The sequence below is a fragment of the Microchirus variegatus genome, assembly GCF_963457635.1.
Source record: "Microchirus variegatus genome assembly, chromosome: 15".
Classification (NCBI taxonomy): Eukaryota; Metazoa; Chordata; class Actinopteri; order Pleuronectiformes; family Soleidae; genus Microchirus; species Microchirus variegatus.
The window spans coordinates 2,215,930-2,276,877 of record NC_139816.1 but is presented as its reverse complement, the minus strand read 5'-3'; the positions used below and the strand labels follow the sequence as shown (position 1 = coordinate 2,276,877).

The 60,948-nt window shown below is 43.3% G+C and overlaps 7 protein-coding genes across 7 annotated transcripts in view; 4 read left to right on the top strand and 3 right to left on the bottom strand.

Annotated features, from left to right (window-relative positions):
* Positions 1-233: 233 nt before the first annotated feature.
* On the top strand, positions 234-6,939 carry mtpap (mitochondrial poly(A) polymerase; the record flags this gene model as incomplete). Its single annotated transcript, XM_083901459.1, has 9 exons — positions 234-384; positions 1,176-1,348; positions 1,471-1,695; positions 1,876-2,100; positions 2,250-2,461; positions 4,734-4,960; positions 5,104-5,196; positions 5,309-5,382; positions 6,435-6,939. 9 exons carry the CDS (start codon positions 234-236, stop codon positions 6,747-6,749), a joined length of 1,695 nt encoding a protein of 564 aa, XP_083757585.1. The 3' UTR covers positions 6,750-6,939.
* Positions 6,940-8,603: 1,664 nt separating this feature from the next.
* LOC310937228 (beta-1,3-galactosyl-O-glycosyl-glycoprotein beta-1,6-N-acetylglucosaminyltransferase 3-like) lies at positions 8,604-9,521 on the bottom strand (the record flags this gene model as incomplete). The annotated part of the gene is made up of 1 exon (XM_083901458.1): positions 8,604-9,521. One exon carries the CDS (start codon positions 9,519-9,521, stop codon positions 8,604-8,606), a length of 918 nt encoding a protein of 305 aa, XP_083757584.1.
* Positions 9,522-12,050: 2,529 nt separating this feature from the next.
* LOC310937227 (beta-1,3-galactosyl-O-glycosyl-glycoprotein beta-1,6-N-acetylglucosaminyltransferase 3-like) lies at positions 12,051-12,968 on the bottom strand (the record flags this gene model as incomplete). The annotated part of the gene is made up of 1 exon (XM_083901457.1): positions 12,051-12,968. One exon carries the CDS (start codon positions 12,966-12,968, stop codon positions 12,051-12,053), a length of 918 nt encoding a protein of 305 aa, XP_083757583.1.
* Positions 12,969-15,545: 2,577 nt separating this feature from the next.
* On the bottom strand, positions 15,546-16,463 carry LOC310937226 (beta-1,3-galactosyl-O-glycosyl-glycoprotein beta-1,6-N-acetylglucosaminyltransferase 3-like; the record flags this gene model as incomplete). The annotated part of the gene is made up of 1 exon (XM_083901456.1): positions 15,546-16,463. The coding sequence occupies one exon, from the start codon at positions 16,461-16,463 to the stop codon at positions 15,546-15,548; it is 918 nt and encodes a 305-aa protein (XP_083757582.1).
* Positions 16,464-18,909: 2,446 nt separating this feature from the next.
* Positions 18,910-20,112, top strand: LOC310937225 (post-GPI attachment to proteins factor 4-like; the record flags this gene model as incomplete). Its single annotated transcript, XM_083901455.1, has 1 exon — positions 18,910-20,112. The coding sequence occupies one exon, from the start codon at positions 18,910-18,912 to the stop codon at positions 20,110-20,112; it is 1,203 nt and encodes a 400-aa protein (XP_083757581.1).
* A 1,493-nt stretch (positions 20,113-21,605) lies between these two features.
* On the top strand, positions 21,606-32,083 carry map3k8 (mitogen-activated protein kinase kinase kinase 8; the record flags this gene model as incomplete). The annotated part of the gene is made up of 8 exons (XM_083901632.1): positions 21,606-21,700; positions 22,624-23,004; positions 23,102-23,272; positions 25,235-25,496; positions 26,956-27,062; positions 29,438-29,590; positions 31,617-31,863; positions 31,959-32,083. Exons 2-8 carry the CDS (start codon positions 22,657-22,659, stop codon positions 32,081-32,083), a joined length of 1,413 nt encoding a protein of 470 aa, XP_083757758.1. The 5' UTR covers positions 21,606-21,700; positions 22,624-22,656.
* Positions 32,084-41,505: 9,422 nt separating this feature from the next.
* sspo (SCO-spondin) overlaps positions 41,506-60,948 on the top strand; it is a gene marked incomplete at both ends in the record, with an annotated part of 97,787 nt that continues 78,344 nt past the window's right edge. Inside the window, 25 exons of the mRNA XM_083901454.1 lie at positions 41,506-41,558; positions 43,460-43,669; positions 46,100-46,182; positions 47,071-47,241; positions 48,514-48,737; positions 48,835-48,937; positions 49,101-49,259; positions 50,125-50,210; positions 50,313-50,438; positions 51,927-52,083; positions 52,173-52,413; positions 52,509-52,650; positions 53,293-53,431; positions 53,556-53,728; positions 54,183-54,401; positions 54,478-54,643; positions 54,776-55,022; positions 55,540-55,750; positions 55,979-56,073; positions 56,162-56,418; positions 57,639-57,773; positions 57,855-58,057; positions 59,021-59,148; positions 59,884-59,993; positions 60,114-60,266. Coding sequence (XP_083757580.1) covers positions 41,506-41,558; positions 43,460-43,669; positions 46,100-46,182; positions 47,071-47,241; positions 48,514-48,737; positions 48,835-48,937; positions 49,101-49,259; positions 50,125-50,210; positions 50,313-50,438; positions 51,927-52,083; positions 52,173-52,413; positions 52,509-52,650; positions 53,293-53,431; positions 53,556-53,728; positions 54,183-54,401; positions 54,478-54,643; positions 54,776-55,022; positions 55,540-55,750; positions 55,979-56,073; positions 56,162-56,418; positions 57,639-57,773; positions 57,855-58,057; positions 59,021-59,148; positions 59,884-59,993; positions 60,114-60,266 — 3,991 coding nt within the window. The remainder of the gene's footprint in view (positions 41,559-43,459; positions 43,670-46,099; positions 46,183-47,070; positions 47,242-48,513; positions 48,738-48,834; positions 48,938-49,100; positions 49,260-50,124; positions 50,211-50,312; positions 50,439-51,926; positions 52,084-52,172; positions 52,414-52,508; positions 52,651-53,292; positions 53,432-53,555; positions 53,729-54,182; positions 54,402-54,477; positions 54,644-54,775; positions 55,023-55,539; positions 55,751-55,978; positions 56,074-56,161; positions 56,419-57,638; positions 57,774-57,854; positions 58,058-59,020; positions 59,149-59,883; positions 59,994-60,113; positions 60,267-60,948) is intronic.

Genomic DNA, 60,948 nt, shown 5'->3' with positions numbered 1-60,948 from the left:
GGTGACCAAGCAATTTAGGAATCAGGAAGTTGGAGAAGCGAACCATACGTAACCAATGTAACTATTTAGTATTCACACCGGTGTCAATGATACAAATGCACACAGACCATATTTATCGACTTTTCGCACCAATCAACCTAATTTGTGTCAGACACCCTGGTCCCCCACTGGTCCCTCTCGATTGCCGTAGACAGAGAGCCGCGCATGCGCTGTTCACCTTGTTCCGAACAGCAATGGCGGCGCCCTGGTTCGCCGTGTTCAGGTTACGTGTGAGGGGAAATAAGAGTTTGGTGAACCGACACCAGGTCCACACGCTGCTGCACACAAGTGTGGGAACACACGCCAGCGCCTCGCAGGTCCAGGCGGCTCCTCACCAACACAGTGGTCAGTATGGAAGTATCACGGGAAGCTAACGAGTTAGCCTAGCTCCTGTGCGCAGACGACCGCTGTCTGTCAAAACTTCGTTCAGAAACATTTTTATATTACGTCTTAATAAGCTGTTGGTATTTCGAAATAAAATAAATGTAGAAAGCAAACACAGGAAATGTCGTGTTCCACATCAAAGAGTTGTTGATATAATAATATAATAATGCCTTTGGGAGTGAATGTGTGTTTGTTGTGACCGTGTCCCATACCACGAAAGTGACGTTTGGTGTTGTTTCTAGAGATTATTTTCGTAATCGATTGATCTGTCGAGTATTTTCTCGATTAATCGGTGAATCGTTTGGTTCATATAATATCAGAACATATTAAAAACGTTGATCAGTGTTTGTCAAAGCTGGTAATTATGATGTTCTCGAAAGTCTTGTTTTGTTCACAAACCAAAATGATTCAGTTTTGATGATTTCTTTGTTATGTGGAGCAAAGAAATCAAGAAAATATTCACATTTAAGAAGCTAAAACAATCAGAAATCTTGTTTTAATAATGAAAAAAGCTTCAAACCGATTATCGATTATCAAAATAGTTGGCGATTAATTTAGTAATCGATTAATAATCGTTTCAGCTCTAGTTGTTTCCCGTAATTAATCATAGGATAGTCATAGGAAACTGGAAAATATATTATTTCAATATTGTGAAGTGAGAGGTGATATTACTGATGGGACATACCAGTTTTGTGTGTCCGATATCAATGCGTCTTCTTCCATTTCTCTTGTATTTCCCTTTTTTTTGTCAGATGAGAAGGAAAATGAGGGACAGAAGTCGCTGTATGTGGTTCAGGCAGAGAGACGAGCACAAGCGGAGAGATCCGTCCTCATCAGCTGCCACGCCAGAACCAGTGAGAAGAAGTTCCTCAAGCACTTGTCGAAATACGGAGACGTCAAGAAACACTTTTTCTACGAAAGTTTTGTAAGTGGAACAACTGAGCACATCGGCTTTTGTGCTGCACACACACACACACATAAATCCTAACTGTGTCAGGGATTCACTTTTAAATAAACCGTGTGCTGTCGCTGTATGTCATTCTCCAGGGTTTGTACGCTGTAGTTGAGTATTCGAGCCAGGAGAGTGTTGCCTCCTTACTTGAACAGGCTGCCATACCCACGGTCAACCATGAGTCCTTGGTGCCTTTTAAATCCAGACTGCTCTCACTGAGGAACCTGGCCTCAGTGGCCTCGTCGAACCAGCAGCCAGGTCTACCACAAACCACCCCTCCCCCTAGCGAGCTCATACAGAGACTGTCCAGAGAGGAGAGTGTAAGTACGTTGTTTCCGGTTTGCCTCGACTTCATGGGATATTTACGCCCATCGTTTTTCTGTCGTGGAATAGGGTCCTTACTGTACCATTTATCCTGGCACTCTGGTGTTCCAAAGAATGGAACCAAACCAAACCAGACTATGTGTGAACCATGGCCTGTCTTCTTATTTCCCCCTCAGATAGACCAACAGATGACTTCCTTGACAGAAGCCTACCAACTAACGGAGGAGAACATCAGGCTGCGTTTTCTCGTCTGCTCTCTGCTCAAGGACATTGCGGCTGCTTATTTCCCAGAATGCACCATCAGGCCATTTGGCTCATCAGTCAACGGCTTCGGGAAGCTCGGCTGTGACCTGGACATGTTTTTGGACCTGGACGGCATTAGTGGAAGAAATGTTAAGCTGGTAATAATAATAATAATAATAATAAGAATAATAGTGATAATATAAATTGCACAATATAACGCATGAATAGTTACAGTGTAATTTGGTGCTCTGTGTAAGAAGAGGTCAGAGTTCAGGGGCCATTAAACACCTGAACTCTTTGTTTTTAGCCGAGGTCAGGTCTCTCCCTGGAGTACCAGATGAAGAGTGCCAGCTCGGAGCGCGCCGTCACTCAGAGCATCCTGTCTGTCATCGGGGAGTGTGTGGACAAGTTTGGGCCTGGGTGCGCGGGGGTGCAGAAGATTCTCAACGCCCGATGTCCACTTGTCCGTTTCGCCCATCAACCCTCTGGTTTTCAGTGTGACCTCACGGCCAATAACAGGTCAGTGAGACGTCGTCTTTTACGTAAAACAGTCTTTGTGTTGTCTGAAATGTCATAGTCGGGTCTCTTGCCTCACAGAAACATGTGAATCTTGACTCTGGCCATGCTGGTTTAGCAAAAGCCCCAAACAGAAACCAAAGTGTGGTGGGAAGTGCTGCGATGTCTGCGCTCTGGCTACAGTGAAACTGAACAGGAGCACAGATCAGGGGGCCTGTTTGTGTGGGTGTGTGTGTGTGTGTGTGTTCTTGTACTTGCGGCATACTGAGGACCAGTGAGGGTTTTTAACGAACAAAGTGAGGTCATTTTTACGGAGTGAGGACATTTTGGCTGGTCCTCACTTTGAAATCACTTCCTTAGGTTGCTATAACATGCTATACTCAATTTGTCAAAAAAAAATCTAATTTTGGACGACATAGTATAGTATGACGTTTCTGTCAAATTTTGGACCAAACATTTTGGCAACATTTTTTTTCTTCAAATTTTGGCAGAAAAATGTTTTCTAATTTTTGGTCAATTTTTCCTTTCAAATTCTGGGTCAAATTTTTTTCTTCACATTTTGGGTCAATTTTTTTTTTCACATTTTGGAAAAAATTGTTTTTGTCAAATTTTGGACCAACATTTATTTGTCAAATTTTGGACCAAAATTTATTTGTCAAATTTTGGACCAAAATTTATTTGTCAAATTTTGGACCAAAATTTATTTGTCAAAGATTTTTTAAAATTTTGGACGACATAGTATAGTATGGCGTTTTTTTGCCAAATTTTGGACCAAAAATTACCAAAAAAAAAATTGAAAAAGTTTTCCAGCCCTTTTTGCTCTGGGGCTCCACCTGCAGACATTTTGTGGTACTGCACCCAGTAGTTCTTTATAGATGTCATTCATGAGGTAGATATTTGTAATTGTGTTGATTTATAAAGTGGAAATGCTGGTCCTCACTTTGTCAGCAACCCAGTCCTCAGTATGCAGCAAGTACAAGAGTGTGTGTGTGTGTGTGTGTGTGTGTGTGTGTGTGTGTGTGTGTGTGTGTGTGTGTTCTTGTACTTGTGGCATACTGAGGACCAGTGAGGGTTTTTAACCAACAAAGTGAGGTCATTTTTACGGAGTGAGGACATTTGGCCGGTCCTCAATTTGTTTTCATTGAAATCACTTCCTTAGGTTGACATAACATGCTATACTTCATTTGTCAAAAATTTGGACCAAAAACTTTGGGTCAAATTTTTTTTTTCAAATTTTGGATGTCAGTATAGTTTGACGTTTTTGTAAAATTTTGGGTCAAATTTTTTGGGTAATTTTTTTTTTTCAAATTTTGGGTCAATTTTTTTTTCACATTTTGAATGACGTAGTATAGTACGATGTTTTTGTAAAATTTTGGACCAAAAATAAAGTTAAAAATTAAAAAGTTTTCCAGCCCTTTTTGCTATGGGGGTCCACCTGCAGACATTTTATGGTACTGCAACCAGTAGTTCTATATAGATGTCATTCATGAAGTAGATATTTGTAATTGTGTTGATTTATAAAGTGGAAATGCTGGTCCTCACTTTGTCAGCAACCCGGTCCTCAGTATGCAGCAAGTACAAGAATGTGTGTGTGTGTGTGTGTGTGTGTGTGTGTGTGTGTGTGTGTGTGTGAGTGTGAGTGTGAGTGTGAGTGTGAGTGTGAGTGTGAGTGTGTGTGTGTGTGTGTGTGTGTGTGTGTGTGCGTGCGTGCCACTTCTTAAAAACATGGTCTGTGCTGAAGGAAACACAATTGTATACACACCTGCTAACGCACAGGAAACCACTGCAGTTTATGAGGAAATGGTTGTGGGTAGGTATAAAGGGTGAGATGTTGCTTTGAGCTCTTTGAATCGCAGCACTTTTCCTGTGTGAGACAGAAATTAGAGCAGCGCTGACTGAGTTACTGCTGAAGGCTGCTCTCTAGCGGTGGTTTCTGTGTGAGGTCAGTGAAACCCTAACCCTGACGGCCCTGTTCAACATTATAAATGAGTCCTTTATCGGAGCCATGGGGGGGGGGGGGAAACTCATATTCTACGAGAACTCTTCCTTGAATTTAACCTGGTGGGGACTTCGAAACGTGCTTAGGTTTAAATCAAACGGTGAATAGTGAACACGATGGACACAACACGCATGGAAAAGATGGGAGCTTATCATCGGAGGGGATTAAGATGAGATGAGATGATGGGTCTTCATATTCCAGAAAGGACCCAACTCCTCACAAAACACACGACCGTAAAATGCATGCTCTAGCTGTAATCCTATGTGTTCTCCACAGGGTGGCGATGAAAAGCACAGAGCTGCTCCATCTGTACGGGGAGCTGGACCCGCGAGTGCGTAGCCTGGTGTTCAGCGTGCGTTGCTGGGCCCAAGCTCATGGCATCACCAGCAGCATTCCTGGGGCCTGGATCACTAACTTCTCCCTCACTGTGATGGTGCTGTTCTTCCTGCAGAGGAGGAGCCCAGCCATCCTCCCCACACTGGACCACCTCAGAGACCTCGCAGGTACTGCTCACTGGACACGGCTTCACTTCATTTCTCTGAGAACACGCACCTGTTCTGTCTCCGTCTCGCTGTGTGTGTGTCCGAGTTTGTCTCGTTCGTGGCCATCGAATGCACGTACAGACACTGCGCTCTTGTCCCACAAGGTCCCGCGGACAAGTGTGTGATCGATGATCACGACTGCACGTTTGTCAGCGACTTCAGCAAGATCCAGGTCCACGGTAACACTGCAGCACTGGGTGAGCACAGCAGCGTGAAGTCACGCGCGGCTACAATTCACTCAAAACATGGAGAAGGACATTTCTGTCACGAGCCCTTCATGCTAACAGAACTTTTCTTCCCCGCTTTCAGAGCAGCTGCTGCGTGAATTCTTTGAGTTCTTCGCCTCGTTTGCTTTCAACAAGATGTCCATAAACATAAGAAAGGTATATAGTGATCATTTCTGTGCATGTAGTTGCAAAGAACTGCAGACAGTGTATGTGAAGTGTAAGATGGGTCAGAGGAAACTGGATTTCAGCATCAAGACGGCTTGATTTGATTCATTTTCCCCTTCTTTCCCACCTCACCTACAAGCAGGCTCCTATTGGACAATATCAGATCATTCAATCATTTTTGCTGTGCTTTATCATCTATTTTCCTTTAGATGGGAAAAATAATGTACAAAGTTAACATTGTGTTCTATTGAAGAAAGTCTGAAACTAGTGATTAGGACCTTTATCTCCTCAGGGAAACGTCGACTGACTGTTCCATTCAAGCTGAGTTCTGTTTGCAATCAGTCTGACTTCCTGGTTCTAACAGCACCATACACCACATAGTTTAGTTTAATTTATTGGTTTTTGTTAACAGGGACCATGTATAGAGCAGGTTCTATACCAGGGTTAGCTAAACGGCTAATTTGCACCTGCGGTCCCTGGGCAGGATGTTCAGAGCACAATAAAAAAAACATACTAGACATTACAGACAATTATCAAAAAACAGATACCAACAGCTCAGCAACATACAAAATACATTTGGTGTTATAAATAAATACAAGGACCAATGATCGCAAGATTGGTTCTTTTTCAGCCGCGTCGTCGGATACTTTTTAAAGCTATTAAGACTTGTACAATCTCGAATATGGAGTGGGATTGAGTTCCATTTTCCAGTTGCTTGGTATGAGAATGCTGATTGCCCAAAAGTGGTCTTCTTAAATTTGGTTGAACAATCACCTCTCATTGCAGCCCTAGATACCCTTATATTGACTTACAGTATTTACAACAGGTTAGTTACAGTGAAGATCACATTATCACACCCGTAAACTAACAATCACAGAGCCACTCTGAGGCAGGGAACAGCAAAAACATTCACATCATGGCTTAGTGGTCTCATGTCTAAGTGAAGGTGATCTTGAGCAGATCCCCAAATGTCCAATCAGTCAAATGCCGTCAGATTTAAGACAAAATGGCTGCTGCAACATTGTCTCCCTCTCACTCTCCAGGGCAAAGAGCAGAACAAGCCAGAGGTCGTTCCCCTGCACATCCAGAACCCGTTCGAAACCGCTCTGAACATCAGCAAGAACGTCAACAGCACCCAACTGGACCGCTTTGTGGCGCTGTGTCAGGAGAGCGTCTGGCTACTACAGCAGAGCACGACCAACAAAGGTCCAAGTGGTCCCACACCTTGGGGACTTGCTGCTATCCTCCAGGCCCCACAGGTGGCTGGGAACAAAATGCGCAAAAGGAGGAGTCGAGAGCCGGCCAGTGAAAGAATCAAGAGTTTGTTAGAGTCTTTAAAGATTAAAAAACAGCAGTAGATGAGCAAAGACTCCACCAGAATCTCAGAGACAACATTTTGTCATTTCGCAGTCCAATGCAATTGATCCACCTTTTGCAGTGGTTGCATCTGCTGGACTGTAATACCCAACACGACCACCGGAGGCTGTTAGAGAGTCTTGTATATTCATGGGAGCCGACTGTAGACGACTACTCTGATGTAATTAAACAAAATACTGTGGAAAATGATGCAAGTCCTGTGCCTGAGGCTTATGTGGAAGACTCCTTTGTCACTTAGACTCATTATTATATATATCATCTATTATATAGTGTTATATATGATATAAGGGATTGTATTTATATAGCGCTTTTCCAGTCTTGATGACCACTCAAAGCTGCTTTACACTACAGTTCCCATTCACCCATTCACACTTTCATACATTTTTCTATCTTTCGTACCCACTCACACGCTGCCGGCACGACGACCGTCGGGAGAAATTTGGGGTTAAGTGTCTAGCCCAAGGACACATCGGCTTGTAGACTAGCGGAGCCAGGAATCAAACCCACAACCTTCGAGTTGAAAGACGACTTGGTCTCCCACTGAGCCGAGCCACCGTCGCCCCTATGTAATATCATATATATATATCTATATATATATATTATTAATGCCACATGGTGTAAAGTGCAGCCATTTAAAGCTGCACTGTATTACTTTTGTTGAGTCTACTCCAGGGCTGTCAAACTCATTTTCACTGAGGGCCACATCAGCATAACGGTTACCCTCAAAGGGCCAGATGTAACTGTCATAGAGAATAAATGTAACTAGATGTAAACAAATATAATGTCAAATAAAGGTAACTACTCCGTAACATGTTGCTAAATAACTTTCTGTATTTATTACTTATTCAATTTCACTCGTCGCATGATGCATGTACAACGATACACTGCGATCTAGTGTTGGTGCCGTCACTCTGCGGGTAACACAATCGCCATGCATTGTGGGAAATGTAGTTTATGGCCAACACGTGCCTTAAAGGAGCATAGACCTACTTACATACAAGGCCCTGAATAACCAGGCACCTTCTTACATTTGTGACTTAATCACTTTATATCAACCGAATAGACCGCTGTGCTCCTTGAACTCAGGTCTACTGGTTATTCCGGAAAATAAATAGAAGTAGAATCGGTGGTAGAACATTAAGCTACCAGGCTCCTCTCCTGTGGAACCACCTCCCACTTCCTCCCACTTTTTCCAAGGTCTAAGGACAGAGGATGTTACCAACCCTGTGAAGTCCCGTGACACAAACTATGTTTTGTAAACTGTGGGCTATACAAATAAAGATTGATTGATTGATTGATTGCAAGATAAAAACACATCTGCAGGAACCTCTACAGCCAGATGTTCCTGCAACAAGTCAGACCTCAAACATCAAGCAATCATACACTACTGTTCAAAAGTTTGGACTCACCTATACAATTTGTTTGTGTTTTCCATTAAAAGGGGAATAAGTTCATCATAGGTTCTACTTTTCAATTGATTATTAATTAACTATTATATTGGAATTTGAAGCCGTGTCAGTCTTGACTGTGGGTGATGGCGACCTCTGCTGGTGACATTAGATGCTCTTTATTGAGGCAGGGTACAAGTGTTCTACAATAATGCATTCACACACTCAGCTAAAATAATAATAATTATAGACTACATACATCCTTCTCCCAAACAACCAGCTCTTATAGTTTCACTTAACGAAAATAAACGTAGCACATACCGGTGTATAAAGACAACGCTATATTATAGTGACAGCACTCCAACTGTATATTGACAGGATTCAAATATAGTACAAAGGGGTACAAAGTACAAATGATTATGATTAATACAGAATGTTAGAAGTGATCTATTTGCAACGGGTCATGAGCTTTAAAAAACGGGCTTTAAAATATAAAATTGTCTCCAAACATCTAATGGCAACATCATCAACTGTGGGATCAAACTTGTTTGCAAGAAGTTGCTGTTGATTCAGGAGCCACCAGAGGTCCCCAGCTCCATATACACAAACCCCTCGTCTGTAAGTCCCAGTGCAATGAGGGTATGCGGCTCCATTTCTTACATCACCTGCTAAACTCCTCCACTTCACCACACGAGCAATAGCTTGCATGTCTGACACATCGTACTTAATGTTGGCAGGACGTGACTCGGGAACCGAGGTCATCCTCTGCAGAGTGGCCCACATGTGCTCATCAGGGCTGGACGTGTCCTTCACCCACTCGATAAATGTCTGGATTTCTCTGTCCTGCATCACATGTTCCACAAAGTGTCTGGTGACCACATTGTAGGCATTTCCTGTGAACATTGGGCTGCTTATAGGTGGAGGACTTTTCTTTAAATACGTCCTGGTGACAGTGTGTGAGACCCTGTAGTGATATTGCCAGCGCATTTTCTTAAAGGGTGTGGGGCGCTTTGTCTCCATACTGTTTCTTCCATTGAGGCCCTTCAGTGCCTTTACAATCTCTCCATTAGTTTTGATGGGGAAGTCTGTCCCACAGGTGTTGAGCAGGTACGTCCACTTGATGTGTGACTTAAGCAGATCTGTCATGCAGTTAAGATCGGCCTGCACTCGGCTCCACGATTCATACACCACACGTTCTAATTTACTTGCCACAAACACATTGGGAAAACATGAAATAATAGCCCGTACAGCCATGTGGAATTCTTTCGGGGATTTTTGGTCCACATGCACACAGTAGACATTCTGAGGGGCGTAAATTGCTCGAAGAAGTCGCTCAAACATCTCCACTTGGTCATGGATCACCATGGAGTATGCAATGGGAAAATCCCTTTCTTCTTGACTGAAAGGCACCTTAACGAAGCCTCTCCAGTTAATGTAAGATGGGCAGTCCTGTGTCACATTAAGGTAGAAATCCGTAGATAAAACTTTTGTCTTTTTCTTAGATGTCAGAAGTGCTTGTACTTCACTTTTCTTGCCCTCTATGTCTCCATCGATGATCGCTAAACATCCAGGCAGGTCCATAGAGAATTGCAGTGGTATTGCGTGATTTGACAAAGGCTCTCTGCCAGAGCCATCTGGCAAAAGCCAAAGTAAAAGACACATACCCATGGAGATGAGACAGAGGGTCCTCAAAGATAATAGAGCTCTGCAACGTGGCAACCTTAGAGTAGCCATGCTCTTGTCAAATTTCATTTATAAAGTGGAAATGCTGGTCCTCACTTTGTCAGCAACCCGGTCCTCAGTATGCAGTGTGTGTGTGTGTGTGTGTGTGTGTGTGTGTGTGTGTGTGTGTGTGTGTGTGTGTGTGTGTGTGTTCCACTTCTTAAAAACATGGTCTGTGCTGAAGCAAACACAATTGTATACACACCTGCTAACGCACAGGAAACCACTGCAGTTTATGAGGAAATGGTTGTGGGTAGGTATAAAGGGTGAGATGTTGCTTTGAGCTCTTTGAATCGCAGCACTTTTCCTGTGTGAGACAGAAATTAGAGCAGCGCTGACTGAGTTACTGCTGAAGGCTGCTCTCTAGCGGTGGTTTCTGTGTGAGGTCAGTGAAACCCTAACCCTGACGGCCCTGTTCAACATTATAAATGACTCCTTTATCGGAGCCACGGGGGGGGGGGGGACTCATATTCTACGAGAACTCTTCCTTGAATTTAACCTGGTGGGGACTTCGAGACGTGCTTAGGTTTAAATCAAACGGTGAATAGTGAACACGATGGACACAACACGCATGGAAAAGATGGGAGCTTATCATCGGAGGGGATTGAGATGAGATGAGATGATGGGTCTTCATATTCCAGAAAGCTGCTTTACACTACAGTTCCCATTCACCCATTCACACTTTCATACATTTTTCTATCTTTCGTACCCACTCACACGCTGCCGGCACGACCGTGGGTAGACTAGCGGAGCTAGGAATCAAACCCACAACCTTTGAGTTGAAAGACGACTTGGTCTCCCACTGAGCTGAGCCACCGTCGCCCAAAATGAGTTTGACAGCCCTGGAGTAGACTCAACAAAAGTAATACAGTGCAGCTTTAAATGGCTGCACTTTACACCATGTGGCATATATATATATATATATATAGGGCCCTATGTATATATATATATATAATTAATTCTACATGGTGTAAAGTGCAGCCATTTAAAGCTGCACTGTATTACTTTTGTTGAGTCTACTCCAGGGCTGTCAAACTCATTTTCACTGAGGGCCACATCAGCATAACGGTTACCCTCAAAGGGCCAGATGTAACTGTCATAGAGAATAAATGTAACTAGATGTAACCAAATATACTCCGTAACATATTGCTAAATAACTTTCTGTATTTATTACTTATTCAATTTCACTCGTCGCATGATGCATGTACAACGATACACTGCGATCTAGTGTTGGTGCCGTCACTCTGCGGGTAACACAATCGCCATGCATTGTGGGAAATGTAGTTTTCTGGCCAACACGTGCCTTAAAGGAGCATAGACCTACTTACATACAAGGCCCTGAATAACCAGGCACCTTCTTACATTTGTGACTTAATCACTTTATATCAACCGAATAGACCGCTGTGCTCCTTGAACTCAGGTCTACTGGTTATTCCGGAAAATAAATAGAAGTAGAATCGGTGGTAGAACATTAAGCTACCAGGCTCCTCTCCTGTGGAACCACCTCCCACTTCCTCCCACTTTTTCCAAGGTCTAAGGACAGAGGATGTTACCAACCCTGTGAAGTCCCGTGACACAAACTATGTTTTGTAAACTGTGGGCTATACAAATAAAGATTGATTGATTGATTGATTGCAAGATAAAAACACATCTGCAGGAACCTCTACAGCCAGATGTTCCTGCAACAAGTCAGACCTCAAACATCAAGCAATCATACACTACTGTTCAAAAGTTTGGACTCACCTATACAATTTGTTTGTGTTTTCCATTAAAAGGGGAATAAGTTCATCATAGGTTCTACTTTTCAAATGATTATTAATTAACTATTATATTGGAATTTGAAGCCGTGTCAGTCTTGACTGTGGGTGATGGCGACCTCTGCTGGTGACATTAGATGCTCTTTATTGAGGCAGGGTACAAGTGTTCTACAATAATGCATTCACACACTCAGCTAAAATAATAATAATAATTATAGACTACATACATGCTTCTCCCAAACAACCAGCTCTTATAGTTTCACTTAACTAAAATAAACGTAGCACATACCGGTGTATAAAGACAACGCTATATTATAGTGACAGCACTCCAACTGTATATTGACAGGATTCAAATATAGTACAAAGGGGTACAAAGTACAAATGATTATGATTAATACAGAATGTTAGAGGTGATCTATTTGCAACGGGTCATGAGCTTTAAAAAACGGGCTTTAAAATATAAAATTGTCTCCAAACATCTAATGGCAACATCATCAACTGTGGGATCAAACTTATTTGCAAAAAGTTGCTGTTGATTCAGGAGCCACCAGAGGTCCCCAGCTCCATATACACAAACCCCTCGTCTGTAAGTCCCAGTGCAATGAGGGTATGCGGCTCCATTTCTTACATCACCTGCTAAACTCCTCCACTTCACCACACGAGCAATAGCTTGCATGTCTGACACATCGTACTTAATGTTGGCAGGAAGTGACTCGGGAACCGAGGTCATCCTCTGCAGAGTGGCCCACATGTGTTCATCAGGGCTGGACGTGTCCTTCACCCACTCGATAAATGTCTGGATTTCTCTGTCCTGCATCACATGTTCCACAAAGTGTCTGGTGACCACATTGTAGGCATTTCCTGTGAACATTGGGCTGCTTATAGGTGGAGGACTTTTCTTTAAATACGTCCTGGTGACAGTGTGTGAGACCCTGTAGTGATATTGCCAGCGCATTTTCTTAAAGGGTGTGGGGCGCTTTGTCTCCATACTGTTTCTTCCCTTGAGAGCCTTCAGTGCCTTTACAATCTCTCCATTAGTTTTGATGGGGAAGTCTGTCCCACAGGTGTTGAGCAGGTACGTCCACTTGATGTGTGACTTAAGCAGATCTGTCATGCAGTTAAGATCGGCCTGCACTCGGCTCCACGATTCATACACCACACGTTCTAATTTACTTGCCACAAACACATTGGGAAAACATGAAATAATAGCCCGTACAGCCATGTGGAATTCTTTCGGGGATTTTTGGTCCACATGCACACAGTAGACATTCTGAGGGGCGTAAATTGCTCGAAGAAGTCGCTCAAACATCTCCACTTGGTCATGGATCACCATGGAGTATGCAATGGGAAAATCCCTTTCTTCTTGACTGAAAGGCACCTTAACGAAGCCTCTCCAGTTAATGTAAGATGGGCAGTCCTGTGTCACATTAAGGTAGAAATCCGTAGATAAAACTTTTGTCTTTTTCTTAGATGTCAGAAGTGCTTGTACTTCACTTTTCTTGCCCTCTATGTCTCCATCGATGATCGCTAAACATCCAGGCAGGTCCATAGAGAATTGCAGTGGTATTGCGTGATTTGACAAAGGCTCTCTGCCAGAGCCATCTGGCAAAAGCCAAAGTAAAAGACACATACCCATGGAGATGAGACAGAGGGTCCTCAAAGATAATAGAGCTCTGCAACGTGGCAACCTTAGAGTAGCCATGCTCTTGTCAAATTTCATTTATAAAGTGGAAATGCTGGTCCTCACTTTGTCAGCAACCCGGTCCTCAGTATGCAGCGTGTGTGTGTGTGTGTGTGTGTGTGTGTGTGTGTGTGTGTGTGTGTGTGTGTGTGTGTGTGTGTGTGTGTGTTCCACTTCTTAAAAACATGGTCTGTGCTGAAGGAAACACAATTGTATACACACCTGCTAACGCACAGGAAACCACTGCAGTTTATGAGGAAATGGTTGTGGGTAGGTATAAAGGGTGAGATGTTGCTTTGAGCTCTTTGAATCGCAGCACTTTTCCTGTGTGAGACAGAAATTAGAGCAGCACTGACTGAGTTACTGCTGAAGGCTGCTCTCTAGCGGTGGTTTCTGTGTGAGGTCAGTGAAACCCTAACCCTGACAGCCCTGTTCAACATTATAAATGAGTCCTTTATCGGAGCCACGGGGGGGGGGGGACTCATATTCTACGAGAACTCTTCCTTGAATTTAACCTGGTGGGGACTTCGAAACGTGCTTAGGTTTAAATCAAACGGTGAATAGTGAACACGATGGACACAACACGCATGGAAAAGATGGGAGCTTATCATCGGAGGGGATTGAGATGAGATGAGATGATGGGTCTTCATATTCCAGAAAGCTGCTTTACACTACAGTTCCCATTCACCCATTCACACTTTCATACATTTTTCTATCTTTCGTACCCACTCACACGCTGCCGGCACGACCGTGGGTAGACTAGCGGAGCTAGGAATCAAACCCACAACCTTTGAGTTGAAAGACGACTTGGTCTCCCACTGAGCTGAGCCACCGTCGCCCAAAATGAGTTTGACAGCCCTGGAGTAGACTCAACAAAAGTAATACAGTGCAGCTTTAAATGGCTGCACTTTACACCATGTGGCATATATATATATATATATATATAGGGCCCTATGTATATATATATATATATATATATATATATATATATATATATATATATATATATATAATTAATTCTACATGGTGTAAAGTGCAGCCATTTAAAGCTGCACTGTATTACTTTTGTTGAGTCTACTCCAGGGCTGTCAAACTCATTTTCACTGAGGGCCACATCAGCATAACGGTTACCCTCAAAGGGCCAGATGTAACTGTCATACAGAATAAATGTAACTAGATGTAACCAAATATACTCCGTAACATATTGCTAAATAACTTTCTGTATTTATTACTTACTCAATTTCACTCGTCGCATGATGCATGTACAACGATACACTGCGATCTAGTGTTGGTGCCGTCACTCTGCGGGTAACACAATCGCCATGCATTGTGGGAAATGTAGTTTATGGCCAACACGTGCCTTAAAGGAGCATAGACCTACTTACATACAAGGCCCTGAATAACCAGGCACCTTCTTACATTTGTGACTTAATCACTTTATATCAACCGAATAGACCGCTGTGCTCCTTGAACTCAGGTCTACTGGTTATTCCGGAAAATAAATAGAAGTAGAATCGGTGGTAGAACATTAAGCTACCAGGCTCCTCTCCTGTGGAACCACCTCCCACTTCCTCCCACTTTTTCCAAGGTCTAAGGACAGAGGATGTTACCAACCCTGTGAAGTCCCGTGACACAAACTATGTTTTGTAAACTGTGGGCTATACAAATAAAGATTGATTGATTGATTGATTGAAAGATAAAAACACATCTGCAGGAACCTCTACAGCCAGATGTTCCTGCAACAAGTCAGACCTCAAACATCAATCAATCATACACTACTGTTCAAAAGTTTGGACTCACCTATACAATTTGTTTGTGTTTTCCATTAAAAGGGGAATAAGTTCATCATAGGTTCTACTTTTCAAATGATTATTAATTAACTATTATATTGGAATTTGAAGCCGTGTCAGTCTTGACTGTGGGTGATGGCGACCTCTGCTGGTGACATTAGATGCTCTTTATTGAGGCAGGGTACAAGTGTTCTACAATAATGCATTCACACACTCAGCTAAAATAATAATAATAATTATAGACTACATACATCCTTCTCCCAAACAACCAGCTCTTATAGTTTCACTTAACTAAAATAAACGTAGCACATACCGGTGTATAAAGACAACGCTATATTATAGTGACAGCACTCCAACTGTATATTGACAGGATTCAAATATAGTACAAAGGGGTACAAAGTACAAATGATTATGATTAATACAGAATGTTAGAGGTGATCTATTTGCAACGGGTCATGAGCTTTAAAAAACGGGCTTTAAAATATAAAATTGTCTCCAAACATCTAATGGCAACATCATCAACTGTGGGATCAAACTTATTTGCAAAGAGTTGCTGTTGATTCAGGAGCCACCAGAGGTCCCCAGCTCCATATACACAAACCCCTCGTCTGTAAGTCCCAGTGCAATGAGGGTATGCGGCTCCATTTCTTACATCACCTGCTAAACTCCTCCACTTCACCACACGAGCAATAGCTTGCATTTCTGACACATCGTACTTAATGTTGGCAGGAAGTGACTCGGGAACTGAGGTCATCCTCTGCAGAGTGGCCCACATGTGTTCATCAGGGCTGGACGTGTCCTTCACCCACTCGATAAATGTCTGGATTTCTCTGTCCTGCATCACATGTTCCACAAAGTGTCTGGTGACCACATTGTAGGCATTTCCTGTGAACATTGGGCTGCTTATAGGTGGAGGACTTTTCTTTATATACGTCCTGGTGACAGTGTGTGAGACCCTGTAGTGATATTGCCAGCGCATTTTCTTAAAGGGTGTGGGGCGCTTTGTCTCCATACTGTTTCTTCCCTTGAGGGCCTTCAGTGCCTTTACAATCTCTCCATTAGTTTTGATGGGGAAGTCTGTCCCACAGGTGTTGAGCAGGTACGTCCACTTGATGTGTGACTTAAGCAGATCTGTCATGCAGTTAAGATCGGCCTGCACTCGGCTCCACGATTCATACACCACACGTTCTAATTTACTTGCCACAAACACATTGGGAAAACATGAAATAATAGCCCGTACAGCCATGTGGAATTCTTTCGGGGATTTTTGGTCCACATGCACACAGTAGACATTCTGAGGGGCGTAAATTGCTCGAAGAAGTCGCTCAAACATCTCCACTTGGTCATGGATCACCATGGAGTATGCAATGGGAAAATCCCTTTCTTCTTGACTGAAAGGCACCTTAACGAAGCCTCTCCAGTTAATGTAAGATGGGCAGTCCTGTGTCACATTAAGGTAGAAATCCGTAGATAAAACTTTTGTCTTTTTCTTAGATGTCAGAAGTGCTTGTACTTCACTTTTCTTGCCCTCTATGTCTCCATCGATGATAGCTAAACATCCAGGCAGGTCCATAGAGAATTGCAGTGGTATTGCGTGATTTGACAAAGGCTCTCTGCCAGAGCCATCTGGCAAAAGCCAAAGTAAAAGACACATACCCATGGAGATGAGACAGAGGGTCCTCAAAGATATTAGAGCTCTGCAACGTGGCAACCTTAGAGTAGCCATGCTCTTTTCAGAGGTGCGTGCAACTTAAATGACAATCTTCAAAAAAAAAAAATTTTTTACCGGTTGCTTCCTACAGCTCAATAAACTCCCCTCTGGGAAGCGCGACCAGAACAAGTACAGCTGGTGGACAACTCGAGTGTCTTTAAGAGGTTTTATTCTACACTACACACCAGACAAAGCTTTGATGACAACTGTGCTTTGATGATGATTGTGCTTTGATGATGATTGTGCTTTGATGATGATTGTGCTTTGATGACCACTTCATCCTAAATAAAAAAATATAAAATAATGGAAATACATAAAAGTGTGGAGTGAAGTTAAATTCGTTAACGCCATTATTCTAGAATTTAAGGTAGTCCGTCATCTACCAATTACTAGGTGGTGCACAGCGATGACGGAAGTGCTTTGTTGTCATTTTGGGGCTGTGGAGAGCGAGAATCAAGGAGACTGAACAAAGACTCTGGCCGCATAGCAGTATTATTTCATTAGGAGAACTCATTTTTACAAAAGTTAAGAAAAGTGAGAAAGATATTCACAGATTTGAACTTAGTCGATCTATAAGACATATCTTGATTCATAGTGACGTAGACAACACGCTAGAACCTCATTTTCATCAAAAAGAGCCGTCTTACATCATGTATTATCCCTGTGCTCCAGTCTCACTGTCAACATCAGTGTAGTTTATCCAGCTCTTTTTGATGAAAATTAGGTTCTTGCTTATTTTCTACAGCACTGCATTGTTTCATTTGAATGTTATTGTTGGCAGAAGTTTGAAAAAAATAATATTGAAAAAATCCGCAGGCGTAATTTCGATGGTGCCTGCTGCTTCCGGCATGTGTCGTGTGCAGGACCTTTGTGGTAAAGAAAAGAAGTGTCCACAGGAAAGATAGAGGGCACTTCCTGTTCAAAATGGCTGACTTCCTGTTGGGTCAAGGGCGTGTCCCTAAACATGTCAAGGGAAGGTCCCTTGTCTCACATATCGTGTTTCATGCAGATCGGTCAATGTATGGCAAAGTTACATTGTTACAAAGTTACAAGTTGTACTTTGTAACTGTTACAAACGAAACTGTTACTTTGTAACTGTTACAAAGTTACAAAGTTACATTACATGCCTGATTCACCCCCTGTTGATTTCTGAAGTAGATTTTCTCCAAAACTCCACAGTGAATATGGACATATGAGGCATCAATTGAAAGGTGGGGAGCTGTAGTATATGAATCAGGTGAGACATTCAACGGGAAACCTTATTTGTCCATTAGGTGGCAGTGCAAAGTCAGCCACTGTTGCAATAAAAACGTCAAAATGTGTTTTGAAAAGGATTTTCTCCAAAATTCCACAGTAAATATGGACATATGTATGTGTTGTATCAGTAACAACACAACAGTTTATATCAACAATATCCCCCTCACAGAACTAAAAAGATATCAAAATGAGTAATGATTAAATATTAAAATGACTAAATATTATTGAATGCTGTTCTTCTAAATTGTTTAATTTTTGTGTTTTTTAATAATTACAAGTCCTTTTATGCATGTATGTATATGTACCTGTATGTGCCGGCAAGTATTTTTGAATTTAAATTTTTTTTTTTTTAAAAAAAACACCCCCGGGCAACAGCCGTGTGCACTAGAACCATGTGATAGACCACTGAAGCCTCCTCAGACATCCACAGAATCTCTTCATTGACCACCAAGACGACCATGAAAGGGACTAGTTCCACAACCTTCACAGTTAGTTGCCAAATCAAAGCGCACATGTCATCAAAGCAGTTTTCATCAAAGCTTTGTTGACCAAAGCACTTTTTTTGTATATTGCTAGTAATCTTTATTTTCCCGTCTTCTTCGCCTGTAAACTGATCATCGGAACCCGTTAGCTTTGTCGGTTTGCAACCTATTAATTGTACCACTGCGCAAGTAACAAGTAACTGCACCTCGCAACGTTGCGTTTTCGACGACACACTCTCACCGGTTCATCGCGGTTCACTGACTGGACAAACCGGCGGCCGGGGCGACACACATATTGACGCAGAGCCTTCCTTCGCCACCGTGAGGCGCCACTCACTCGGGCCGTTTCATCAATGCGCCGATGGAAAGCATTGGTCGGCCGGCGCCTGCGACGGTCCGGCGCCGTCAGGCAGGCCCTGACCTTGTCGGCGGTCACGTTCTGCGTCGTCCTCCCTCTGTGCTGCCACCAGCTGCTCTACTCCTACTACTTCATCAAGTCCGTGTACCTGGACTCCATGAGCGAGGAGGTCCTGCGGGCCAGCCTCACCCGAGGTCAGGAGGCGCTGCGCTTCTGGCAGGGAGCGAGGACGGCGCCGGCGGCGGCGGCGGCGGCGACCAGACGCGGCGAGCGTCCTGAGCTGCTGGTCACCGTGGTGACGGTCCAGCGGGAGGAAGCGCGGGACTACCACTACCTGCTGCAGGTGATGCGGCAGCTGAGGGACATCGCGGAGGGCGCGGAGGGCGCGGAGGTGCTGGTCTGCGACGTGGAACGCGGTCCCCAGGAAAACCAGGACGCCAAGCTGCTGGAGCAGGGCCACTTCAGGGTGATCCGGCGCTCCCCGCGGGAGCAGGAGCAGGAGCAGCAGGGCGACCTCCGGTGGCTCAACATCTTGGAGAAGGAGAAACGGGACTACGTGTTCTGTATGCGCAAGGGATGGGAGCTGGTGAGGCCCAAGAACGTGGTGGTGCTGGAGGACGACGCTGTGCCCAGACCGGATTTCTTCGCCGTCGTGAGGGACCTTTTGTCGCGCGACTTCGCCCGTCAGAGTCTTTACGTCAAACTCTATCACCCCGAGCGGCTGCAGCGCTACTGGAACCCGGAGCCTTACCGCATCCTCGAGTGGGTGGTGCTCGGGCTGGTCGCAGCGACTGCCCTCCTCCTCATCCTCCCTTACTGGAACCCGCTCTCGTTGTCCTTCACGCTGTCGCCCGGCCACCTCCTCTTCTTCACGCTCTACTTCATGGCGGCCGCGGAGCTGCTGGGTCGGCACTACCTCCTGGAGGTGCGTCGGCTTTCCCCGCAGCTCTACACCGTCTCGCCGGCCACCAAGTGCTGCACGCCGGCCATGCTCTACCCCGGCAACGCCTCGCTCAGGGTCGCCCAGTATCTGGACAAGTCGCTCTGCACCAAAGGCTACGGCAAAGACATGGTTCTGTATCACACGGCGAGGACGGTCCCCGGGGAGAGGGGTCACAGCGTGGAACCCAACCTCATCACCAACATCGGGGCCTTTTCCTCAGTCAGGCCCAATCCACGGAGACCCAGACTCCTCTGACAGAACCCAGAGAATCCGGATCAGGTCGTTCTCTGCAGAGATAAGAGATTGAACTGTACCTACCTGTGTGCTGTGATGTTAAAATCACTGAGTTTCTCTATGAGCTTTGGTACATTATGCATTATTAGCTATAAAAACACTGAAAAATCAACTTCTGTATTCTTAAAAAAACATGTTCTATCAATGTTTATTTGTGCCAATAAACACACAAATGGTTCAAACATTTGAAAACAAACACATTTATTATTATTATTATTATTTTTCAATTAATTAAAAAACGTTGCAGAGTCGGTATTACGGTCATGGGGCTGCAGTCTACTGTGGGTATTACGGTAGTGGAGCTGCAGTCTACTCTTAGTATTACGGTAGCAGAGCTGTGGTCCACTGTGCTGCAGTCTACTGTGGGTATTACGGTAGCGCAGCTGCGGTCCACTGTGGGTATTACGGTAGCACAGCTGCAGTCTACTGTGGGTATTACGGTAGTGGAGCTTAAGTCTACTGTGTGTATTACGGTAGTGGGGCTGCAGTCTACTGTGGGTATTACGGTAATAGAGCTGCAGTCTACTCTTAGTATTACAGTAGTGGAGCTGCAGTCTACTCTTAGTATTACGGTTGTGGGGCTGCAGTCTACGCTTAGTGTTACGGTAATGGAGCTGCAGTCTAAATGGGTATTACGGTAGTGGGGCTGCAGTCTACTGTGGGAGTTACAGTAGCGGAGCTGCAGTCTACTGTGGGTATTACGGTAATGGAGCTGCAGTCTACTGTGGCTATTACGGTAATGGAGCTCTAGTCTACTCTTAGTAATACGGTAGTGGAGCTCCAGTCTACTCTTAGTATTACTGTAGTGGAGCTGCAATCTACCGTGGGTATTACGGCAGTGGAGTTGCAGTCTACTGTGGCTATTACGGTAAAGGAACTCTATCTACTCTTAGTATTATGGTAGTGGAGCTGCAGTCTACTGTGGGTATTACGGTAGTGGAGCTGCACTCTACTGTGGGTATTACGGTAGTGGCGCTGCAGTCTACTGTGGGTATTACGGTAGTGGCGCTGCAGTCTACTGTGGGTATTACGGTAGTGGCGCTGCAGTCTACTGTGGGTATTACGGTAGTGGCGCTGCAGCCGATACATCAGTAAAGAATGCCTTCAACATGGCGGCCACGCCAAGTAATGACGTAATGACGTCACGACGCCCTAACAAACTTTTAGGTGGAGACGGTGTTGTTTCAGTGCAGGGACAAAAACACCAGCGTGTTCCGAGGAACAACGCGTTTGTGGACTTGGGGCCACGGGGAGTGTGTTTTCCACGTGTCAAACAGAAGAGAAGAGGAAAAGGAAAACGCGTTGGCTGCTGCTTGTCTCCTCCTCTTGTCTCCTCCTCTTGTCTCCTCCTCTTGTCTCCTCCTCTTGTCTCCTCCTCTTGTCTCCTCCTCTCTGCTCCGCCGCTGCTGTCGCGCTTCACTTCCCGTGTTCACTTCCTTCTTTGAAGCAGTAAAGTGTCTTTGTCCCTCAGGCAGAGACAGACAGTCGGTGCTGGACGCTGGAGACACACGATGAAGAGACAACAGTCCCGTTAACCTCCTGATCTTTGGTAAGTGCTGCGTTTTTATGCACGACCGAGTCTCATTTTTTGACGTTTTCAAACATGATGTGCTGAAATGTAAGCTGAACAATATCGCGATACTAGTTTTGTAATAATTTATATACAACACATAGATAATGTAACATTATTGCATGTACTCTTGTTTATATTTAAAGGTGCATTATGTAATAAATCATAAAATCCTCCTAATATGTCACAGAGACTCAGGAATAATGTTCATATGACAAACTGAACTCACCAACAACAACAACAGTATATTTGCATTAAAACAAATATTTTGCAGACTGCAAATCATGTTTATGTTTTGAAATCATGTTTTGGCGTCATGTGGCGCCACCTACCGCCGTCTACCAATCATTGCAGTCAGTAGAGTCTCAGCTGCCGAGCAACCCACGGCTTGCCAGTTACGTCAAAAACACGAAAACCTAAAAGACCTCTGCATTTTGAATTTGAATGTAGTAACCGTTTTTGGCCACATTCTCACGCGTGGCGCCTTTAACGCTGGGTTTCGGTCCCATTTGTATAAAAAGCACTGGGTCAATGTTTGTCATTTGCGTGAATAATCTTCCCTAATTTCCTATGAGACTGATAAGAAACACTCAGCACCTCTGTGTTTTCCATAGGTTACGTGCGTTGCGTGTCTTTATGATGCACATTCGTGGCCAAGCCTTTTTAAGGGGCTTCCCAGCTTTACTGTGAAACTCCCCTTGTCTGCGAGGAAAACACGGCTCTAAGCTCCTCCCAGTTACACATCAGAGCAGCTGAAGCTCACCTTTGCATGCTTCAGTGGATTATGTCACCCGTGTGTGTGTGTGTGTGCGTGTGCGCGCGTCCTTCACTCGTCCTGTTGTTGTTGCTGCTCACTTTTTTTTTAAACGAGATAAATTCAAACTCAGGTGTTTTTGTTTCAGATTGAGCAGAAGAAGCTCAAGCGATAACCCAAGATGGATTACAAATACAATAATGGAATAGAAATGCTCTTGGCTCACATGAATATAGAGGACTTCATCACTGCTGCAGAGACTCTGTATAAGCTCGAGGAGGAGGAGGAGGAGGAGGAGGAGGCAGAGCAAGGAGGCTTATCTTTTGCAGAGGAAGGTCTCTCCCAGGAGGAGATGGATGAGAATGAGGAGGCAGGGGAGTCTGTGGTCTCGGGCTCCGAGTATAAGGATTTTTCTGGTGTCCGATACGGGACGGTGACGGACCTCCTGTCCTTTGTCAACCTGCTGTCCAACATGCAGACAGCAGCCCTGCAGCACCTGCCTCAGGAGATGGGCGTCCTGTTGAGTAAGGTGAGAGTCTGTGAGTTTACTCGCTGTTTTTTTTTCTTTGTGTGCGTTTGCGTTTTTTTTGGTTTTGATGACTGACTGACTTGACGTCTCGCCGCAGACCGACATGGCCGTGAAAAAAGGCCGCTACCAGGTCGACACGGACGTGCTGCTCTTCCCGTGGAAACTGACCTACAAGAGTCGTGGCTCTGGCCTCGTTCCCAAGGGCTCATTTGGGAAAGTCCACTTGGCTCAGGACACCACCACCAGGAAGAGAATGGCTTGCAAACTGGTGAGTGTTGCTGAGAAATTTCTCGGAAACCAATGACTCTGGGTGCCAGCATTTATTTCTCCAGCCAAGTATGATTTGTTTCTCGGAGCAGCCGCTGGTGTCTTTGTACTCCTGATGTCAGCATGACATTTGTTTTCTCTTGAAGTAAAAGGGGAAGAGTGTTTTTTTTTTTTTTTAAATGAAGAACCATTTTCAAAATGGGCCAAGATGAAGAATGCAAGAATGGAAGTGTAACAGTAACTTCCAGCTCCTCAAATGTTTATTCAGAGTGGTGCTGACATCACAAATCTGTGTTGACACACTGTGTGTTGTACATTCTGTCATCAGCACACAGGAGAAGGTTTACTGGCAACTTTAAAACCACAACATGTTTTCATCTTTCTGATTGTGTTTGCAAGAAAACAAACCACATGCGACTACTTTTTAAAAATCTTTTTTTTTTTTTATTTAACCTTTATTTAAAGCTCCCATAGAGTGGTCCTGTTGCACATATATGTTAGTTATGGAGGTCTACTTACATACATTAACTTGTTTTTAGGCTCAAAAACCTCTTAGTTGCTGTAAACGAGCCGATTGTTTTAACAGTGTTTAAAAATAGCTTCTTCACGACTCCCCGCCGCAGTCCCTTTGACGACCTTTGACCCGGAGTCAGACCCAGAGTCAGAAGACACTGTCGCTCGTGAAACACCTCCACAACGGACGTTATTCTTCTTCTGCGGTTCAATGTACGCAACCGGATGTGCCCGGACTAGTGCCCGGAGCAGGAGGATCTGCTGTTCAGGAGAACCGCTGTTTACGTAACCGGACCGGGTTTTTTCAGAGATCTCGCTGAGCCCGAGATTACAATAAAACACAGCGTTCTCAGCAGTGGCTGAACTGTTTGTTTAGAACCTTCAGGGCTTCATAAACAAGGTAATGACGCAGATACACACCAAAAAAACAGCGTTAATAGGAACTTCCGGTCTATGTGAGCTTTAAAGCAGAACTAGACGGAATAACGTCCGTTGTGGAGGTGTTTCATGAGCGACAGTGTCTTCTGACTCTGGGTCTGACTCCGGGTCAAAGGTCGTCAAAGGGACTGCGGCGGGGAGTCGTGAAGAAGCTATTTTTAAACACTGTTAAAACAATGTTTTGATAATGAGGAGCAGTGCATCCACCGTTCCAGAGGGGGGAGCTGCGCTTCTGGGAGAGGGTGTGCTGAATATGTCACTTCCGGGTACTGGCCAATCACAACACACTCTGTCTTCTGGGTGCGAGAGTTTGTCTGAAGTGTCGCGGCTGGGAAACAGCGTCAGAAAAGAGGATTTCTATCGGCTCGTTTACAGCAACTAGGAGGTTTTTGAGCATAAAAACAAGTTAATGTATGTAAGTAGACCTCCATAACTAACATATATGTGCAACAGGACCACTCTGTGTGACCTTTAACCAGGGAAATCCCATTGAGATTAAGAACCTCCTGGCCAAGCTATAAGCAGCAGCAAACATGAAACACTCGGCAGTTACACATTTAAAACACAAGCAGAAAACAAATACGAGAATCCAGAAAGCGAAACAGAAAGCCACAATGGAGCAGCACTTCTTAGTGAAATGAAGGTTCAAATGTTAGGTGGGCAGTCGTCATATATGAGTATTGCCTTATATATGAAAGTGTACCGATGACTGATCCAGGCCGTCCCACCCGAGAGTATAACTCACAATGGTGTGTTGACACTTTACAGTTCCTAATAAACCTTGATCTTTAGGCATATGAGTAGAATTCTTTTCTTTTTAACCTTCGGTAGAGCCAGACGACCTGTTCCTGTTTCCCGTGCTTACAGTTTGAAGTTCTTCTTCCACTCATACCCCTTTTCATGTCTGTTTGAAGACAAACGTGTGGCCAGAGGCCTTAGTGTTAGGCGTGGAGCCACGCTGACGGTTTGTGATGATTTATTCATTTCCCCCGTCGCAATCCGCACCTCGCAGATCCCCATGGAGAACTTCAAAGCGGCTGACGTGGAGTTCCAGGCTCGGTTCCGTCACGGGAACATCGCCGAGCTCTACGGCGCCCTCCTCTGGGACCAGAGCGTCCATCTGTTCATGGAGGCCGGCGAGGGCGGCTCGGTGCTGGAGAAGCTGGACAGCTGTGGCGCCATGAGGGAGTTTGAGATCATCTGGGTCACCAAGCAGGTCCTGCGCGGCCTGGAGTACCTGCACTCTCACAGCGTCATCCACCACGACATCAAACGTAAGAGTGACGGAAAGAAACGGTTACACCAGGATAGGGTCTGCAACGATTGCTCGATTACAAAAATTCCTTGCAGGCAAAAACTCTGCCTCGAGTATTCGCTTGATTCCTGTCTCGCATGGAGCGCTTTTCCACGTGGAATGTTTAAGCAGACGCACATCCGGATTTCAGCTGACGCGGTGGCGGAGACGGAGAGTGAAACGGTCCGTAAAAAGGCGGAAAACGTCCAAAGTGTGGGATCATTTCACACTTAAACAAGAAGCCGACGCGGTGCAGTGTAACCACAACAGCACGTCCTCGATGATTCAGCATCTGAGCCGATAGCATCCAGTTGCTAACGCTTTCCGGCACGGGCTAACGTAAACATTGATGTTGGCCGATTTAATGTAGCTTACTCGGGCTGCAGCTATCAAATCTTTTTGTAATCTAGTATTCCAGCGATTATTCCTCGATGCATCGAGTAATCGGATTTAAAGGGACACTGTGTAGTATTTATGGGTTTATATGACCCAAAATCCACTTTTTTATACATATTATGTGCTCCCGCATTGTCTAGTCGCTGTATAATAGTTTTTGTTTTATTTTCGTAGTGTTTCAAAAAGTCATGTAAAATAACATGGCCGCGGTTGCATAGCCACTGTTAGCAGCGAGACGCCATGTTTCTACCGGAGCCTGTAAGGACAAACGCGAGAGAACAAATCAAGCGTCGCTTCACTTGTAGCAGGAAGTCCCGCCTCCGCTCTCTCCGCTTCGTCTGCTACGGCCGCGGTAGCTCCGCCCTCTCCCTCGCCTCACGAACCTCATCTGCTGACACGGAGAAAGACGACGGGGACGACATTTGACCTGCTGAGGACACCGTAGCGCTCAGGGAAGGGAGGGAGGGGGTGAGCAGAGCAGCAGTTCTAGTTCTTAGCCTCTCCTCTAGATGGCACTATAAACTCCTTACTTCACCTTTAAATAATAATAATAATAATAATAATAATATTTTTGCATTTTGCATCCGCAATTAATCGAAAAATAATTGGTCAAATACTCGATTACAAACATATTTGATAGCTGCAGCCCGACATCGGGGGAGGATATAGGTTTATCAGTAGATATGTTTACTGCTCTGAAGGTTTTTTTTGTGTTTTCCGTTAAAAGTCAGACTTGTATTCATCAAAAGAGTTGCAAAATGAATAGAAAATGTAGTCAAGACATTGACAAGATTAGAAATAATGATTTTTATTCCAAATAAAACTGTTTTCAGCTGCGCTAACATCCACCGAGTCCCCATAGTCGTTTCGGAGCAGCATTGTTGGGCCTCTCGGGTCCCTTGAAACACACCCGTGGATGAACCTGTCAACGCTCTATTATTATTATTATTATTGCTCGGATGACTCACTTCACGCTCAGCAAGTCAAACGCGTACGCTTCTCTGGAATGTCATTGTTTTGTTTGATCTCTTCTTCCTTTTTAGCCAGTAACATCGTCCTGATGTCAAACAAGGCCGTGCTTGTGGACTTTGGCCTGACCGTGCAGATGACGGAGGACGTTTACATTCCCAGAGACCTGAGAGGAACTGAGGTGAGTCACTGCTCTGTTCACCTGCAGGTGTTTGCCTGTTAAATACCAATCAATACTTGTTTTTCCATGGCCGTGTGTGTGTGTGTTCTTGTACTTGCGACATACTGAGGACCAGTGAGGGTTTTTAACCAACAAAGTGAGGTCATTTTTACAAAGTGAGGACATTTTGGCTGGTCCCTCCTTTTTTCATTGAAATCACTTCCTTAGGTTGTAAACATGCTATACTCTGTTTTTAACACATCTCCTCAATTTGGTACAAAAACCCGTTTTCCAGTCCTGGTGTTTCACACTCTTTTTGCTCTGGGGCGCCACCTGCATGCAGACATGTTATGGTACTGCAACCAGTAGTTCTTCATAGATGTCTTTCATGAAGTAGATATTTGTAATTGTGTTGATTTATAAAGTGGAAATGCTGGTCCTCACTTTGTCAGCAACCCGGTCCTCAGTATGCAGCAAGTACGTGTGTGTGTGTGTGTCTGTGTGTGTGTGTGTTCCTGTACTTGTGGCATACTGAGGACCAGTGAGGGTTTTAACTAACAAAGTGAGGTCATTTTTACGGAGTGAGGACATTTTGGCCGGTCCTCACTTTGTTTTCATTGAAATCACTTCCTTAGGTTGCTTTAACATGCTATATTCACTATAAAACATTTTTTTCACATTTTGGACGACATAGTGTAGTATGACGTTTTTTTCACATTTTGGACGAAAAAATTTGGTGTCAATTTTTTTTTTTCAAATTTTGGACCAAATTCTTTTTTTTTCAAATTTTGGACCAAATTTTTTTTTTCCAAATTTTGGACCAAATTTTTTTTCTTCAAATTTTGGACCCAATTTTTTTTTCAAAATTTTGGACCCAATTTTTTTTTCAAAATTTTGGACCCAATTTTTTTTTCAAAATTTTGGACCCAATTTTTTTTTCAAAATTTTGGACCCAATTTTTTTTCTTCAAAATTTTGGACCAATTTTTTTTTCTTCAAAACTTTGGACCAATTTTTTTTGTCAAATATTTTGGACCAAATTTTTTTGTCAAATATTTTGGACCAAATTTTTTTGTCAAATATTTTGGACCAAATTTTTTTGTCAAATATTTTGGACCAAATTTTTTTGTCAAATATTTTGGACCAAATTTTTTTGTCAAATTTTTTTTCAAATTTTGGACGATATAATATAGTATGACGTCTTTGTCAAATTTTGGGCCATTTTTTTTTTCGAATTTTGGACGATATAGTATAGTATGACATTCTTGTCAAATTTTGGACCAAATTATTTTGTCAAATATTTTTTCAAATTTTGGACGATATAGCATTTTATGACATTTTTGTCAAATTTTGGACCAAAAATGTTGGTAAATTTTTGTTTTTTTGGTCGACATAGTATAAGTATGATGTTTTTGTCAAATTTTGGACCAAAAATTTTGGGTCAATTTTTTTTTCAAATTTTGGACGACATAGTATAGTATGACGTTTTTGTCAAATTTTGGACCAAAAATTGTTGGTCAAATTTTTTTTTTACTTTTGGTCGACATAGTATGAGTTTGACGTTTTTGTAAACTTTGGGACCAAAAAAGTTTTCCAGCCCTTTTTGCTCTGGGGCTCCACCTGCAGACATTTTATGGTACTGCAACCAGTAGTTCTATATAGATGTCATTCATGAAGTAGATATTTGTAATTGTGTTGATTTATAAAGTGGAAATGCTGGTCCTCACTTTGTCAGCAACCCAGTCCTCAGTATGCAGCAAGTACAAGAATGTGTGTGTGTGTGTGTGTGTGTGTGTGTGTGTGTGTGTGTGTGTGTGTGTGTGTGTGTGTGTGTGTGTACTAGAAAGAGTAGTGTTTCTCTTGAATCATGACACAGGGGAGACTTCCTGAGAGATTTAGCCAAATGAGTCTCTATGCCTGTCAGCACTCGTCTCTCCCTCTCTCTCTCCCCATAGGAGGTTATAATATAGGTTATATAGAGGTTATATAGAGGTTATATAGAGGTTCAGTGATTGGCACCAGAACACTCTGCTGTGCTCTCATTGACTGATTGTGCGTCTTCCTGGTTTTTCCCACATGTTTGTGTGTCAGTGTACAGTCTGTGACTGTTTTGCACATGTTTGCACTCTGGAAAGTCCCAGCAGGGCAGACACCCAGCAGTAATAAGAAGAGAGACAGAGTTAGTACAACTGGACGGCTCAGGCTTAGGTTAACGTGGGAGAATCGGCTGGAATTTCCAGCAGAGAGAGAGAGAGAGAGAGAGAGAGAGAGAGAGAGAGAGAGAGACTCTGTTGACTTTTCACCCTTCAAAGACCAGCTCTTTTCTGCGCGGCCCTTTCCTCGACGCACACGGAACACGGCTGCGACGGTTGTCATGTAAATCCTTCTGTCACTTAGATGTACATGAGTCCGGAGGTGGTTCTGTGTCGAGGACACGACACCAAGACGGACATCTACAGCCTGGGCACCACCATCATCCACATGCAGACCGGCAGCCCGCCCTGGGTCCGCAGATACCCTCGCACAGCCTACCCGTCCTACCTCTACATTGTGAGTATTGCTCTGTGCAACCGCAGTTAATATTTCTCATCCAAAAAGGTTATAGGAGGAAAAATAAAAAAATGTTTGTGACTAGATTCCTGTTAGGAACAACGGTGTATTCAGCGCAGATGTAGCAGAATACGTCAGGATTATTTTCAATTATTTTCGATTATCTCCTCGTCGAAGCCATGTCATTCACTTGTGATATAAAAAAACAAAACAATTAGTCATAAGTTGGCACATGGAAAATCTTCAGAATATGTTTATCGCACGAAATATAAAAGAATTAAGAATTTAGCATCATATGACGTGAAAATACCCGTAAACAAAAATGTTAAAAAACAAATATGTAGCTTTGTTCAGAAAGTTGACCTGATTGAGCAAAACCAATGTGATTTTTGGATTCAGCAAAATGATCCTGAATCAGCTAAAAACAAATTAAAGCTCCCATAGAGTGGTCCTGTTGCACATATATGTTAGTTATGGAGGTCTACTTACATACATTAACTTGTTTTTATGCTCAAAAACCTCCTAGTTGCTGTAAACGAGCCGATAGAAATCCTCTTTTCTGACGCTGTTGCCCAGCCGCGATATTTCAGACATAAATCTCACCCAGAAGACAGACTGTGTTGTGATTGGCCAGTACCCGGAAGTGACATATTCAGAACACCCACTCTCAGAAGCACAGCTCCCCCCTCTGGAACGGTGGATGCACTGCTCCTCATTATCAAAACATTGTTTTAACAGTGTTTAAAAATAGCTTCTTCACGACTCCCCGCCTCAGTCCCTTTGACGACCTTTGACCCGGAGTCAGACCCAGAGTCAGAAGACACTGTCGCTCGTGAAACACCTCCACAACGGACGTTATTCTTCTTCTGTGGTTCAATGTACGCAACCGGATGTGCCCGGACTAGTGCCCGGAGCAGGAGGATCTGCTGTTCAGGAGAACCGCTGTTTACGTTACCGGACCGGGTTTTTTCAGAGATCTCGCTGAGCCCGAGATTACAATAAAACACAGCGTTCTCAGCAGTGGCTGAACTGTTTGTTTAGAACCTTCAGGGCTTCGTAAACAAGGTAATGACGCAGATACACACTAAAAAACTGCGTTAATTGGAACATCCGGTTCCGCTTTAATCTCAGAATTCTGACTTTTCCTTAAAGGTGAAGTAAGTAGTTTATAGTTACATCTAGAGGAGAGGCTGAAATTTACAACAAAGAACTGCTCCTCTGCTCACCCCCTCCCTTCCCTGAGCGCTACGGTATCCTCAGCTGGTCAAATGTCGTCCTCATCGTCGCGCTTGATTTGTTCTCTCGCCTTTGTCCTTACAGGCTCCCGTAGAAACATGGCGTCTCTCTGCTAACAGTGGCAAAGCAACCGCGGCCCGCGACCGTGTTATTTTACATGACTTTTTGAAACACTACGAAAATGAAACAATAACTATTATACAGCGACTAGACAATGCAGGAGCACATAATATGTATAAAAAAGTGGATTTTGGGTTATATAAACCCATAAATACTACACAGTGTCCCTTTAAATCTGTCATGACATTATAGAGTTTAACCAGCAGCACGTCGTTTAACTCCAATATATCCAATTCTTTACCCTGACAGAGAATACATTCTGTGTACTGTGGCACATGAATTTCAGAATGTGACAAAGACCTTTGTCAGATCCCCCACATTCTAGATGAGCGTGAGATTAACATTAACGGAGTGTGTGACCCATGAAGTCAGTCACTGCTTCTCTTTCTATTAAAGGTTTTCCATGACATGGGTGGTTCGTGGTCACGAGGTCCTGTTTCTGCTCTTGGTGCTTATCAGCTCTTTTTTCGATTTCGATCTTTACTCACTTCCTCTCGAAACTGCCGTCACGGAGAAGTCATGTGACAGGGTTAACCTCGCACATTTACAGCCCGAGCTGTGCTGCTTTTCCTTGTTCCGTTTCACCACAAATAAAAAAACCACGAGTTCTTTTTGCGGCGCGTTTCTTTTTCTTCACGGTCGTTTTTATGCCTCGTCCGTCTCCCGACAGATACACAAGCAGGCGCCGCCTGTGGAGGACATCGCAGAGGAGTGCACCGCGGCCATGCGGTCCTTCCTGATGCGAGCCCTGGAGAGGAACCCGGCGCTGCGCGGCACGGCGTCCGAGCTGCTGAAGGACGAGGCCGTCAACCCGCCCAGGGAGGATCAGCCGCGCTGCTGGAGCCTCGACTCGGCAATGGAAGAGGCGAACCACGAAATCCTACGCCAACAGAGTCAGCACCACGACGCCACACAGGGTAAGGAAGTCGCTGGTTGCAAAAAAAACACACGATTGCACATAAACTACGTAACGTGTAAAGAGTTTCTTTTTCTTCTTCTTCTTCTTCGGCAGAATTATCTCTGTACTCGGAGGACTCTGGCCACATGAGAAGAAAGGGCTCCTTGTACATTGACCTGGGGGCTTTGTCAGGTTACTGTAAACTGGTGACGGGGCCTCCTGCCACAGAATATGGCTAACATGATTGAATATATCTCTTTATATTTGTCGCTGAACTGTCGTTAAAGCCACGTTATCATATACTTGCTGCCTGCTTTGATAGTCTGACGCTCGCTCTTTGTTGTCCAGGGGCCGTATTTATCAAGCGTCTTAACAAGCGAGTGCCATTTTACACTTCAGTCCTGAGAATTTGTGAAATTTAGTCCTACTCCCAAACTTAAGAATAAAAGCTATTCATCAACATTCTTAAGTCTAAAGCCCAATTTATACTCGTACTTGCATAAAGCGCTCTGCGTCGTCTCCGGCTGCACGGAATATTTTTTAAGTGTCCGTCACTCCGTCAATGGACAAACGGAGACGGCGAGAGCTGCCATTGGTCCTCAGGACAGGCCGAGCTAACGCTGCTCTGTGCCGGCTCACAGTGAGCACCGAGCGTCCACAGAGGGCGGAGCCGATCACCGCCGACAACGTCGCTGCCAAACTATAAATACGTCATATCTTAACACACACAGCACATGTTTAGACTCTAAATTTGCTCATTTCTCGCCTCAAATGATCTTAAAACTGCGTTCCGTGACACGGAAAAGTGAAAAAACGGCCACTGTTTCAACAACAACAGTCTTTCTCTCTCGGACGCCATTGCTCACTGTAGCCAGAAGCACAACAACCTTGCGTAGCGACCCCTGCTGATCGGGTTGGGAAATTGCAGCGCGTATCTGTCACCACGACGCAGAAGTATGAAGGCTGGAGGCGTCTCCGTGGTTACGCAGTCGGAGAAGTATAATGTGGCCTTAAGAATCACTCCTACTCTCCCAGATATCTAAGAGACCTCCAGAGGTGTCTTAAGTGGTTAGGAGTTGCCAGCAGGGGGCAGCACTGAGGCCAGAAGGATGTCCTGGCTTCCGTAATTCCTTTATAAGTTTATAGGTAATAACACAGCCTACCGACTCAACAGCAACTTCACTCATTAATTAACCAAAACCTGATATTAACGATACTGTCAATGATAACAACTGTCTTTAATGAGACAAATTCAGCTCTGAGAGTGACCCTTAAAGGTGAAGTAAGTAGTTTATAGTGACATCTAGTGGAGAGGCTGACGTTTACAACAACAAACTGCTCCTCTGCTCACCCCCTCCCTTCCCTGAGCGCGACCATGTTATTTTACATGACTTTTTGAAACACTACGAAAATGAAACAAAAACTATTATACAGCGACTAGACTAGATAAAAAAGTGGATTTTGGGTCATATAAACCCATAAATACTACACAGTGTCCCTTTAAGATTCTGTCCTGCACTTCGCTGAAAGTGTGAGTAAGACGCTCGATAACTAACTTTTTAGTGCAGCTTTCAGCAAAGAATTTTTTTTACTCATAAGTCTACTCTTAGCAGGGTTCTCGGGAGTAAAATTCTAAGACGCTTGATACATATACGGGCCCTGGACTGGTGATGAATAGTAGTACAAAGGTCAGGACATCTTGTAATTCACGTTTGCAGCTCAGCCTGAAATGGACAACACTGCTGGACAGATGTTGAATGAGATCCGTTGTATAATTCCCTTTATGTTTTATCAAGTGTTGTAAATAATATATATATATGTACATATATATATGTATATTTGTATACGTATATATGTATATATATATGTATATATATATATTTGTATACGTATATATGTATGTATATATGTATATATATGTATGTATATATGTATATATATGTATATATGTATATATATGTGTATATGTATATATATGTGTATATATATATATATACACATATATATATATATGTGTATATATATATATATACACATATATATATATATATATATATATATGTGTATATATATATATATATATATATGTATATGTTTATATATATATATATATATATATGTGTATATGTGTATATATATATATATATATATATATATATAGAGAGAGAGTTTTGTTTTCTGTCTATTCTCTCAGTATTCACCAGTATGATATCTAGTTCTTTTTGGACTTTCTCTTGTTTATTCCTGTGGAATATCGATGACATCACCTTGCTATGCAAATGAGCTTCTACAGAATGAATGAGTCGCCTGATTCAAACTGGCCAAAGTTTGAAAATGTGTCTGTAAGTATGCAAATTAAAAAAAAAAAAAAAAAAAAAAATGTTGTTGTCTGTCAAGTAATTGGCATTTAAATACTCTGCGTATGACTCATGTACTTGTGAATGTACTGTATATATTACGGTGGCCTGGAAGTGCAAACCGTTATTACAAAATATCAAACACTTTTTTCACAAAGTTTGCATTTTTTGAAAAACAAATATACAATTTCACCGTTGCTGTTCCGCTATAAACAAAAGAGATGAAGTGAACCAGCGAGCGGCCAATCTCACACTGCACCACTTCCTTTCAGCCTGGCTTTTCAAAATAAGAGCCAGTGACTGTCTTTATACGACTTCTAGTAAATCTACTAATTCTTCAAAATAAAAAAATAAAAAACGGTTTTAATGTCATTCCACAGGCACCGTCTTGGCAGTGTTTTGAATATTATGTTTAATATTGTGTGGTATTCCTCATGTTGTTGGGACCTAAATCTGACTCGTCTTCCTTATTCTTAATGTTTTATGATTTAAAACGCATCTTAAACCCCATTTTTACTCTTTGGCTTTGGACCCAGTACGAGACGTTGGTTTTATCTTTTTGACATATATATATATATATATTTAGTTTGATAGTATGACTTGTTTATTTTATGTGTTGTTTTTCTATTTCCTACAGTACTTTATTGTTTTATTGTTTGTTCTTAGGTTTTGATCTTGTATTTGTTTCATGTGATACACAAACACTGGCTGAATGTTTCTGAGAACAAGGGTTTTATTTTGAAGACATTTAAAAAATAATAATAATAACTGCTTAAAGAATCTGATCATACATTTCACGTGACATACATATTGTGCTAGGATTAGTTGTAACAAGACATTTGAAGTGTGGAAGAAGAAACTCATGAAGTAAAGCTGGTCGTCGACAGTATTTCGACAGAAAAGAGCCAAAAAAATAAATAAAAACCTGAGTCAGATTGAATGACAAAGTTGTTGAAATGGGGTTTCCCTGGATTGTTCACAGTGACGAGGTGTAGATAAAGTTTTAACACAGCGTCCTATCTACGACAGAGCGGTTCCACCCCTGACTCTTCCTCTTTCTTCATCAGTCACATGGGTTTGTTGTTTCTGAGTCGGACTCACATTTAGAGACAAACACTGCCACCTGCTGGTGACAGCAGAAACAACGCTCTCTGGTCGCCCCCGGGCCTTACTTTCTGCATGGAGTTTGCATACCCCTGCAGGGGACCTGGACCTGGACCTGCAGGAAAACTGGACCTCCAGGGGACCTGGACCTTCAGGGGACCTGGACCTGCAGGTGACCTGGACCTGCAGGGGACCTGGACCTGGACCTGCAGGGGACCTGGACCTGCAGGGGACCTGGACCTGCAGGGGACCTGGATCTGGACCTTCAGGTTACCTGGACCTGCAGGGGACCTGGACCTGCAGGGGACCTGGACCTTCAGGGGACCTGGACCTTCAGGGGACCTGGACCTGCAGGGGAACTGGACCTGTAGGGGACCTGGACCTGCAGGGGACCTGGACCTGCAGGTGACCTGGACCTTCAGGGGACCTGGACTTTAAGGGGACCTGGACCTGCAGTGGACCTGCAGTGGACCTGCAGTGGACCTGGGCCTTCAGGGGACCTGGACCTTCAGGGGACCTGGACCTGCAGGGGACCTGGACCTGCAGGGGACCTGGACCTTCAGGTTACCTGGACCTTCAGGGGACCTGGACCTGGAGGGGACCTGGACCTTCAGGTTACCTGGACCTTCAGGGGACCTGGACCTGCAGGGGACCTGGACCAGAGGTGGGTCCTAAACTCTGTTACAAATACTTGAGTAACTTTTTGGAAAAATCTTAATTTTAGGAGTAGTTTTATTGCAACATACGTTGACTTGAGTGTAAATTTGAAGAAAGAACGGTATTTTTACGCCGTTCCATTTGGCTAAGTGACGTCGTTACTTTATTTATTTATTTATTTTAAATAATAGTTTTTCATTATTATTACATGAGCGATCTATTTGTCTCCCTGAGGGACATCTTCAGCCAACATTTCTATAACGTGACTATTTTAACCAAAATCTTGCCAATCAAATGCAGCCAGTTGAGTCACGTGACTCCCATCATCTGTTTTTGTTGTTGTGTTTCTTTTGGAAATAACAGTTTTGCAGCTGCAGTCGTTGCAGCGTCCATTTTAGTCAGGAGGCTACTTTAAGTTGTAACATACATTTTGTAGATGTTTGTCTGTTTGAAATACACACCAATTTAAATCCAGTACTGAACAGTACTTCAGCAGCACAGTAATAAACATACTGTGTCACTCTGGACTCAGTTTTCTGTTGTTTACACTCTGTGAATCTGTGTTTTCCGTTGTTTTGATTTGGTTTTTGGACTTTTGAATCCTCAGGTTTGGACTCTCTGTTGAATTTTCTTGCAGTTTAGTTGTTCTTTACTTGGTTACGTGTTTTTTTTTTTTTAACATACTGTATATCCTTCCTGTATCGGCTCACCTAAAACTGTGTGTAGGGCTGCTCTGCGACTCTCCTGAGCAGCAAGGCACCACTGGGTGGCGACAACTCACCATCTACATTCCCAGTCAAACTCCAATCCTCTTATTATTTGACGTGGCCTTTATATGCACACTATGACATGATGACGCTCTCATTCCCTGTCCTGTTAAACACACACGGAGTGAAACCAAGCTACACCGTGCATTTGCTCCAGGACAGAGAAAGCCTTATTATTATTATTTTTATTATTATTATTATTATTATTAACGTACAGAGCAGCATGAGCATGAGTTTCCACACTAGTTTTTTTCCAGAATGAACTCAGTGCATTTTGTCCAAGGCATCATTGCTATGGAACTTGCTATAGGAATGCTTGTTACCCATTTCACATTGTCTTTTTTTGTTTTATCTTGTCCTCCAACGTTGCCCATTCACACATAGCTCTCGTACTATCCCGTCTTTTATGAAGTGCCCTATAAAACACTGGCACTCGCCTGTAAAGAGGATTCTACGCCTGTGACGACAGCTGTGAGCTGGATTTCTTTTTCCTCATTCCAAAACAATACTTATTTACCCTTCACACAAACCTTTCCCCCCCCCCCCCCCCCAGCTGCAACATCTTCAGACCTCCTTGGAAGTCATAATTAGTGAGCGAGCAGACACAGGCCCGTGGTGGCGTATATATCTCAAATATATATACGCCACGATGCTGTGCAGGTGCTCTTTGTCTTCTGTACATTCTGCCACGTTTGTACGTAAAGACGGGGTTTCCACGGGCGACGGCGCCACAGGAGCTGTTTGTGAGGGCGGTTCCTGGAGTCGGGGGCTGTTTGCTCAGTGAGGCAGAAAAGACATTCCCAAAGCAGATCACGCCGAGGAAAAAAGAAGCTGAGCCAGTGGAGCGAACGCGGAACATCCTGCATCCTGGATGTTTGCTGCAGCTAAACCTCAGCCACGGAGACCTGACACGGGGCCCACGCCTCCTCCGCTTCCTCCTGCTGAGTTACTGAGTTACATTTGACCCCAGACTTAGTTAGTTAGTTGGTTTGTTTGTCGTTCCCTTCTACATAAAGACATACAGCAGATAACATTACATTACATCCAGAGCCGCTTCTTGCTATATGCGGACTATGCAGCTGCATAGGGCCCCACAGCCACCAGGGGGCCCCCAAACTGCAAGTTCAGACTCATATTTGATTATATTTCTGAGAAGTACCTGTCTTTATTTGCAAAGCATATAAGTGTTTGTGGGTTAATCCGAAAAAGTTAGGAATCTCTACCTCGAGTTTCCAAAAAATAGGGGCCCCCAAATAGTATCTCGCATAGGGCCCCCAAACAACTAGAAACGGCCCTGATTACATCCATGGCTTTGCTTTGGTGAACCTCTCCCGTACGAGGCCTATTTTTTGCCGCCTCCCGTCCGAAATGACTTATTGCTAAGTAAGTAATTGTTAAGTTATTATGTGTTGCTATGTCAGAGTAACTGAACACATCTGGAACACAGCATTTTACATTCTGATCTCAGCCTGAAATAACCCCCCCCCCCCCCCACTTTAATGTCGCCCTTTTCATCGAGGAATTAGTAAAGTGATATCTGATGAGTAACCGTGCATGAGCGGATGCTAAAAAAGTGAACTAGAGCAGTTTAACACAGGTATGTTCACATGGATAAAGGAGTCTTTTTTCTGGATATCTGTTGTGTTCTGATCAAAAAAACATTATAATCGAAGATAAACCGTTAATGCGTCACACGGCGGCGTGTATGTAACTCCCTATGCTAGAAAAACACCATAGAAAGTGCAAGTAGATTTTGTTTTTATTGCCATCATTATTTTAATTTACTATAATCATTTTTTTTTTCGCTTGTTACTAATGTATTTCTGGCTGTTTTTAAAAAAAATTGGTAACGCTTTCTTTTACAGTCCCCTAATTACCAGGTATTTATCTGGTAAATTCATGGTAACACAAAAGTGTTGCTAGGTAATTACCAAGGGTAATAAGATAAGTAAATCGATGAAACCGTTGCCAAAATACTTGGTAATGCACGGTACTCGGTAAGTAAAGTAAAACTGTACTGTTAAAGAAAGCCAAGCTTGTTTCCATGTAATTACACACATAGTTAGGGTTAGGTTTGTTAGATTACCCCTTGGGTAAATAGCTAGTAATTAGGGGACTGTAGGTACCTGTTTATTACCAGTTTATAACCCAATAATACACTTAAATTTACCATAGTTTTGCCATAGTTTAGCTGTACATACCTTCTTATTAACAGCAGTAATAACACACTATAATTTACTATATAGTTACCAGGTAAATGCCCAGTATTTTGGCAACAGTTTCACAGTATTTACTTTCTTATAGTAACACTTTTGTGTTACCATGAATTTACCAGGTAAATACCTGGTAATTAGGGGACTGTAAAAGAAAGCGTTACCAAAAAATTATATTTAAAGTTGAGTCGATTCAATAAATACTCAAGTTTTGAAATCAATGAATAATCGTGTCTATTAATCATGATTTCAATATCAGTCAAAAACAATTGTGACTAATGTTTTTTTGCCATAATGGTTCAGCCCGAGTTTAAACATGTTACAGTGTCATTGAAAAACATGTTTTTTTTTTCTTCCTAATTTCAGTTTTACATATATGATCTACATACACGATACACTTTGCATGCTTTCTTATCCTTTATAACCAGACAAAATGTCAATCGTTTTATTTGTAATTTTGTATTTTTAACGTTTTCATGAATTGCTTTCCAAACGTCGCTGTGGAAAAGGCCCAAACGAGCAAACATCTGACAGGGAAAATAGCCAATACTGCAGCGTGGCACCTGGGCAGGTGATTAATTAATGGGTATTTCGCACACTGGTGATATCACACGTATACTTCGTAATACTATTTATCTATTAATATCAAAAACAGAGACATTTATTTAAAATGACGTAAATAATAATAATGTGGACGAGTGGAATTAAAAAAACCAAACTAGGACCGAACGCAGTCATGACAGTCGAGGACTGCAACACTTCCCTGACCTCACTTTTGAATCCGCAAAAAACATTTTTGACAACTTTTCCACTTTGATGTGTCTAGCTAGGCTAACTCTAGGGAGCCAATCGCCAAAATGGACGGCAAAAATTCGAAAAAGGCCGACTTCCTGTTGACTTGAGGCCATGGTCTTCCTGCCAAGTATCGGGAAATTGGGTGGAACTCAATCTATGCAAATCGGTCAAGTATTCCTTTAAAGGGACACTGTGTAGTATTTATGGGTTTATATGACCCAAAATCCACTTTTTTATACATATTATGTGCTCCTGCATTGTCTCGTCGCTGTATAATAGTTTTTGTTTCATTTTCGTAGTGTTTCAAAAAGTCATGTAAAATAACATGGTGGCGGGCCGCGGTTGCATAGCCACTGTTAGCAGAGAGACGCCATGTTTCTACGGGAGCCTGTAAGGACAAACCCGAGAGAACAAATCGAGCGACGAGACGAGGCTGAGAGCGGATACCGCACGTATTTTGCAGCGGATAAAGGAACACCAGTACCTGACCGTAACGCCCGCACCACGGAGAAAGACGACGAGGACGACATTTGACCGGCTGCGGATACCGTAGCGCTCAGGGAAGGGAGGGGGTGAGCAGAGGAGCAGTTCTTTGTTGTAAATCTCAGCCTCTCCTCTAGATGTCACTGTAAACTACTTACTTCACCTTTAACACAGCAGTAAAAGGGAGAATTGTTTTGAGGTGCAAAACTCCAGGGCAGAATTCATGTTTGGAAATAAAATATGGACATAGTGACGTAGCTTTACTTTACTACTACGTTACTTTTAGGCCGCAATTTTCTCTCAACTCTTTTGATTGACATTTTGCCGAAAGGTTATTATGTGGTTATAATCCTGCCTGCTGCGCCTTTACTGGACTCATGAGCAGGACTCACTTTTGTTTGTGTGTTCAATGCACCTGAACGCATCGGCTCCTTCTCCCATAAATGACACAACGACAAGAACCGCTTGTTTTTTTAAGGAGGAAAATAAAGACATTTGCAAAAACTCTTATAATGACAGCGGCTTCTCCCCCTCTTTTGCATCGGCGTCTCTGTGGTGACAGCTGTGTTTGAGGCGACTCACTGAGAGGTCAGAAGGTGGGACTTGGGACGGTGATGCGTCTGAAAAGCCCTTCGGTCCCCTCGGGGGGTCTGTTGACTCGCCTCATTGAATAAATGCCCCCGTCATCCTTACCGAAAAAGTGTCTCTTTACGGGATTAGGCCCTGACAAACATGTCTTTATTCTGTGGCTGTTAGGCTCCAGCACCCCCCACAGTCACCTACAGCGCCCCTGTGATGTTTGACTGGGTGACGTTTAAAGGGATGTGTCTGTCACAGGTCTGGCGACCAATGCCCGGCCTTCCAGCTGCGCCGCTGCCACTCAACGTCCAATGGGAAGCAGGCTCAGATGCGGCCGTACATCCCACGAGTCAACCCCCCCCCCCCCCCCCCGCATTTAAAAGCGTGGCTCTGAGGTCCTGCTCCTCTCATAAAGCGCGGTATAATGTAACTGTGCCACTGCTGCTGGACAGGTTCGATGAAGGACAGTGACGAAAAAAAATAAACACACGATTTATCCCAATAGTAACTAACGAGGCCAGGGACAAAAGCACTTCAGAGGTAAGGACGGACACCTTTAATCATAGCAGGGGATTGACGTAAAACAACGTGTTTTTGATGATATTGATTGGACATAAAGTGGCGTAAAAATGGACGGACGGATGAAGGTCGAGCTTCTGATTATCTAATGGCAGGAATCCGAATCACAAATATTCGGAATAGGACGATGGAGACACTGCTACTGGCTCTGCTTGGACTTCACACTGTGATGGGAATGGGGTGAGTAAGATGCTTTTTTGACAATAAATAATGAGGTGAATGTAAAAAAACGCGTGTTCAGACCACAGCACAATAACCAGCTAACGCTGTGGTAAGTGAATGATGGATAAGATGATGTGGTTGTTAATTTAAGTGATGAATCATCACTTGTGTACGATTGGTTTCGTATTCATGAGGAAATGACATGCGCACACCAAATGATTCAATTCAATTCTATTTTATTTACATACAAGACGGAAACCTTTAGAGCAGGGGTTCTCAAAGTTGTGATACCTGAGGGCCAATTTAGGAACCCGACATTGGACTGAGGGTCGACAAAGGAAAAAACCAGAGAAAAAAAAAAAACAGAAATAAATCCCATTTGTAATCATTTTAATGACCAGATTGCAGTTCTACGGTTTACACTTATTGATCCACCAACACAATCTCTGCTAAATAATGAGTTGTAATCTCCATCCACCAACAGACTATCTGCCAAATAATGAGCTCTTATCTCCATCCACCAACTAACTGCCTGCAAAATAATGAGCGGTTATCTCCATCCACCAACACATTGTTTGCCAAATAATGAGCCGTTATCTCCATCCACCAACACAATCTCTGCTAAATAATGCGCTGTAATTTCCATCCACCAACAGAATGTCTGTCAAATAATGAGCTGTTATCTCCATGCACCAACAGAAGGTTTGCCAAATAATGAAATGTTATCTCCATCCAACAGACTATCTGCCAAATAATGAGCCGTTATCTCCATCCATCAACACAATCTCTGCTAAATAATGAGCTGTAATCTCCATCCACCAACTGACTGCCTGCAAAATAATGAGCCGTTATCTCCATCCACCAACAGACTGTCTGCCAAATAATGAGCCGTTATCTCCATCAACCAACAGAATGTCTGCCAAATAATCCGCTGTTATCTTCATCCACCAACAGACTATCTGCGAAATAATGAGCTGTTATCTCCATCCACCAACAGACTGCCTGCAAAATAATGAACTGTTATCTCCATCCACCAACAGAATGTCTGCCAAATAATGAGCTGTTATCTCCATCCACCAAAAACATTGTTTTCCAAATGATGAGCCGTTATCTCCATCCACCAACACAATCTCTGCTAAATAATGCGCTGTCATTTCCATCCACCACCAGACTGTCTGTCAAATAATGAGCTGTTATCTCCATGCACCAACAGACTATCTGCCAAATAATGAGCTGCTATCTCCATCCACCAACACATTGTTTACCAAATAATGAAATGTTATCTCCATCCAACAGACTATCTGCCAAATAATGAGCCGTTATCTCAATTCCACCAACACAATCTCTGCTAAATAATGAGCTGTAATCTCCATCCACCAACAGACTGTCTGCCAAATAATGAGCCGTTATCTCCATCAACCAACAGACTGTCTGCCAAATAATGAGCCGTTATCTCCATCAACCAACAGAATGTCTGCCAAATAATCCGCCGTTATCTCCATCCACCAACAGACTATCTGCCAAATAATGAGCTCTTATCTCCATCCACCAACTGACTGCCTGCAAAATAATAAACTGTTATCTCCATCCACCAACAGACTGCCTGCAAAAAAATGAACTGTTATCTCCATCCACCAACAGAATGTCTGCCAAATAATGAGACGTTATCTCCATCCACCAACACAATCTCTGCTAAATAATGCGCTGTAATTTCCATCCACCACCAGACTGTCTGTCAAATAATGAGCTGTTATCTCTATGCACCAACAGGATGTCTGCCAAATAGCGCTGAAAGGATCCACAGTCTGGAACATTTTATTGAGAATTGAGAATAAATGTAATGTTTTTTTCTTGATCAGTTCTGATAATATTTTAGTTCAGTGTTAGTACGTGAACCAGAAGTCTGCTCATTTTTCCAGACACTGGTGTGAACATGTGGTGGAGCAGAGAGTGGAGCGAGTCCTGTCTCCACGTCTGCAGCTGGAGGTGAGCTGCACTGAGGTGTATCAGTACAACACGCAGGGCTGGAGGCTCGATGTGGACAGGATGCGGGTCAAACATGGAGGTGACGACGGCATCGCGCTGTACTACAAACAGAGGGGGCCAAAGGCATCCTGCTTTTTGTACAAGTGAGTGAAAGGTGTGGTCTAATCCTGTGTAGTTTAAAAAGCTGTAAAAGGACTCGACAGTTCTTCACCTCGAACAGATGTGTTAGGCCCCGTTTACACCAAGGGAAAATGCAGACAAGGCCTCTCATTTATACGGTGGCCCTGAGGTGCAAAACACAAACGCAAATCACAAAACACAAACGCAAATCACGAAACACAAACGCAAATCAAAAACACAAAAACATTAACTCACAACGCAAACACAAATCACACAACGCAAACACAAAAGCAGAAAATATGAAAACATTAACTTACAACGCAAACACGAAAGCTGAAAACACAAAAACATTAACTCACAACGCAAACACAAATCACACAACGCAAACACAAAAGCGGAAAACACGAAAACATTAACTCACAACGCAAACACGAAAGCAGAAAACACGAAAACATTAACTCACAGCGCAAACACAAATCACACAACGCAAACACAAAAGCAGAAAACACGAAAACATTAACTCACAACGCAAACACGAAAGCAGAAAACACGAAAACATTAACTCACAACGCAAACACAAATCACACGACGCAAACACAAAAGCAGAAAACACGAAAACATTAACTCACAACGCAAACATGAAAGCGGAAAACACGTAAACATTAACTCACAACGCAAACACAAAAGCAGAAAACACGTAAACATTAACTCAATACGCAAACACAAATGCAGAAAACACAAAAACATTAACTCACAACGCAAACACAAAAGCAGAAAACACGTAAACATTAACTCAATACGCAAACACAAATGCAGAAAACACAAAAACATTGCGTTGTGAGTTAATAGTTTTGTGTTTTCTGCTTTTGTGTTTGCGTTGTGAGTTAATGTTTTTGTGTTTTTGATTTGCGTTCGTGTTTTTTGATTTGCGTTTGTGTGTTTTGCACCTCAGGGCCACCGTACATTTACACGAAAACAGTGTTTTTAATCACAGAATACGATTATTTCTAAAAACCACCGGCCAAAGTGGAGATTTACGATAACGCCGGTTATGTGTTGTCGTCCCAACTGGGAGAAACAGGGTTTTAGGTTCTCAGGAGACAACGGCACATCAGTTACCACGGTGATTTATTCTTCAACAGGATGTGTTAATCCTGCCGCTCAATCCGTCCGGTCAGCTGTTAATCTGATCCTTCTTGGAGTTTTATCAGCCTGTAACAGGCAAGTAAAGCCACGCTTGATTTGTTCTCTCGGGTTTGTCCATTACAGGCTCCGGTAGAAACATGGCGTCTCGCTACTACGGAAATGAAACAAAAACTATTATACAGCGACTAAACCAGCGTTTTTCAACCAGTGTGCCGTGAGAGATGGTCAGGTGTGCCGTGGGAAATTGTCCGATTTCACCTAATTGGTCTAAAAATATTTTTTGAAAACAAATATATAACTATCTGCAAATAATATGGATATAAATATTCAAGGCACTTTGATAAGAATGACTAAATTGTTAATATAGGCTACAGAGTATCATTTTTTAAACATTTTTATTTGAATGAATGAAATGAGTTTTTAATGCCGTGGCACCGGAGTCCAGGCACCGTTTAGCTTTTAGCTCCGTTAGCTCCTTGAGTGTCGTTTAGCATTAGCCTATAGTGCTAACAAATAACCAGCGCACCTGTGTACCGCGTATGTGTGCCTCTGTTTTTAAAGTTTAGCGTTTCTTTCGAGACTCATTTTAACAATCGGGAGTGTCGTAAACATGACGTTACATGTGTCTTTTACCGGTCAGTTGCCATGGAAACGCGGCATGCGTTAATGTTAACGCTGTATAGGGCCCAGCACTTTATATTATAAATCATTTTTTTATGATTTTTTTGTTGTTGTGAAACATTTAGGTAACCATTTTAGCGAGGTTGTTTTGTTTGTTAATACAAGCTTTGTAATTTTTTTTTGGCTTCTTAAATGTGAATATTGTCTGGTTTCTTTGCTCCATTTGACAAAAAAAATCATTAAAACTAGGTTCCAGGTTTGATAAACACTGATCAACATTTTTACATTTTTAACTACGGACAAAAAAAGAATTTGACAGATTAATCGGTTCTAAAACTAAACAGTATATTTAATTAAACAGTGAAAAGGCATCTCTAGCACGTTTTTTTTAACATGGTTTAACTCTCTTCCATGTAGGCTACTGCACTTTATTTAAATTTTTGTAAACAATACAATGTGCACATAATATCCTCTTTTATGTCATGTGCCTCCTCATAACGTATAATAGTGGGCCGCCATGGCCAAAGTTGCCAGGGCCATTTTTTGGTCCCAGTCCAGCCCTGTCAACGGTGTGTTGAAATAAACTGATAAGATCTTATTGACAATGCTTAAGTGCTTGTGAAGGTTACACCGATAACAAGGAGGAGAGCCCAGTTTTCACAGTTTTTTTTTTCTGTTCACCTCAGGCCCCCAGAGATGGAGAAGGAGACGGTGAATAAGACGGTGAGGGCGTGCTGTGAGGGCTGGAGCGGCCCACGCTGCTCTGAGGGTGAGGACAAAGGATGTCCATATGTGTATATATCTTGTTTTATGTGCGGTGTGTTACGTGTCTTACGTGAGCTTTTATTGTATGTTTAACGTTTAGATTATTGAACCCTCGTCACTGGCTTCTTTCAATGTTCTAAAGAAACAAGTTTCAAGTCTTCACCTTCAGGTGAAGATAGGAGATGAGGAGGATTTTCCAGATATTTCACTTTTAAACATTGCTGAACTGCAACATGAACACTGTGTTACTCAGTGAATACTAGTGACATGGATGCATTTCAAATGTTAGTCCAAAAAACAGTTTCATGCTTCGCTCACTTCATCATCACCAGCTGCAAACACCAGTGTGGTGTTAACTGAAATGTAAATATTCCACGAGTCGACTGATTTTGAGTAATTTTACTGACATTAGTCAAGCGAGTCTCATGTCCTCAAATTTGTGACTTAAGTCAGACTCGAGTCAAGTCACGAGTCCCTCTGCTCATGTGAGGGATGTATGTAAATAACATTATACTGTTATTTTACAAAAGTGCAATATAAACATATAATATCCCATGCTCAGTCTCTGTCTATAATGTAAATATCTAGTCCATACTGTATTCTGGAAATTGTCGATAATGTACACTATACATTCTATTCTATTTATCTTTATATTTATATAGTCTTAGTGTTAATATCTTTTTATTTTGTACTCTTGTTAATGCATGGTTATTATTTATTATCCTTATCTTTACTGTCTTGCTGCTGTAACGCTGTAAATGTCCCCACTGCGGGACGGATAAAGGACTCTCTTTTCTTATCTTATGTGTGAAAGTGTGAAAGTTATTCTCTGCGTGTTTTCCGTCGTTGTTGACTTACCGTACCTACCGCACGTTTGCCTCGCCTTTCACAGGGGTGGCTGTGCGTGGCTGGTGTTACTCCACTTGGAGCTGCGCCGAGTTTCCCGGACTTCATAACTCCTCGCTGATGCCCCTGGATCAGTGCTGCAGCAGCATGTGGGGACTGACCTGGAGGAATGCCTCTGATCACAGCTGCTTGTCTTGCACCTACACTCTCCTCCCTGGTGAGAAAACACACACACACACACACACAAACACACAGAAACCACATTATTTTGTATTATTAAAAAGCCAATAAAACCGTAGCTTCGCCTATTTCTGGCACTCTGCGTCCCTTTTTGGCAAATACGAGTACAACTGTAATTGCAGGCTGTCTATGTATGTACCAGAATATTTACTATGAGCCAACTGTAGCAATTGTACCTGAATATTATTGGTACTGTTACTTATATTTCTGCCAAAATAGCCTATTGTGGCCATTGCACCTTAATGCTGTTTATATTGTTACTTTTAATTTGGTAAGAGCCAATTGTGACTGTTATACCCGAATGTTGGTGGTACTGTAACTTAGTGGATGCTCAAATGAAGCAGTATTGAACCACTTGGCCAATTGTATTGAACATGTGTTCATTCATTCAAAGCTTCATTTCAGTGACATCTAGTGGTGAAATAGTAGACAACAAACACTGTCAATATTATGTTCAGCTGATTCAGTAGACGTATGTTGACGTGTATCTGGGATTGAGGGAGACAAAAAGTAGTTTTTAAAAGTAGGTGCAGGAAAGGTGGTGTGTGCTTGTGTAACTCAGACAGTCATGGCATAGTTTTTATCTGTTTTTGGACTTTTTTTGCCGACCTCTCCAGCTTTGGAAAAAAACACGTTCACAAGGAACCGATGAGGCCGTTATGCATGAATATTGTTGAGCCAACAATAACTCTCCAAACTCTAAACTGACCGCAACTCTCCTTCAAAAACCCACATTCTGAATGGAGCCTGAGTTGGTCTATATAGCTGTAAAACCTCGCGGCAAAATCTGAACCACTTCCCGAAGCAATCACGTGGTACGGCCGGTGGCAGCGAGGCTTCGGACGTCATCATTTTTGGCTCCTCCCCTTCGCGGAAAAGCCCCCTTCATTACTCGACACGCGCTTCGAAGCCTCGGCGCATCTCGTAACATCACTGCTGTAACTGTAACCTTTTTGCACTTTGCGCAAATTGTATTGTACCGGAATGTTGGTGGTTTTGTTACTTACCTTTTTTTTTGCACAAAACTAGCCGCCATTTTTAATAAATAAGTGCAAAATAATTTATACCATTTTGTATCTGTTTCTATCCGTTTACTGTACATGCAACACAAAATAGTAGTACAGTCAGGGGCTGACCGGCCCACTGGCTGGACAGACTTCCGAAAAGCTGGACCTCCAGAGATTTTAGTTGAATAGTCCTGTTCTACAAGGACGAGTCTCTCATCTCAACGTCTCTCCCGTGTCTCCAGACTCCCAGTCCTCGCCACTGGTGCGCAGCGGTTTTCTGGGCAGCTCTCGGGGGCCACAGGGCTCGGCCACCTGCGTGTCCTGGGGTGGAGCTCATTACCGCACTTTTGACAAGAAGCACTTCCACTTCCCGGGCAGATGCACTTACCTGCTGGCCTCCTCTGCTGATGGCACATGGGCAGTTTACATCGGCACAGTCTGTGAGGAGCGAGGCGACTGCAGTAAAGTGAGAAATCTGTATTATTAACATTTAGATGCCGAGTTTGAGGTCAATAAAAAACTCGCTCGTATCTTGCTTTATTGTAATGTTTTGTGTCTTCCAGGCTTTGAAAATGATGCTGGGTCTGGATCTGGTGTCAATTCATCTCGGGAACTTAACACTGAACGCACTTCCTGTTGCTCGCGGACAACCTCTTTTCCAAAACGGTAAACTTGTCTTTCGCTGTTTTCACTTCAGCACGGTTTTGATCGGATTTCTCTGGTCTGATATTGTTTTCGTGTAATCTCAGTCTAAAGTTCTAAACTGAAGTTCAGTGGAACAGGAGAATAATAGGACGTAGCAGATATAAGTGTGTCCTTCTCTGAACAGGAGTGAGCGTCCACTGGCTCGGGGACTTTGTTTTGGTGGAGAGTGGCCTCGGGGTGAGAATCAAGTTTGACCTGTCCAATACAGTTTATCTGACAGTGACTGGTGAGCACCTGGCAGCCACAAGGGGGCTCTGCGGAGTCTACAACAACAACCCTGATGGTGAGAGAAGAACAGTGCACACTAGTTTATTAGGGCTGTAAGGATACACAAAGTCACGATTCGATTCGTATCACGATTTTTGACCCATGATTCGATACATTCCATGATTATTTTTTACATTTAAAAAACATTTTATTTAAACATCATTTACTTATATAGCAACTTAATGTAGCATTTAATAACACTATTTTGGAACATTGTGAACAGATTTGAACATAAATAAATAAATAACCAAAGATTTCTCTCTTTTCTGTAACAAAATAACACTGTTGAAAAATACAAAGTAATGATCAATCAGACTGGGATTTGTACCCAAAGCATGCTGGGAAGTGTAGTTCTTCATGAGAAGCAGTTTTGTTCCAGTGGAAATAACTTGTTTTAGCTGTGTTTGGTAAACATAAGAATGGTTTATATGAGCTTTTAGCTGAGTTTCTGACCTTTCTGTGGGTATGCAGCATGTCTGTGTTTGTTAAAGTTAGACATGGTTTTATGACGCTTTTGTCGCTGCGTCTGACGCTGACCCTGGTAAAGAAGAGATTAACGCGATTAAAAAACACAACGCGTTAATGACGACTGTAATTAATTAATCACGATTAAAGCTATAATTTGACACCCCTAATAAAAAATAAGTTTGGAAGCACTAACAGCTCATATCATGTGGCTGACTGGAAAAATAACTGGGAGTTAGAAAGAGTGTTTCGCGATTCTGCCTTCTCACATCGCGACACAGGTTCGTGGCTCTGAGTATCGCGATTTCGATACGCATATCGTTACAGCCCTATAGTTTATACATGAGAGTCATGGTTTGCGGTGATTAGTCTGTGTTTATCCTGTTACATTCAGGTTTTTCCTTCCTCTATCGTAGATGATTTCACCACAATGCGTGGAACGGTGTCCCTGTTTGCTGCCAGCTTTGGTAACTCATGGAAAGTTCCTGACCAGCAGAATGAAGTAACACAATGGATTTTTTTTTTTTACGACAGTGTCTTTTTTTTTCTCTCTTTGTGTAAGGTTGTGAAAATGTTGATTAAAATCGCCATTTGTGTTTGTCAGGACTGCAGTGATGCAGCTGAGCTCGGTCACAGCTGTGACGTCTCAGGAGACCCTGCTTTACGTCGGCAGGCAGAATCTGTGTGTCATCAGCTGCTGGAAAAGCCCTTCAAACAATGTCACTCCAGGGTGAGACACTCCACACTCTGGTCACGTGTCCATCACGAGCTTCGCTAAGTTTCTAATTAGGGATGTGAATCTTTGGGTGGCTCTCGATTCGATTCCGATTCCGATTCTTAGGGTCACGATTCGATTCAAAATCGATTCTCGATTCGACCGATTCGATTCATAAGATTCTCAATGCAAAAATTGATACAATGCATAGTCTGTTAAGGAAAATTATGGCATCAAAACAATAGAGTTTGTATAAGATAATGTGATCACACAAAGGCAAACTTAAGACAAAAGTTAACATTGATTCATTCAAAACAAATAAAAACTTACTTACTGTACAAAAGGATAACTTGCATAAATAAAAGCTTAGACTAGCTGCCTTTTTCAAAAATAGACTGTACACAAATAACACAAACTGGTGTTTTGTGTGGTTTTTCAAAATAAAAACTTAAAAAACACCACCAACTGACATTATTGCAGCAAACATCTTCTTTTATTCTCTCTCTAATCTAATCTATTAAAGGTCACATAGAGTGGTCCTGTTGCACATAATATGTTAGTTATGGAGGTCTACTTATATACATTAAGTTGTTTTTATGCTCAAAAACCTCCTAGTTGCTGTAAACGAGCCGATAGAAATCCTCTTTTCTGACGCTGTTCGTCAGCCGCAATGTTTCAGAGTGAACTTTCACCCCCAGAAGACAGAGTCTTGTGATTGGCCAGTACTATTCAGCACACCCGCTCTCAGAAGCACAGCTCCCCCCTCTGGAGCGGTGGATGCACTGCTCCTCATTATCAAAACATTGTTTTAACAGTGTTTAAAAATAGCTTCTTCACGACTCCCCGCCTCAGTCCCTTTGACGACCTTTGACCCGGAGTCAGACCCAGAGTCAGAAGACACTGTCGCTCGTGAAACACCTCCACAACGGACGTTATTCTTCTTCTGCGGTTCAATGTACGCAACCGGATGTGCCCGGACTAGTGCCCGGAGCAGGAGGATCTGCTGTTCAGGAGAACCGCTGTTTACATAACTATTACGGGATTTTCAGAGATCTCGCTGAGCCCGAGATTACAATAAAACACAGAGTTCTCAGCAGTGGCGGAACTGTTTGTTTAGAACCTTCAGGGCTTCATAAACAAGGTAATGACGCAGATACACACTAAAAAACAGCGTTAATAGGAACTTCCAGTCTAGGTCCGCTTTAATCTTCTTCTGACACCTATTATAAAAGAATAACCGTTGTATCCCAGTGGTTAAGTAGGTGGACTTGTGTCTTGAAGGTAGTAGGATTGAATCCACCAGCTTCACCTTATTATTGTAGTAAGCATTATATATAATATATAGGGTGTGTGGTGGTAACCTCGACCGGACCAGCCATGCATTTGCCTCGATGTCTCACTCCACGGTTTCTTAAAAGTTGGCAGCCCCGGAAGAAGCAGGTTTGTTTTTCAACGATTGGGTGAAGGGATGCGTGTTTGAAAAGTGAGTTTTCTGTCTTTCAGTTGGACCCAGCAGCGTACGTGGACTCCTGCCTCTACCTGTACTGCAGCCTCCCTCGCAGAGAGAGGGACCACGCCGTGTGTGACACTCTGGCCAGCTACGTCAGAGAGTGTGCCCAGCAACACGTCGTCATCATGTGGAGGACAGCCACGCTTTGTGGTAATGAAATGACGAACAACTGACGGTGGCTCAGTCTTTAAAGAAGACGCATATTGTCCTTCAACTCCTTTTTGTCGTTGTTCCTTTAGGTCGTGTCTGTCCCAGAGGTCAGGTGTTTTCAGACTGTGTGTCCTCCTGTCCCCCCAGCTGTGCGTCCCCTCAACCCCCAGCTGTCGGACAGTGCAGGGACGAGTGTGTGGGAGGCTGCGAGTGTCCACCAGGCCTATATCTTCACCAAGGACTCTGTCTGAAGAGGGACAGTTGTCCCTGTTTCCACCGCAGACGCACATACCAGGCAGGGGACAGGATAGAGCAGCGGTGTAACACTTGGTGAGACTGAATCCTGTGTTTGATCGAGTGCTTCCTCACTCTTCTTCTTCTTCTTCTTCTTCTAAAGCATTTTTAATCATTTTTAATTCCCCCAGTGTTTGCCAAGCAGGCCAGTGGCAGTGTACCGGTGAAAAGTGTGCTGGCCAGTGCAGCCTGATGGGGGCGCTGCAGGTGACCACCTTTGATAAGAAGAGGTATTCACTACAGGGCGGAGACTGTTCCTTCACTGCTGTGGAGGTAAGACGTGAGATGAGACCTTTTGGTTTGCGATGACCTTAGAGCAGGAGTCTGCAACTTTTTGTATGAAAAGAGCCATTTATGTCTCCTCTCCACCCAAATAAAATTAATCTGGAGCCACAAAACTCCATTTGACCCATTGAATTAAGATTATATCACATTTAAGTTTTTTTTATACAGATAAACTATATACAGAATAAAGACACGTTGCATTAAGAACTACAAAAAGAAAACTGTTGACATTTCATTACTGCCTTCAACCTTTGATTAAGTGGAAGAAAAAAAACACCTGATTATGTAGATCTCGTCCTTCTATTGTTTGTGGGAATTAATTAAATTAAAAGTAATTTAAATAGATAAAGCAAAATTCGGATTTTATGTAGTTCATGCTTGAGCAAACCTGCCTGGATCCAAAGAAGGACGGGACAATGGATCTTATACCACCAAATATTAAAACACTTATTGATCACCTTGATCTCTAAATAAGAGGTGTTCACTTTGAAAGACCAAAATGAAAATAAAATAACAAAAGTGAAGAAATGTTTTTATTCCAATCTACAAGGAGCCACCGCAGAAGGGCTCTAGAGCCGCAGGTTGCAGGTAGTCAGGTTTAAATATGTGTGTGTGTGTGTGTGTGTTCAGGACTTTGTGGACAGGAAGCTTGTGGTCAGGGTGCGCTGTGGAGCGTGTACAGCAGGAGGAGGAGCAGGAGGAGGCCTGGGTTGTCTCAGGGAGGCGTCAGTAACAGCACTTCGCACAACTGTCACCATCACAGACTCTGGTGAGTCAGTTTAAAGGGACAGTCCGGAGGTTAGGGTGGCTAAAACAAGGTTAACGGTTATGTTTTCATTCATTTCATATATCATGAGCTGAAAATGAAGAGCAGTGAACGTCTACACTTGCAGGGACAGTGATGTTGAACGGCCAGAGAGAGAACTTACCCGTGGTGACGGGAGACCTGGTCGTACGCAAGGCCTCGTCCTCCTTTCTCCTCGTGCAGACGTTCGGAGCTCAGCTCCTCTGGTATCTCGACGGACCTTTGGCCCTCATCACTTTACAGCCGGGCTTTGCAAACAAGGTGAGCCTCGCATTTAGAGCTGAAACAATGAATCGATTAATCCGTTATTAAATTAATCGTCAACTGTTTTGATAACCGATGATTGGTTTGAAGCTTTTTTCATGATTAAAACGCCAGATTTCTGATTGTTTTAGCTTCTTAAATGTGAATATTTTCTTCATTTCTTTGCTCCATAAAACAAAGAAATGATTAAAACCGAATTATTTTGGTTTGTGGACAAAACGAAGACATTCGAGAACATTGCCATTTCCAGGTTTGACATTTTATGGACCAAACGATTCATCGATTAATTGTCACATTATATACAGATCTTGTAATTAAAGACATGCCTCGGCACAGCACGGTTATTTCCATTAGCGATTGTCCTTGGTACCTGGTAGAGTAGTTCATATATGAATTTTAAATCTTCGGTAAAACCAAAGACGAAGCGTTTGCTTTAAACGTGTTTTTCCAGGTGCGTGGTCTGTGTGGAACGTTGACCTGGAACCAGCACGATGATTTCACCACCCCAGAAGGAGACGTTGAGAACAGCGTGTCCTCCTTTGCTGGTAAATTTACATCAGAGCCCTGTTCTCTACCTGGAGGAGCTCCGCCTGATCCCTGCACCACATACACTCAGAGGAGAGACTACGCCGAGAGCGTGTGCTCCATCATCCACAGCAGTGTCTTTCAGGTGGTGTAGAAGGAGGAACAGATCAGCTGCTCACTGTCACCTTATTTAAATATTCACACCTGCATACGTCCTGCAGGGTTGTCATGACGTGGTGGAGAGGGAGCCATATTTCCGTCTGTGTCTGTCAGAGGTCTGTGGCTGTGCTCCACAGAGGGTCTGTCACTGCACCGTCCTCGCTGCCTACGCTCGCCACTGCGCTCAGGAGGGCGCCGCCGTCCAGTGGCGCAACCACACCTTCTGCCGTGAGTAGGAAGTCGATCATATGACTGTATGTGAAACAGGAGTGGCAACTTCGCTGAAGCAGAAAATCTCTATGAATCCATAGAAATGTCCAAAGCAATTGTCTGGCCTGTGTGGTTATTTGCCCTCCCCAGCGGTCCGGTGTTCAGGGGGTCAGGTGTATCAGGAGTGTGGACGCGTGTGCGGCAGCTCCTGCTCAGATTTGCAGCGCGGCTGGAGCTGTGATGACGGCCTTCAGACGTGTGTCCCCGGCTGTCAGTGCCCACCAGGACTCGTGCAGGACCACCAGAGCCAGTGTGTGCCCGTCACCGTGTGCCCGTGTGTGCACGAGGGCAACATGTACCAGCCCGGGGCTGTGATTCAGAACAACTGTAACACCTGGTATGTTGTACTCAAAAACATCCACAACACTCATCCATCCATCCATCCATTCATTCGTGGAAGGTTATTGACACAGGGTGAGAGGCATGCTATGTGTTGAAACATTCATGCTTTCATCCACACACTCATCATGGGAGAATCGTGTGATCACACAGTTTTTTAAAACTCACTTTCCTATGACTTCATGATTCTTGTCCCCGCCCACCTCTGCTCTGCTGCTGCTGTATACACACAAACGCTCCCTCAGTCCGGTCTGATAGTTTTGCTCACGACACTACTGTCACAGTCACAGGAGGAGTCACAGGCGGAGTCACGTGGTGTGTAGAACTCAAATGAAATCACTCTATGTTCCTGCTTCCTGTTACAGGATAGGTTGATTTCATTGCGTTTCTTCGCCACAAAAACGACAATAATCCACGCTCTTGTTTACAACCTTAACCTCAAAACTTTCAGGTTTTTGGAGAATTTAATTTTTAAAGATTGACACTAATCCCAGCCTCTCCTCTTCTGTCTGTAGCGTATGTGAGCGGGGGTTGTTTAACTGCAGTCAGGAGCGCTGTGAGGAGGTCAACCCCTGTCCAGGCTCTCTGGTCTACTCTCCACGCTCCTGCCTCCTCACCTGCTCCAGCCTGGACCCTCCTGGACAACAGCAGTGGACCGGTGTGGGACAGTCGAGCTGCAGGGAGCCTCTGTCTGGCTGCATCTGTCCACCGGGAACTGTCCTCCTCGTGGGTGAACGCTTACGTTTCAGTGTTGCATAGAACATTTCAAAACCTTCTTCATGCACAACGTTAGATATTAAACACGTATCAAAACTGTAGTGCGTAACTGTAAAACACAGAAAAATGTATATTATAATTTCACACAGTGATGATTAAGTTGTTCAGCTCCTCTCGGTGTAGTAGCATGTAGCTCTCATGTCCCCGTGCACACTTCTGTCTCCTGGTCGACTGCAGGGCGACCGCTGTGCTCTTCCAGACGAGTGTCCATGTCACCACAACGGTCGACTCTACTACACGAACGACACCATCACCAAAGACTGCAACACGTGGTAATGACCGCTCGCTGCCGCCGTCGACATCACCTTTTTGTCGCTGTTAACCGTCTCGTCGTCTACGTGTGTCGTCCTCCTGCCACAGCGTGTGTAAGCAGCGCCGCTGGCTCTGCGGCCAGTCCGCCTGTGCCGGCGTGTGCGTGGCGACCGGGGACCCGCACTACGTGACCTTTGACGGCCGCTCGTACTCTTTCCTGGGCGACTGTCAGTACGTGCTGGCGAGGGAGAGCGGCGGCTCGTTCAGCGTCACGGCGGAGAACGTGCCGTGCGGGAGCAGCGGGGTCACGTGCACAAAGTCGGTCACTCTCAGTCTGGGGAATACCATCATACACCTGCTGAGAGGTAGGACAGAAGGTCATCTGCACTGTGCGAAATTACGCGGGGGGTCTGGGGGGGCTAGACCCCCTGAAAGCCTCAAATGGAAAATCTGAGAGTGGTCTAAAAAATAAACCTTTGTGTTAAAGGGGACCTCGACCGGAAGTTCCAATTAACGCTGTTTTTTAGTGTGTATCTGCGTCATTACCTTGTTTAACTTTTTAAACCTTTAAAACTTTATTTTTTATGTTTCAACAAAAAGAACACGGGTAACACACTATTTAGCATTAGTTGAGCATTAATAAATATTGAATTCATCATTTATAACGCAAGAATACTCATTAGTATGTAGTTTATAAACACAGTTATAAATGTTTTACTCATGTGCTGAAGTGTTAGCATGTACTGAGCGACTGCTGGACACAGAGAGAGGTGACAGAGCAGTCCATTGTAAGTTGATCAAAGAGTTGGTTTGTTGGAGGTGGATGCTGATTGGCTGCTTGAGTACAGCAACTGTTTGGACACTGTTCCTCAGGTGATGGGCTGAGTAAAATATTTATAACTGTGTTTATAAACCACATACTAATGAGTGTCCATGAGTTATAAATGATGAATTCAATATTTATTAATGCTTAACTAATGCTAATAGTGTGTACTTCTTATAAAGTGTTACCAGAACATGTTTGTTTTCTGTTTTTACATGTTACAGTGTAAGATTTTTGTAATTTCACTTATATATATATATATATATATATATGATCTACATACATAATGCTCTCTTATCCTTTATAACCACACAAATGTACATGATATTATTTGTAATTTTGTATTTTAATTTTTTAATTAATTGCTTTCCAAATGGCGCTGTGGAAAAGGCCCAAACAAGCCCACATCTGACAGGGAAGATAGGCAATACTGCAGGGTGGAACCTGAGGTGGTGAAACAGTATTGTGCAACATATGGGAGATGGGGTCCCCCCCGATAATAAATGAGTATTTCACTCACTGGTCATCTGGTTCTGATTTAATGTCAAATACTTTATTTTGAAAACTCTTTTATAATCAATGTCCAAAAATGAGTTGGATAAAGTCTACGTTTGATAAATGCTGCAATCCAAATGACTTTGTGACACTAACCTCCGAGGCCAGCTTTTACGTGACAATATGTCAGTATTTACATATCAATCCAAACACATAAATAGACATAACATAACAACATAAGATGCCAGTTTAGTCTCTGTGTTTCAGGTAAAGCCGTGACAGTAAACGGGATGCCAGTGACTTTACCAAAGTCCTACGGCGGCAGTGGACTGTCGCTGGAGAGCGTCGGCCTGTTTGTGTCCCTCTCCTCCCGCCTCGGCGTCACTCTGCTTTGGGATGGAGGTAGGACAACAACCTACACACACATCACCGAGCTTCACGTCTGTCAAAGTAAAGCTAATGGTTGTGGTTATTATTGTGTAGGTATGCGTGTGTATGTGCGTCTGGCTGCTCACCTGCGGGGTCAGGTCGGGGGCCTGTGTGGTAACTTTGACGGAGACGCGGAGAACGACTTCACGACGAGGCAGGGCATCGTGGAGTCCACGCCTGAGCTGTTTGGAAACTCCTGGAAGGTCAGCCCCTCCTGCCCTGATGTGGCAGACCAGGACCTACGAGACCCGTGTGCTGTAAGTTCAACGCAGAGTCTCACTGTAGAACATCTGTCTCTACTGCTCATTCTCCTTGTTGAGAAGTTGAACATGTGTACCTAATAAAGTGGCTTGTGAGTGTGTGTATCTGCACACACACTAATATTTTGGATAGGTTAAAGCTCCCACAGAGTGGTCCGATCGCACATGTATGTGAGTTATGGAGGTCTACTTGCATACATTAACTTGTTTTTATGCTCAAAAACCTCCTAGTTGCTGCAAACGAGCGATAGAAATCTCTCCTCACTGAAGCTCTCGTCAGCCGCGCTGTTTCAGACTGAAATCTCAACCCCCAGAAGACAGAACTGTCTTGTGTTTGGCCAGCCAACGAGAGCTTTTCAGGTACCTGGAATTGACGTGACTAGCACGTCAGCCCTCAGAAGCGCAGCTCCCCCCTCTGGAGCGGTGGATGCACTGCTACTCATTATCAAAACAGCCTTTTAACAATGTTTAAAAATGGCTTGGTCACGACTCCCCGCCGCAGTCTCTTCAGAAGACACTGTCGCAAGTGAAACACCACAACGGACGTTCTTCTTCTTCTGCGGTTCAATGTACGCAACCGGATGGAGCAGGAGGATCTGCTGTTCAGGAGACGCGATCCTTACGTCACGATTCCAGGCTTTTTGCAGAGCCCGAGATTACAATAAAACCCAGCGTTCTCAGCAGTGGCTGAACTGTTTGTTTCCAAACTTTAGGGCTTCATAAACGAGGTCATGGTGCAGATACACACCAAAAAACAGCGTTAACTGGAACTTCCGGTCTATGGGAGCTTTAAACTTTTATTGTTTGAGTCTTTCACACTATTCAACATCAATATTTTGTCCTTTAGATTTAACAAGAGCTGCAACCGCTCACTTTAAAAAAAAACAAACCATAACCTGTGTAAAACTAAGGTGTATATATGTAACCAAGTAAGTGTTGTGTCTTTGCCGCTGTGTCCAGCTGAATCGTCACAGAGTGATGTGGGCCAGGAGAAAGTGTGCCGTGGTGACACAGGGACTCTTCTCTCAGTGTCACCCCGAGGTGCCGTTTCAGCAGTACTACGACTGGTGTGTCTTTGACGCTTGTGGGTGAGTGACGTCGTCTAAATCGTACACAACTAAACTACAGTACTCAGCGACCTGTATATGAACGTGTGCACGGGTTCTGCTTTCATTCCGGCAGTCACATGACATGAATGTATATTTTTAAAATAGTATATAGCTATAACTCTGCTTGGATTGGGAAGAAAAAGTATCCCTTTTGCATCATTCCTGGTCCTTTAATTTTCCCTTTTTACTGAGTATCAAACTTCTATCTATCACAGTTTGCTTGTAACCCAGTGTCGTAACTGTCAAGGGTAACCAGGCAAACTATCCTGCAGTGCAGTGTTTCTCAATCCTGGTCCTGATGAGCCACAAATCCTGCATGATTTAGATGTTCCCCTGCTCCAACATCTAAAACATGCAGGTCAGTGGATCATCAGGACCAGCTTCTCCTCTTCTGTCTTTGGTGTGATACCGACTGTGTCCAATGGAAAAGATCTTTTTCAAAACAGCTTCATCTCCTTTAATAGATTTTGAACTTTTTTGGTACTTACAGGTGAGTTCTTTCCAGCATCTACCCTTTAAAAGGCTGGATTAATCCATTTTAAAATACATATATATAAAATACTCAGACTAGCCAAGATGAATCCATGACTGGTTGACCCCCTGTGTCGTGTGTTTTGGTTCCATTCTGGTTATCACCAGATTCATGTAGTGCTCCTGAAAGAAAGGACAGCTGCAGGCAGAAGTCTCTGATTGTGTGTGTTTGGTTGTTTTCAGCTGTGACTCAGGAGGAGACTGTGAATGTCTCTGCACGGCCATCGCTGCCTACGCTGAAGAGTGCAACCGCCGCGGAGTCTACGTCCGCTGGAGGTCCCAGGAGCTCTGTCGTACGTCGCTCATGTAACACACACACACACACACACATAGACACACACAGCCTATATCTTAAGTCTGGTGTCATTGTTGTGTTTTCTTCTTCTTCGTCCGTCTGTGTCTCATGTCCTCAGCGCTGCAGTGTGAGAACGGCCTGGTGTATGATCCCTGTGGACCCGCTTGTTCCTCCATGTGCCCCAGTGTTCAGTCCAGGAGTCCACACTCGGAGTGTGGCGCCCTCTCCTGTGTGGAGGGCTGTTTCTGCCCTGCAGGCACTGTACGACATGGTGAGACACATCTACAACAACAACAACAACAACACTACACTATGTATAAATACGGAGGGAATACCTCAGTGGTAAAAGTGAGTGAGGATGAGGGTTAGCAGTGGGTCTTTATACGGGGTTAACTGGAGACGCAGAGCAGCTGAATGAAGGTGGGTGTGGCTGACAGGTTGGGGGAGGGGCTAACAGGCGGGGGAGGCGGCGTATGTTAAACTGGAGAGACTGATGCACATTATTACACTCTTTGACTCTTTGGTTCCCAGTAAGACAGACTCTGCATCATCTGAAAGAAGTTAGTTGAGGGTTGGATATGAAACATATTTTAAAGTTTAAAAAAAGCAAACAAACAAGAATTCAAGATTCAAGATTTTTGTTGTCATATGTTCAGCTAAGACAGATGTCACTCTACAATTCTTACTTTACACGTCTCCCTAGTCACAAAAAAATATACTTTTTTAATTTTTTAAAAATTAAATTCAAGCTAAAATGTACCGACTAAAAATATTAATGTATGTCTAATAGTGATCTTAAACTAAGGTAAACACTTTGACTAAAATATTGAAATAAAAAAATAAAAAAGGAATCTTAGAACAGATCCATATCAAGGCAGAGTGGACAATATTGATTGATTGAATATTGCACGATTTGATTCTTGAAGAATCTTAGATAAGGTGATATAAATCAT